The following is a 72,089-nucleotide window of genomic DNA, read 5'->3' on the forward strand; positions in this document are numbered from 1 at the left end:
AAAGGTGATGAGCTTAATTTTTTTTTAAAAAAACCTTGTTATCATGTACGTAAGTCATGTGAATCATTTATTTTTAAATCTTCTCCTCACACTGAAATAAATACAGATAAAATGATATGATGTTTATTTACTTCAAAATAATCTGACAGTGGGAGAGGAAAGTAGGTGAGAATAGAGATGAAACAAAATTGGTCATGAGTTGGTTGATACTGAATTGTGGGCACATAAAATTTGTTTACAATTCTACTTACTTTTTTGTTTGAAATTTTCCATAACAAAAGAACTTTTAAAACATCCTCCTACTTTATCTGTATGATGCATCATTCTTGTGAAATTGATGTCTATCTCTCCTACCAAATTTTCGGACTCTCCAGTGATGATGTATAAAACCAGAAAAATAATATACAGGAAATTAAATGCACACCTCCTCCCCTCCTTTAAAGAAGAACATGGAAAACATTTCTATAACCATCTATAATACTTTCACTTATAATTCCCATTAGGTTTAAAAAGAGTAGGGCTTCAGCTTTGCTGATTTTTAGTATTGTGGATATAGTCTACTTTAATGCTTTGCATGAAGAGTGCATGAATACGCTTTAAGTCTTATGGTTTTGTTGAATAAGTATCAGGGCAGGATACTTTGATTTGAACTGTGTGTCTTCCTAAGTGTTGGAATCAGTATTCATACCTTCATGTAGTCACTCATTTAATAGCTTTCTAGTTAAGTCACATTTTTTTGTGATGATGATCAGTTATGTAGCAATTATTTTAAAATTATTTACTGTGCAGTGGAGCTGACCCTGCATTGCTGATTAATATAACCAAAGAGCCAACGAACAATTTGCTAATTGGGAAGGCTTTTGGGGAAATAGATTTGGCTTGGATTAGAATCCTAACTCTGGCTTATGAGCACTTTGGGCAAATTATTTAACGTGTTTAGGCTTCAGTTTTATCTATAACTGGACTAATATTATTTACCTCACAGAGTCGTTTATAAGATTAAACTAGGCTTGCTTTGCCAGATTCTCTCCTCTTATTCACTCTTGAACCCACTTGTATCAGCTTTTACCTCCAGCACTCTACTGAAAGGCACGGTGGCTTTCACATTGGTAAGTTCATAAGAAGCCTCTCATTTCTTACCTGTTCTATCATCTGTCCCCCTGGACAGGTATAAAGCCACGACCTTCACTTGATTTAGGTTTTCACTCAAATTCATTTGCTCAGTCAGACCCTCCCTGACTCTCCAATTCAAAATTTCAACCTCTATTTCTACATTTCATATTCTTGCTTCCTGCTGTTCTTAGCAATTTAATATATTTTACTTATTTACTTTCTGCTTTATCTCTTCCCTGCCTGCCTCCACCTCTCCTGCCACATATAAGCTCCATGAAGGCAGAGAGCATTATTTGCTGTTTTTATTGTGTAACTTTATTACCTGAAACAGTTGGTAGTACATAGTGAGTGCTCTATAAATATTTGTAGAATGAATGGGTGGATGAGACAACGTATTGTGCCAGAAAAGTGTCTGCACATAATAGATGCCGAACACAAAGTAATTTGCTCTTTTCATTTTCACAAGACAGAACATTGAAATAATTATTTCAATTAATGTTGACAATAATTCTAGGTAAATTAGATCCCTAAGATAGCACCCCTAAAATTCAATGATATGGCATTAAGTATTGTCACAAATATTAAGATTTTTATAAATTCATTATATTTTCTTTCTTTTTTTTTTTTTTAATTTACGATAGTCATACAGAGAGAGAGAGAGAGAGGCAGAGACACAGGCAGAGTGAGAAGCAGGCTCCATGCACCCGGAGCCCGACATGGGATTCGATCCCGGGTCTCCAGGATCGCGCCCTGGGCCAAAGGCAGGCGCCAAACCGCTGCGCCACCCAGGGATCCCTAATTTATATTTTCAACACACATTTATTGAGGGTGTATCGCATACCAGGCATCAATCTGGTCATCTCTAGTAAAGAAATTAAATGCATTGTTGCCTTTAAGGAATTCCCAGGCTAATGGGGAGGTAGACACAAAAAGAAATCAACACATCATATTAAATATAATCAGGGAAATATGCAGGACAAGGGGCCCTCATTCCATCCTGAGGGTTCCAGAAAGATCACCAGAGGAGACAGTAATTGAACTAAATGTTAAAAAATGAGTATGAACTAGGGAAGTGGATGAATACAAAGGCAAGCCACATAGGGAAGCTTGCTTGAGCAATGAGCAAGATGAGAAGAAGCATGGTATATATGTGTGTATGTGAGTGGAGCCATTGGAATTATATTTAGAACTGATAGATTTTTGAGTGTAATGTGGCTGGATGCCTATTTTTGTTATGTCTTCCTTCCCATACTTGCTCTTTTGTGGCTAATGTATAGGTACAGTATAATATATAGGCATTATGTCTCATCTACAGTCATAAACAGGACCTTTACACTTTCTTATACCTTAAAATATTCTTTCTGTGGAATCAGGACTCTTTTGAGTATATAACCACTACATGAAAAGACAATTTTTACAGTTACAATGATCACTTAAGACATTAGAGTTGACTAAGGGAGGTTAAATATTCAGACTGAAAAAAATAATTTGCTGTGTCAGGGGAAAAATCCTCTTGCTTAGTTCTTCCAAAAACTTGTGTATAAAAAAGACAGTTTGTTCAATACGGAATTTTGCATGTAGAGAAAGAATTTTGCCTGAATTGCCTAAAGCAAGCCAAATGAGACTTGTAAAAACAAGAGCTTAATACTTTGGTAAATCACAATTAGGTGCAATTTTGGAAATTAAGAATTTTAAAATTAAAAGCCATGAATATTCAAAAAGAGACTTTCTTACCATTTGATAAAAAAGGAAGAGTACTAAAATTTTTATTTCATCTTCTTGAGAAAAATAATCTTGTATTGGTTAAAAAGGAAGATTCTGATACTTATATAATGATTTTTTGCAACTCTCTTATTAGAGGCATCTTATTAAGCTCAAGAGAGTACTTTTGAAAAAAACCATCTTCTCTGAGTATTCAGAGAAGTATTCACAAAAACCTTGTAAGGGAAACACAAGCAAATCTATATTAACTCTATTTTGTGAGCAAAAAATGCATTTCAAAGGAGACTCACACTACCATTCCAAGTTGGATACAATATTCTAGGCTATCAGAGTTGCTGTAATTTGAGTTGATTTGGCCATCTTAATCAGGAACTCTGATTACTATTATAGAAGATTGCTAGGTGTTTCCCATAATCTGTTTCTCCCTTTGTCCTGGGCTCCTCTTGTAGATCTAGCAGCTAGATTTCATTGCTTCCTTTCAGCTATGTATGGCCTTGTGACTATGTTTGAGCCAAGGTAATATGAGCAGAAGTTATTTCCCTGGACCTTGACTCTTTCCTCCTTTCTTTTTTTCTGGAAAATGGATGTGTCCCTGGTACTGTTTTGCCCAAGAAGGTAAGGATGGTATCTTATGGACAAAACAGAAGACTGAGATGCCCTGCCAGTTTGTATTGGCTAATCTATTGGATAAGAAAAAACTTTTGTCTTACTTCAGTTATTGTATTACTGACTTCTTTGTCACATGTACTTAGCTTATTCTTTAATTAATACAATTAAATATATTTATTTGTGACTAATTCTTCGAAGGTCCAATTGATGAGGTCAGCAAACTAAGCAAATTATTGAAGTCAATATATCCAAAATCAATAGTAAATAAAGTATAAAGATAACTAATACTTTCCTTTGTAGTTTGTTTGTAATTAATTCATCAGTAACTTTTAAAACTTTAAACACTTTAAATTTAAACACTTTTTGTGTCTAGATTCTATTCATAAGAAAGCATTTTTTTTTTCAATATCATTTAAACATTTTCCTGTTCTCAAAGGACTTACTTATATTTTAGGACAGAGAGAAGACAATAAATAAATAAATGAAAAATGTGCAAGGCACCTGGGTGGCTCAGTTGGTTAAGCATCTGCCTTCAGCTCAGGTTGTGATCCTGGAGTCCTGGGATCAAGCCCCATATTGGGCTCCCTGCTTCTCCCTCTTCTGCTCCCCCCTGCTTGTGCGCTCTCTCTCTCTCTCTCTGTCAAATAAATGAATAAAATCTTTTAAAAAATATGCAATAAAACTTCTGATTTTGAGAGGTACGTCACTGAGTTCTACCTTTGAGTGATCGTCTCCTCTTGAATGAAGATAGGCTTGTGTTAAGCCATGAAATATGGCAAATGTGTTGGGGTGTCACTTTCATAATTCTGTTACCTTATATTAGGTTCTATTTCAGAAGATCATAGAAAGACTCTCCCACATGCCTTGAAGAAGCAAACATCTATGTTGTAAGCTGTGGATAGGATCACTATGTGATCACTATGTGATCCTCTAGGTATGGTGACCTCTGGGAGTTAAGTGTGACCTCCAGCTAATAGCTAACAAGAATCGGGTCCTCAATCACATAGTTGCAAGGAGATGAATTCTGTCAACAATCAAGATGAGACTGGAAATTAATTCTTCCCCAGTCGAGCTTCCAAAAGAGGCACAGCAGTCAACACCTTGTTTATAGTTTTGTGAGACCCTAAGCTAAACCAAACTTAGATTCCTGACCCACAGAAATTGTGAGACTGTAACATGTGTTGTTTTAAGCAAGTAAGGTTTTTTTAAAAAGATTTTATTTATTTATTCATGAGAGACACAGAGAGAGAGAGAGGCGCAGAGACATAGACAGAGGGAGAAGCAGGCTCCATGCAAGGAGCCCAATGTGGGACTCGATCTCGAGACCCCGGGATCACGCCCTGAGCTGAAGGCAGACGCTCAACTGCTGAGCCAGCCAGGTGTCACAAGCAACTAAGATTTTTGTAATTTTTTACACAGCAGTAGAACTAGTACACTCATAGTGATACATTTTATGAAAAACAGCAACAACCCAAAATCCCACACCAATCCAAAATACCACATAACTAATTCAATTTTGAATCCCTATGGATGAAATCCTCATTAACTTCCCTCCAGTTATTTTCCTACCAGTTCAGGATATAAGATAACAGAATTATTCACTAAAATAATTAAATTATATAGCAACAATGAGAGCAAAACAGTTCATCTTATGTTACATCTCCATCAGGATAGCTGCTTCTAATAGAAATTTCTTTCTAGTTTGGTCTTCTTAATTTTTTAAAAAACAGTCAGCTGTACAACAAAATTAGGTGAACTATTCTTACTTATTTTTAAGTAAGTTATTGTAATTTGACTCAGCAAATTGTAATAATGAGAGCATAGAGAAAAATAAACATTTGTTTATGGAAATTCTGTTCTAACAATTAAAAATTATTTGTATTTCTTGTTCTTAGAAATCATGTAAAAAGACATTTTTCTTAAGAAAGTATAAACAAAATATTTCTAACTAGATACAACTAAAATTATTTTGAAAATATTCAATTAAATTAATAATCTGTGATTTGGAGGTTTAGAATATTCTTAATTTATTAATATCAAGAAAAATCTTGTTTCCCTTGGTGATATCAAAACCCATTATTCTCTAAGGGTATGTTTACACAACAGCAAAATTTTGTTTCAATAATAATGCAAGTGGAAATATATCTGGGTGCACATTTCTTAACAAGAAGGCTGCAAACTTACATGGAGAATTTTATTTATTAGTTTCTCAAATTCAACCTCTATCACTGGAAATTCTGATTCAGCGGGTCTGGGCAAAGACAAGGTTTCAGAAATGGGAATGGAGGAAAGTGGAAAGCCTGTGCATCTGAGTTTTTATTAAGTCTCCCTGAGGATTCTGATACATGTGCTAGTTTGTGATCTACTTTATTCAGTTTATTGAGTTTCATCTCAGTAGGTCTGATGTGAAAAGCAATGGTTTCTAGTTTCTGTGATGCTGTAATTCAAGAACCAATTATCTGTCAATCATTTTTAATTTTTATTTTTTTAAAATATTTTATTTATTTATTCATGAGAGACAGAGAGAGAGAGAGAGAGAGAGAGAGAGAGAGAGAGAGAGAGAGAGAGAGAGAGGCAGAGACACAGGCAGAGGGAGAAGCAGGCTCCATGCAGGGAGCCCAATGTGGGACTTGATCCCAGGTCTCCAGGATCACGTCCTGGGCTGAAGATGGCGCTAAACCGCTGAGCCACCCAGGCTGCCCTGTCAATCATTTTTTAAATGAAATTTGCTGTTTCAAGTTCAAAGTAAGTCTCAATAATTGATATAAATTATGTCCCTTATTAGTAGATCTTCTCCTCCATTCATGAATTTAAATTCCAAGAACATAGGAGAAGAGAATGGGAAGAAAGGATTATGTGTGTGTGCACGTGCACGTATGTGTATGCGCACATGTGTGTGTATAAGCATTGATGGTTGGGTGGATGATAGAAAAAGAAAGATTAGTTACATTCTATAACTGAAATATCCATGCCCAGCTATCTAACTTGTACTCAGTCTTCAAGTCACCTCCCTTATGAAGTATCCTTCATTCCCTGGCAAAACTAGACTCCACTTTATCTTGGCTTTCATAACACCCTGTAAATAACTCTCCTAATGTGTCATGGTATTTTATGACTGCCTTTCACCTCTGGCAGGGATTCCACCCTGCCTTCCACCCTGCCTGTGTAATCCTGAGTTCCCAGCACAGTATGTGGTATGGAGGAGGTTCTCAACATATGAAAGAAATTGGACTTGAAAAGTAGCAGAAAGGGGTAAAAACAGAAAAATATGTGGGTAAGAAAGAAGAAAGGGCATATTAGATAATATTAACCTTAATAACTTATTCAGACTTTTATTCATTTTCAGTTTATTGCCTGAGGCTCTTTTTAATTCCATTCGTTTCCCCCCATTTCTCTCATCTACTTCTCATCCTACCATCCTGATATATAAAGTTTTAAAACTGATGATGTGGTTATTAATAGTCTTCCTAAAGTTGATAGAAATGTTTGAAGTATAAACAATTATAACTCACTTCTTTTGTATTCTATTCAATAGTAAAAATAGATGTAATAACTTTCCTAGTATCCATATGGATAGATGAAAAAGTATGTTTTTTTAAGAGGGAAAGACAAACTGACATTTACTGAGCATTTATTGTATCCCAGGCACTGTATTGGACATGTATTTAGATTATTTCATATAATCCTTCTATTAACCTATGAGGCAGGAATTATATTTCACAAAGGAGAAAATAATATTACAGAGGTTATAGAAATGGCCCAAGGTATCACAGCTGGTGAATAATGGAGCCAAAATTGGAATGCAGATCTATCCTAATAAATTCTAGTGCCTTGTAGCCTAGACTGAACTTTGCAAGGGATACAGTACAGAGCCACCTGTGCATTTTAACATATCAGAAAGGATGCACCTGCTGTGGGGAAAGTCTAGCCTAACCTAACTAATTTATTTTGCTTTGCATATTTAGAATATTTTAGCACCTTCTCATTTTCATACAAGTTACCACTTTATACCCAAACTGTAATCTCCAAATTCTTGGGCAGTAAATGTCTTCCACAGCTAAAAGTGCCCCATTTCTACTCTCAGAACATTTAGCTTTATTTTATAAAATGTATTAATATATTTAGGTTTCAATGTCCCATCTTGACAGTGATGTAAATTAATATGCAAGATTTCCATACATATGAGGATTTAGCTTATGTATAGTCATCTATATTCATATCACATTAATCATTTCAATCTAATCTCTGAAATAAACCTTACATTTTAAACAGGACTACTTCCATTCCCTAAAGAAATCAAGTGAGTTTTTGTCTCTATATCCTTGCTCACCAATTTTGCTGAAACCCCTCAAATACATGTCTAACAAAATACTCTCCACCTTTTAAGGAATCATTACAAAGTGCTCATTCCTCTGCATTGAGTAAACATCAGGGAGAAAAAGATGCTGACACTTGGTTTGTGATCTACTTTGAAAAGCACAAGATGGGAAGATATGCTGGCCTGGGAGGCGAAAGAAATTGTCTAAGGCCTAATGTCTGAAGGATACAACAAGACCAAGTGTGGTTAGGAGCAGGTGCAGGAAGACCCACCCAGATTCCAAGTGACTTTCAACCTTGAAGTTACATGGATTATAATGAATTTGGGAGACATTTGAAATAGAATAACTCTGATTACTAAAGGGATAGGGGTATAGAAAATATGACTCAAGCTTTTGAAAGAAAGTTTGCTAAAAATTAATTGGCCTTCAGATCCTAATCACCAGGTGAGTTTCAGGGTGGAATCCCAGTCTTATAAAGGAACTGAACTACCAGAGAGGGTAAATAGGCTAAAGACACAGTGAAGAAATAAGGTCAGGAAAGGGGGGCAGGAAAGAGGTGAACAGGGGATACCATACTGAGAGATCACTCCAGCTCTTGCACGTCTTGGCTACATCTGGTTGGTATATTGATTAATTCATTCAATCAGTAATCCATTGAGCACTTATTAACATTTATGTATTAGAAACTAATAGGAATCAAATAAACAAAATAACATGCATATCCTTAGAGTAAGGAAGAAAGATAAATATTAGGGATTTAAGTTGAATACTATTATTATTCATGAACAGACATTGCATGGATACTACTAGTAGTTTTATCTATCACTGACTTAAATCACTCACACCAAGACATTATGAAGGACCAAAGAGCATACCTGCCTACTTTCAGCTTCCTGAGTTATAGTTCCCTGATGAGGATCAACGCCCTGAGGCACTTGACTAGGTAATTCTTCCATGTGACACATGTTGAATTAAAGGGATGGCTTTTCAAAATCCTTTGAATGGTTAGAGGTGAAATGGGTGAGGACAAGGGGATAAAATGGAAGTCTTCAGATTCTACTTCTGGAAATGAGACTTAATTCCATTATAGAATTGGATATGAACCTTCTGACACATTTCCTGCCCTGATTGATGGTGGGTCAGGAGCTGAGTAGGATCTATCTAACAAGTCCTGGAAGGAAGTGTGGGCTTAAGTGGTCTCAGCTGTGAGCTGGAGTAGACAGAGGGACAAGGACAGTTCTACTGTCACTTCCTCCACAAAATCCTTCCAATCACCCAAACTGGAGTAGTGGTTTATCACACTTTGTTTATATCCACTTGCTATTTGCCTTGTACTTGTACTGTGACAAGGAGGATGCAGCAGTGCCTGGTCCTCAAGCCAGAAGGGTTTAAAGGAAAAACACTGCACTTCAAATTATACTCTGTGCCCAAGGAAAACAAAGGTTTCACAAATTCATATATTGTTGATATGAGGCCTTCAAAAGGGAGGGATGGGAAGAGCACATCAGGAGCTAGGGGAAGGGTGGTAGTGGTTGTTTTCCTGGGAGACTTACTCAACATGGCAGAGCTCTTTATTAGAGATGATGGTACAGGGAAAAAGGAAATGATAAGAGCTAGGCAGGGTATTTGGACCCTTCCAAACTATGCAGACTTGAAAGATGTGCCTCTTAATTTTTTTTCAAGATTTATTTATTTGAGAGAGAGAGCAAGAGAGAGAGAGCAGGCACAAGCAGGGGGAGGAGCAGAGGGAGAGGGAGAGAGTGAATCTTAAGCAGGCTCCATGCCCAGTTCTGGACCTGACTTGGGCCTCGATCTCATGACCTTGAGATTATGACCTAAGCTAAAATCAAGAGTTGGCTGCTTAACTGACTGAGCCATCTAGACAACCCCCATGGGTCTCTTATTTTAAAGAATAATACTGGATTATTACTATTCTAAGTATAAGATGATGATGATGATGATTTGCATGCCTTTAGAATGCACCTCTCTCTTCCCCATGCTCACATCACTATTTTGAGACTGGATTCTGAGTAGGGAAAGCAGGCAAGTCACAGAATTAAATGTAGGCAAAACTGAATGCTGGTGGTGTTAGATGGGCCCTGATTGCACACTGAATTCCCCTTCCTGACACATATATCTAGCCTCTGGTTTTACAGGTCCCTTGGGACAGCGTGAACTGAACTCACCTAGTTTGGTTCTCACTCAGCTCCATTCTCATCTCCAAACACTCAGCTTCTTGCTCATTCAGCTACAGCCTCAAATCAGGCCAAACATGTTTCCATCAAGGCCTTTGCACATACTACCACACTTGTCTGGAAAGCGCTTCTTGGAAATGTCCACACAGTTTATACCTTTACTTTAAGACTACTTTCAAATTTCATCTTACGGGACACTTGGGTAGCCCAGTGGTTGAGCATCTGCTTTCAGCTCAGGGTGTAATCCTGGAATTCCAGGATCGAGTCCCACATTGGGCTCCCTTCGAGGAGCCTACTTGTCCATCTGCCTATGTCGCTGCCTGCTTTCTGTGTCTCTCATGAATTAATAAATAAAATCTTAAAAAAAAAAACAAATTCCATCTTATTGGAGAACACATCATTCTCTTTCTCCCTATTCTCACCATTTTTCTACATAGCTCTTTTTATGATCTATCACTCTAGGTATTTCTTTGTTCATTTTCTGTTTCCCTGCCTCAGAATGCAAACTCCACAGGGGCAATGACTTTGCTTTGCTCAGTGCTGTGTCGTCAGGCCCTAGAGCTGTGCTCATGCTCCGTATGAATGAGATGAATATATGCCTGGCCACCAAAATTTAGACGTAAGTTGTAGATAATGACCAAGACCCACCAACTGGTGGAACCAAAGTGTTTGCCATGTTATGTATTTTAGGATTCTTTTAGGAAACATAATAAGCCTGAGTCTACTCTGTGAAGTTGTTAAGAAACACCCATGAGTCACTGTGGTAGGCAGACACAGGAGAAACAAAGCAGGGAGTGACATGTTGCGCCACCTCTGGTGGTACACAAGTGGGCTTATATTGCTAGATTATAAGCTTCTTGGAGGTGCTTATGTCACACTTCCATGATCTTAATAGCAACTAGCCCAAGGCTATACATAAATGCATACTTGATAACACTTACTGAATGAATGAATGAATAATTTGATACTGAAATTAAGAAGCCACATGGGAATTATTTAAAGATATCTATAAAATGACCTCCATGAAATTACAATGTGGGTTTAGATTTATGATAAAATGAACTATTATACTATTTCAGGAATGAGATTGTGTTAACCTAAAGCACGAGCCAACATAATATTCAATCAGATAAATGGAATGCTCTGTCACAGGACTGTGAGAATTAACTGAGTCACCACATGGGAGGCATTTAAAACAACTGGATGTATAAGATCCCAGTGATGAGAAGAAATTATTATTATTATTATTATTATTATTAGCAGTAGTAGTAATGTTCTGTGGGGTGTGCGTTGTGTGTATGTATGTATGTATGTATGTATATGTGTGTGTACTGTCTTCTCAGAAAACAAATATTTTACAGCAGAAGCCATGTGATATATTTTATATGCACAAGAAAGAGGCTCAATACAAATACATGGGATAAATGAATCATTTCTTTCATTTGAAGAAGTTTTCTTTCCACAAGAACCTTGGAATGATGCTGTTACTACTATGGGTAGAGAGCCAGAGAAGGGAAGAAAAGCAGAGCTGGATGTGTAGAAAGTGGGCTTCAGGGTTCCACAGTGCTGGCGTTCAGTCTCACATACTAATTGTGTTTATGTGAGAAAGTTAACCATTTTTTCTAAGATTCAGCTCCCCTGTCTATAAAATATATCACAATAATAATAACATACCCCTCATGATTGTTTCACAGACCGGGTGAGAGAGTGCAAAACATATTGCACAGTCCTTGTACTTTGTTTTTCCAAATGTTCTAGTCACTTAGGAATTCAGAGTTGTATCTTATAAGAAGCACAGAAATTTAATAACCTTAACATACAACATACCTCTTTCTTCCTCTTCCACTTTATGGAGTTAAGGACACTAACAATAAAACAGGTTAATCAGCAAGTATTTCTGCTTCATTCATTTGGAAATGCATCATGGTCTGTTATGGGACCACTCTTGAATTCTTGTCTTACATTATTATGAAGAATTTCACTTGGTTGGTTTGTAACCCACAAATTAGGTTAGTAGTTGGTGGGGAGACTGCATCTCTGATTACATTACAGTCCTGGCTGTGTCAGTGACTATTCTTTATACTGGGCAACCTGGTTCTGCAAAAGTGTGACTCACTGACCTGCAGGCGGCATATTCTAAATTGGGGTCCCAGTCTCCCCACTTGCACCAGCAGTAGACCCAGACAGGTCCTTTAGCTCTCTGCAAAGCCATTTCCTCAGGTATAAAATGAACACAACAACCCAAGTGCTCTCAAAGGCCTGTTGTGAGATGAACATGGGCTAATGTATGTGTAAGTGCTTGGTAAGCTGTCAAGTATTGTATAATTATAAGGTAATCTATGATTAATAAATCAACAATGATTTATTGATTGATGCCAGATGAGTGACTAATTTCATCAAGGCCTAAGGCATTTAGGAAGTTATATTTGTGTAGTATTTTCACAACTCCAAGTACTTGAGTTAAGATGCATTTTAAAAAAATGATTAACTTTAGAAAACTATCTCAAAGATACCGCATGCTCCCTTATGTGAAGTCTCACACTTCGATCTCATTTTTTGGTTATTCATCATCTTTGAAATTTCTGCTTATTTCGTGGTAACATTAAGGAAAAATAACTAGTTTTTGGATTAGCTGTATCTCCTATATGAGGGATGTGAAAGAATATTTGCTACTCAGATGGTTGAGATGCACCAAAAAATACATTTGGTTCTTTATTAAGGACACATAATGGCCAAGATAAAAAATAAAAATGTGGTGGCATGTTACCTATAACCAATTCAAAGATGCTAGAATGTTGCTACAGATTAAGTGCCTCAAGCAGTAGGGAAATTAAATGTTATTAAATACTTCTGTTACCCATGGTTTAACAAAATCATCATGCATGTAGTATAGTTGGTCATTTTTCTCTGGCATTTAAATCTATTACTAGTGTAATGCACAAGCCCTTTGCTACAAGAAAATGAGAATCAAGACAATGTTGATTTAGTAAACATAGGAGTAACTATGTAGACTTTTTTTTTTTTTTTTTTTTTTAAGGCAGGCTCTACATCCAGCATGGAGCCCAATGCAGGGCTTGAACTCACAACCCTGAAATGAAGACCTGAGCTGAGATCAAGAGTTGGACACTCAACCAACCTAGCCACCCAGGTGCTCCTATGTTCGCATTTTTAAAGCCTACATGGTTTTTGCTTTTGCTTTGTATCCTTACCTTGAATAATTCCTACTATAGCTTTCTGTCCCTAGTGAGAACAAAATTTCTTAAAACATTGTATCAGTGTAGAGTGTCACATACCACTGAAACAAGGAAAAAATCCTGAAAAATAAGGTCCATAAAAATATCAGCATCTGCTTTCCTAGATATAGAGCTGAGAGCATCAAATTATATCACATGCAAAAATATTTTCTTTTCTTTTCTTTTTTTTTTTGTATGAAAAATTTCAAGCGTTCACAAAATGAAGTATAAGGAACCTCAATATGGCATTACCCAGATTATAAAGTTATCAGATTTTGCCATTTGGGCTTCCTCTCTCCTTTCATTTTCTCTCTTCCTGCTTCCCTTCTTTCCTGTCCTGAACTTTGCTGAAGAATTTTAAAACAAATCCCAGATATTATGCCATCTCAGCCCTACATAGTCCAGTGCATCTGTACAAAATGTGGGGTTTTTTTTCTATGTATCACAATGCCATTATCACATATAATGAACTTAAAAATCTTATTTTCTTGTTATCATTCAGTAATCAGTCCATACAAAATTCCCCAGACTTTCTCAAAAGTGTCCTTTTATATTTAATTAGTTTGAATTAAAATCCAATGACTCCAAACCACGTTTGGTTATTTTTGCTCTGCACCTATTTTGATACTCCCTCCATTTTTTTCTCATGCATTGGACTTATTACTAAAACTGGATTTATTATTGTTGTCTTGTAGAATTCCTCACGTTTTGGATTTGTTTGCTTTCTTATGGTGCTGTTTAATTTGTTCCCCTGTCTTCCATAATTTCTACAAATGAAAGTCAGCTCTGAAAGTGTGAATAGATTCAGATACAAAATTTTTTAGCTGGGATACTTTATACAAAATGCTGTGAGCTTCACATTACATTGTATCAGAAGGAATATAGATTTCTGGTTTCCTGTGTTCAGTGGGACAGTCAGACCCTCCACTGTACAGATCCAATTGAGTTTTCATCTAATGGTTTCATCTTTTGATGATTATTGCTTGAATCAATTATTTCATTAAGGGCTGCACAACATAGTTTCTAATTCTATCATTCCTACCATATATATGTGTTGGCTGCAATTCATTTTGAAGAAATAACTTTCACACATCATTTAAGATTATTTGGTTAGCCTGAAACACAGTTTATCCAGAAAGGCAAGATAAATGACTCTTGTCTAATTGCCAGTTTCCAGAGTAGTAGCTAATGCTGCCAAAACCACTGTTTGAGTATAGCTCTTCTCTCCATTTACATTGCAGTAGCCTTGGTTCTGGCCCACACTGCCCTTTGATCATACTATTGCTGTAACTTCAATAATTTCTTCCCCTAAGTTTGTTTCCATTTTCCATTTGTCTTTTACTGCCAAAATGGTACTTCTAGACCTGCAATGGATTCTAACTACCTTCAGAATAAAGTTGCTGCCTTTTGGTAAGACATGAAAAATTCTGTGGTTGCCCGTGAGCCTACCTTCTACTCTCAACAGCCACCACACTTCAGGAACACAAGGAAGCTCAACAAACACATCTTGCATTTTCCTTCATGCTTCTTAGAGATTCCCTTAAATAGCAATACCATCTTCATATTGTTTTCTTCCTAAATTATGCTGATGCTTCAAGACTCAATTCTTACGCAACTCCTCCAGTGAAGCCTTATTTGAACCAATCTCCTACCATCTCCTTAACATGATGTGATCACTCTCTCCTCTGAATTACCATGGCATTTCCAAGAGCCCTAATTTGGACAACTATTGCTCTGTTATTCTCTACTTGGTTGCACATGTGAATCCTCCTTAAACCAAATCATGCATTCTAAGAAGATTTGCTCTGTAACCTTCATATCCCTTGAATACAGGGTGCTAAGAAAATTATCACGAATTATTTGCATGTGATCTCTTTTGATTTGTTGCCTTAGGTCAATTATGTGCAGTTAGCACAACGGAAAATAGTTACATTTTGATAATCATGGCCAAATATTTTACCAAAATATACTGAATACTTAGGAATCAGGCAACATGTTTAATGCCTTACAGGCCTCAATGCATATTCATCATAATTTCCCTCTGAAGTAGGTTCTGCTATTTTCTCCATTTTATCAAAGAAGAAACTAAAATTTAGAGAAATGACTTAACTGGCCAATATCACAAACCAGTGAAAGAAAGACCAAGGATTCAAATCCAACTGTTTCTGAAAAAGACCTACATCTACAACATCACATTAAATGTTTCCTTCCCCCCAAGACTGTTGAAGAACTGGTGTGACGTGTGAGGAAGTCATTACACATCAATAACTTGGTAGAAGCTCTATAAGATTAAAATAAAATTTTGTGCATTTGCAGATTTTTTAAGGACAATAATTCCTGTAGTGGGGCACTTATCATAAGGTGGTAGAGAAGTCAAATTTGGAAGAAAAGTAAGACTATTTATAAAGAAGTATTCAAAATTGATTAGGGATTTTCCATCACTTTTAAAATTGAGATTTTTCTAAAATACTGGCAATATACTACTGAAAGAGAATGAAGTCGCAGTTCAAAGAGAGAAACGATACAAACTTTAAATTTTGGCACATTTATTCAATAAATATATCAATGGATATTCTGTGCCAAGTGATGTGAGAAGATACAAAATTATATAAAATGTCTACACTTTGCTCATAATCTAACAGAGGGGATAAGAAATACACTTGGCAGTGAACAAAAGCTAGCAATAGCTTTTGTTATAGCAGGGTTCCTCTTCTAGCCATAACTTCTATGGAAATTCTCTGGAAGAAAAGAAAACTTTCCATGTTTTTGATGCAGAGTAAACGGGTTTTTGGTGAAGAAAACAACTGGTGGCAAAGTTAAAGAAATACGGAGTTTTCCTATGATTAGACTTGTATCTTATATAATTATTTAAAAGACTTGAAAAAATTCCTTTCTGTGCCTCAGGCTTACTTAGTTAACCAATCAATATGTCCATTTTGGGTGGAATTATATAAGGAAGCCATACATTTTAAAAGCATCTCCATGATTCCAATAAAATTATAAATGATGAGGTTTATCAATGAAGAACTTTTATTTATTATTATTTTTTTACTTAAATTCAATTAGCCAGCATATCATACAGCATTAGTTTCAAATGTAGAATTCAGTAGTTTATCAGTTGCATATAACACCCAGTGCTAATCACATCACGTGCCCTCCTTAATGCCTGTCACCCAGTTACCCCATCCTCCCCTCCTAGTTCCACTCCAGCAACCCTCAGTTTCTTTCCCAGAGTCTCTCATGGTTTGTCTCCCTGATTTCTTCCCATTCCATTTTTCCTCCCTTCTCTTATGATCCTCTGCCCTAATATATCGTATATTCCTCCTATGAATAAAACCATATAATAATTGTCTTTTTCTGATTAACTTCTTTTACTCAACATAATACCCTCTAGTTCCATCCACATCAATGTAAATGTAAGATTTCATTCTTTCTGATGGCTGAGTAATATACGCCACATTTTCTTTATCCATTCATCTGTTCATGGACAGTTCGGCTTTTTCCATAGTTTGGCTATTATGGACATTGCTGCTATGAACATTGGGGTGCACGTGCCCCTTTGGATTGCTGCATTTGTATCTTAGGGGTAAATACCTAGTAGTGCAATTACTGGATCATATGGTAGTTCTACTTTTAACTTCTTGAAGAACTTTCATACTGTTTTCTGAAATGGCTGTATCAACTTGCACTCCCACCAACAGTGTAAGAGGGTTCCCCTTTCTCCACATTCTCACCAACATTTGTTGTTTCCTGACTTGCTAATTTTAGCCATCTGATTGGTGTGAGGTGGTATCTCATTATGGTTTTAATTTATTTATTTTATTTATTTATTTATTTATTTATTTATTTTATTTCCCTGATAACAAGTGATGTTGAGTATTTTTTCATGTGTCTGTTGGTCATTTTTATGTCTCCTTTGGAGAAATGTCTGTTTACGTCTTCTGCCCATTTATTGACTGGATTACTTGTAATGAAGAGCTTTTAATACCTTCAAAATAAAAATCTTAATTCAATCTGGTGTGAGTACTCTATGAGGATACTGCTTCTTGCCTAACGATGACAAAAACAAGAACACAAAACATACTGTCATGATAGATTGAGAACAATTCTGGGTTCTGCCTTCTACCTTCTAAAAACTAGCTGTTGGTGAAATTTTGCACAAGCCACTCAATCTCTGTTATTTAAGCTGAGTAGCTAGATTATCTTTAATGTCTCTTCTGTTTGTTAAATTATGTGATTGACTATCACTTCATATAAGCACAGGCTAATAATGGAGAAAATAGTGGAGCGTTCTCTGACTAGTACAAGTCTATATAAAAGTTTATTACCGTATGGCAAAAAGAAATGAAATGTTCCACTCTTACAACTAGACTATCCTTTCCTGCTGCTATTTTGCTGTTGTTAAGGAAGGAGAGTATTTTTTCCCCTAGAAATAAATGACTAGGACAGAATTCATTTATCTAATAAGTATTTATTTATTAAGCACTGCTATGTACTAGGCACTGTGTCCAGTGCTGAAGAACACTGTAGAGCACAAATAGACAAGGTCTCTGCCCTCATGGAGCTTCCAGTCTGGGGAGCTCAATGTACACCATGCTGCAATGGAGCTCTTTCTGTCCTTGTTTCCTCTCTTAAAGATGAGAACACAAAGATTACTAAGTAACTATATCCTTAAGGAAGGGAGAGACCATACATGAAGCAGATACCAGGAATAAAACATTTCTCCACTACTGGCATCAGCTACTGTTAAAGAAAAAATATTCCACAACATTGTTGAAGATGCTGAGGCATCTTCATGGTCCACCATTCAGGACCATGGTGATAGGTGTAAAAACCTATCCCTAAAATGGGATTTTACATTAGGGGAGAGAGATTAGGCTCAACTCCAAATGCAGCATGTAGGCAAGTAGTAATTAATGGCCAAGGAGCAGCGTAGGGATCATTAGGTAAGTGGGATCAAAAGTGAGGAGGGATTTTGGCTAGACTGACCCAAAAGGATTTTGCTAAAGACAGGTCAGGATGATCAGTCATCATGTGAGCAATCTGAGGAACCTGGTCAGATAGAGAAGGTGATCAGGTATTGAGGTTTCTGATTAAACTGACTTAGCAGGGGGTTTTCTGAAACTAGATTTTATATGGGAGTATATAGATAGGCTTAGGGGAAGATTCAGGAGTCTGACTAAAGTTTGGTTAGGCAAAGAATCTTTGTCTCTACCATTCACTTCCAGCCTATAAAAACAGTGGAGATTCCACAGAAAGTATGAATAAGAGGGAAGGATCGAGGGAGGCAGGGGACAGGGAGGAAAGGACAGAGAGAGAGGGAAAGAGAGTCCACCAAAAATAGTTGTCAGGAGCTTTAAGAGAACCAGGAGGTCTTGACACACATACCCTGGAAAGGGACTGCCATCTCATGCCTGCCAAGAAAATATGGATGGGAGTCGGTGCCCTGTTTGGTAGCAAAGAGAAAAATGACTGCATTGGGAAAAGTTTCACTTCTACCAAAATGTTGGATCAGGAACAATGGGTTTTCTATGGATCTCATAGATCCATGAGACAGCCCAAGCATACTGCCTTGAAGAACAGAGAGACTTACCAAAGAAATGAGTGGGATACATCACTGGGTACCCCCAATGGGCTTAAGGAGGGAGAGCCTAAAGCCAGTTGAAGGAATGGTATCACTTACCTCCGAGAGATGGTACTGCTATATGCTTCCTCCTCCTTCTTAAAAATAAAACCCCGTAAGAGTGCTCCATTAAAGCAAGGTAGACCCCACCTAGAGGGAATGAATGGTATATCACACTGCATCTGCACCCGAAGAGTGTGCGGTTTCCCTGCTTGGTTTGATGCTGGCTGGTGAGGATCACAGAGCTGGAGTTGGGCAGGAGGGGTAAGATGTTTGTGCCGGGCTCTGCAACTAAACAGTTCCATGTTCGAATCAGACCCAAACTGCAGGGAAAGAGTTTTCACTTGAAGGATTTTATTATTATTATTTTTTCACTTGAAGGATTTTAAAAATTGTCCTTATTTCATAGATCTGCTCATTTTCATATCTGACATGAGATTTTTCTTTTCTTTTCTTTTCTTTTCTTTATTTATTTTATTAATTTTTTAGAAGATTTTACTTATTTATTCACGAGAGACACACAGAGAAAGGCACAGGCACAGGCAGAGGGAGAAGCAGACTCCCCACAGTGAACCCAATGCCGGACTTGATCCCAGGACCCCAGAATCATGCCCTGAACTGAAGGCAGACGCTCAACCACTGAGCCACCCAGGCGTCCTTGGCATGAGATTTCTTCAGTGACTGAGAGGGACTTGAAAAGCCATGGGACCTGACTGAGATTTCATCCAGGGAAGAAAAAAGAAACACATTCAGAGGGAGGGTTTAGAGGGACCATCTGAGAAAGGATACAGGAGCTTCATGATCAAAATTCTGTACATTTAACAAGAAGATTTCACAACAACCACACAGACATATTTGCTATAAATTACCAAAAGCGTTATAATGAAAATGTAATAATACATCAAGTTGGGAGTTTAGACTGAGATCCACAGACCCTCTTTTCTGAAACTGAATATAACAAAGATGGTGAACATTGCTTTTCTTTCCCCTTCCCTCCCTCATCACTTCCTGTCCTCCATCTCCTCATTTGTTTCGATCACTTCCAGCACTGGGGGACATTTTTAGTTTAGTTTGGTTATTTCAGATTCAGTCCCACAGTGGGGCTGTATTGAGATAAATATATCTGTAAGCCAGAAATATCACAAACTACCAAGACGAATCGTCAGATTGCCTTGTCATGTTGCTCTCAGTTGGAAAGCAGCGTCTTACAGCTAGAGAGAATTATTCTTTAATATTCAGTTCTCTTCTAGGGGCAGTATTCGATGTTAGATCTTTGGTAATGTTTTGTGGCAAAGGACCTTTATCTTGTATATCACCTTCAAAGGAGAATTTAAGAATGGGCAGGTTGAAGAAAAGTGAATGTGAAAGGTCCCTTTTTCAGTGATGTTAAGTAGAAAATGACAGTGTATGGGTACCAGTGTGTTTTCTTACGGGTTTTGCACATTTTAAAGTATCATAAAAAGCATTTGATTGCCAAAATACATAAGCATTGATGTCTAACAATGATTATGGTTATAATTTCACAGGAATCTTAAAGTGTCCCTCAGACTCACCTACATCTGTATCTATTCATCTTTTCTCACTTCCTTCATCCTTTCTCAGTCATGGGAAGATGTGTGTATTCTCATAATCAAGGTCATACTTTCTCTATTTTAGGATCTCTTCCATGACTTTGCTCCATGAATGGCTCTCTCTCTCTCTTTTTTAATTTTTAAAAGATTTTATTTATTTATTAATGAGAGACAGAGAGAGAGAGAGAGAAAGAGAGGCAGAGAGACAGGCAGAGGGAGAAGCAGACTCTATGCAGGGAGCCCAATGTGGGACTCGATCCCGGGACTCCAGGATCACACCCTGGGCCAAAGGCAGGCACTAAACCGCTGAGCCACCCAGGAATTCCCCAATGGCTCCCTCTCTATTCTACACTTATTCTGTCTCTAATGGCTTCTTCTGTTCAGCCAGGAAAATATGATTAAATCTCCTTCTGGTTCTGTATTAGGACAAAAGCCTTCTTTGGCTTTGCATCTCTGTGGAGTTATTATCCAATCAATCATTCCTATTCTCAATCATTTCCTAGTGTGGTCAAGTTCAATGGACAATTTTCATTCTTATTGTACTTATCAAAATGTTGGTTAATAATGTTATGAGAGTAATAATTAGTAATAACAAGTAATCTCTCCAAATTTCAGAACTTTAACACATCATAGCTGAATAACTTCGCTCACATCATAGTCTGAAAGGGGTGTTTTTAGTTAAGGGTGGCTTTTTTCCATGTGATGATTCAAGGGCTATGGCTCTTTCCCTGTTGCTCTGCTATCAGCCAGGGCCTTGGAATCCTCTGCTTCTAGCTCTTGGAGGTAGGAAAAACAGGATGAAGATGGCATATTTCCTTTTTAATTGCTTTGGCACCCACAATCTATTGATTAAAACTAGTAAAATGGCACTACCAAAATTCACTTGAGTCTGGAAAATAAAGTCCTGGCTAGGTGTTCAGTGACAAATTTCTCCTAAAGAAAGAGGAGCACACATTTTCAATGGGGAGTATTATTGTCACTACCTATTTCTTGAAACTACTCTTTTCTCCTGCTTTACCCTCTATTTATGACAATTTCTTTATTTCTTCTGGAATGTCTTCTTTTTATTTCTTCCTCTCACATCTCACTGTGTGCCAGAGCTCTCTACTTTTTTTCACTTGACACTGCCCTCTCTACATGAGCTCTTAGAGATGCAACTAAAATCTATATACTATCAATTCATAAATTTGTTTCTCCCGCCAACCTCTTAGAACTTCAAACTATACATTAAATAACTTTTGGACACTGGAAGACCAATAGTCTCCTTAAATTTGATATGTCTGAAACTAAACTTATTTTCTTCCCTCACCTTCATCCTCAAACTGAATCCTGTTCCTCTATTAGCCGTTTAATAACATTACCATATAGACAACCAATATAGAAACCTAGGAGTCATGCTAAAACACTTTCCATATCTCATGATTCTCTCTTTTTGTACATTCTTCCCTCCACCCCATTAAAAAATCATCCTTTAAATATTAGTGATACACCAATTGCATTTTGATTATGTCACCTCTCTTTCAACCCTGCTGCCACTACTAGGTGGTAGCCTCATGATACCCATTATAAAGCTCAGGAATATTGTTATAGAATCTAAACTGTATCTTAGCCTCTAGGTTTGTGGTCTTCAAATTTACCAGCCATATTGCTGTTGGCATAGTCTACCTAAAATGAGTATCAACTAAACCTACTACTCCACTCAAAATCTACCCATCATTCTCCATAATTTACCAGATAGCATTCAGTTTCTTTGGTGCACTATATAAAATTGGCAATTAGCTGGATCCTACTTTTCTTTTTTATGTTAAAAATGCTGCTCATATCTAAAGTCCAAAAATACTGAGTTAGCTACTCAAACAATATATGTTATTTTATTCCCCAGGAACCTTGTATATGTTTTTTTCTCCTATGTGAAAGAGTCTGTTTCTATTCCCCATTTCCCCTTCCTTATCTAGTACTCATGACTTAGTTCAGGCATTATATCCTCTAGGAAAGATTACCCAAGCCCTTTTAAGCATCCCGAGTCACTCTGTGGTTTCTATGCATCCTTAAACATCATTATCAATAGCTTTATCACTGTATATTTAAATTACCTATTTATTTTCCATGTTGCTATAGGCAATGAGTTCCTCAAGGCCATTATCATTCCTATAGGCTCAGTGCCGCCCATAAAGTAGGTATATTGTAAATGCTTGTTGAACTGAAATTGAACATTATTCCATTTTATTTCTTTTTTTTTAATTTTTTAAAAATTTATTTATGATAGTCACAGAGAGAGAGAGAGAGAGAGAGAGAGAGGCAGAGACACAGGCAGAGGGAGAAGCAGGCTCCATGCACTGGGAGCCTGACGTGGGATTCGATCCTGGGTCTCCAGGATCACGCCCTGGGCCAAAGGCAGGCGCCAAACCCCTGCGCCACCCAGGGATCCCTATTCCATTTTATTTCTATTATTTCATCTGAAAAATGTTTTTGTGTCCAACTTTCCTATTATTAGAGGAAAAACAACACCTCTCTAATATTCTGTTTGTCAGAGAGAGACAATTTCTCATTCAACTCACCTTTTATTTTTCAAATTTCATCTATTTTTTTGTCTTCTAAAATGCTTTTAAAAACAAAACTGCATATGTATATGCTTTTGCATCACAAAGAAGAATATAATAGATAATTATTTTTATTCATATAAAATAAGTTTATTGAAACAATGGATTGACTTATCAAGTTTGTGAAATATTTTGAAAGACTACTATTAAATTCTGAGTTTTCCACTAAATAGTTGTATTAGCCTGGGTTTTCCAAAGAAACAGAACCAGAACTCTATTTATTACAAGGAATTGGCTCCACAGTTATGGAGATTGAGAAGTCCCAAGATTTGTAGTCAGCAAGCTAGAGACCCAGGAGAGCTGATGAAGTAGGTTACAGTCTGAAGTCTGAATCTAAAGGTGTGAAAAGACTGATGTTCTAGCTTGTGGACAGCTGCACAGAAAGAAAAAAGTCTCCTCTATTTCACATTTTTATTTTATTCAGGCCTCCAGGAGGTTGAGGCTGACCCTCATTGGAAGAGTCAGTCTGCTTCCCTCAGTCTACTGATTCAAATGTTAATCTTATCCAGAAACATCCCTCACAGACATATCCAGAAAATGTCTGATCATATATCTGGTATCCCATGGTCGAGCAAGTTGACACATTAGATTGACCATCACAATAGTATATCATGAACATTTCCTATATCATTAAATATTTATCAAAGCCATAATTTTATTACCTATATAATCTTAAATCTTATGGATGTATCCATAAATTAAATTAAATTAATAGACTTAATCCATAAATTAAATTCTAAGTTAAAGAATTTAATTATTATTAAATTCTTTTATTGCTAGATATGAAATGGCTATAAATTTTTAACAACAGAAGTAATAATGCAATGAACATATTTATATAAATCTTTGATTATATATCTATAATTTTATAATGATAAGTTGATGAGTTATCTAACTGCCCATTTTTGCTTCCTTTCAGGCACTACTTCCCCACTCAGTGTGGTGGCGGTGGGCTACTCAGCCTTATTGTTCCCCCTCTCCTAATTACCACCACCATTGTGGAAATCATATTAACACATTCTCATGACTCAGGGATGGTGCAGAGGTGGGCATGGGACATGGAGTTCTCCATGAGACTTTATTGCTAGAACTCTCAGGGGGAAGTAGATGTATTATATTGGAATTGCTGAACGGTAAGGATGTGATCTAGATTTTTGGTGGATTATGGATATAATGTCTTTACAGAATAAGGCTAGTACACAGAGAAGAAGGCTTAAGAGACTCAGAGAAAGACAGACCTCCTTCAAACTCTTTTGATTCCTTATGCAGTGCTACCTGTAGCAAATTTGTTCTAGAATTCTTTTACTTGGACTAAAAAGTCCTCCTCTTATGTATAAATTATTTTGAATTGTGGATCTCTCATTTTCAATTAAAGTTCTTAGATATGGGATTATTTAGACACAGGTAACAAACACTGACTAAATAATTTTGCCAGATTACTTTTCAAAAAGGTTACATTAATTCATTTTTAACTAATTCATATTTTAATGAGTTCAGTAGAAATAACAGAATAAATGTAGAAAAATAATGGAAATAATAATGATAGCATTAGCAATAAATATTTTATTGAGTATGACTATATGCCAGTCATTATATTTGTCAGGGAGTTAATTGTACATATATTTCCTTTTTTTTAAAAGATGTATCTATTCATTTCAGAGAGAGAGAGTGAGAGAGAGAGCATGTGAACTGGCGGAAGGGCAGAGAGAGAGAAACCCAAGCAGACTCCTTGCTCAGCACGGAGCCAGATGTGGGGCTTGATCTCAAGACACTGAGAGTATGACCTGAGCCAAAATCAAGAGCCAGATGCTTAACTGACTGATCCACCCAGGCAACCCTGCATGTATTTCCTTTTTATCCACACATTGAAATGGCCATTGGCAGAATGTGTCCAGAATATAAAAATATATATATAATAAAACAAATCAACTATAATTTATTGTATATACCGTTGCTTTTCTTTTAAACTTTTAAAATAAAATTGCCTAACTATTACATCCTGAAGAAAATCCTCCATAAAACAGACACAACTGAATGTTTTAATTGAGGTAATGCTATTTATTATAATACATAAATCTCTATGGCCTAATACTATAGGGATCATATTGATTACTCAAAATGGAGCATGTTGAAAATGAAAGTGGGAACTTTTAGTAAATATACTAGAACAACAGGTATAAACTGGAACTTCCATGGGACATAGAGCCGCTTGAATTCATATAATAGATGTTTTTTTTTTCTTACTTAAATAAAGAGATGCTGGTGCAATGGCAGAAGTTTTGAGTTTTGCTCCATGCAATTATTTGTGGGTCAGGCTTACAGAGACACTTTATTTTCAACATGTGACTTCCAAGGGTACTCTAGGTGTTACCATCCAAGAGGATTTATGGACTTTGCCTGGAAGTAAGGCAATTGTGTTCACGCACATTCCATTGGCAAGAACTCAGTCATTTGGCCACATTGAAACACAGTGGTGGCTTCAAATTGTAGTCCAGTTAAGTACCCAGGAGGAAAAGAGAAATGGTTCAGCAACAGCCAGCCTGTATATTTCCACAGCTAAAAATAGAACATTTAAAACAATATTTATATAGTTATAGAAATATGTTAAAATTATGGCCCAGGAGAAATGAAACTATAGATTGGCATTATATTTTATCTCCTGAATATTCTCTTATTCTAGTATTTCTAAACTACTCCTAAAAAAAGACTCAATTAAAATAAGTTAGGCAAACTATTTCTTTTAGATTTTACCCTTCAAAAATTCCATCATACATTATTTTTATCAGAACCAATGTCCTAATCCCACTTTATTTAGACAATTTTATATAATATAAAAAGCTTCAGGGTTAGAAAAACCCAAGTCACAATACTGATAACTACTTACTAAAGTCAAAGTCTTGGGATGCCTGGGTGGCTCAGCAGTTGAGCATCTGCCTCTGGCTCGGGGTATGATCCCGCAGCCCCAGGATCAAGTCCCACATCGGGCTCTCTGCATGGAGCCTGCTTCTCCCTCTGCCTATGTCTCTGCCTGTCTCTCTCTGTGTGTCTCTCATGAATAAATAAATAAATAAAATCATAAAAAAAATAAAGTCAAAGCCTTGAATAAGCTACTTAGCCTTTCTGAACCTCAGTTTTCTGTCCTATAAAATGGAGGCAAATACTTATCTCACAAGATGGTTGTGAGAATTAATTAATATATTTAACACATCAAGTTTAATGTTTGGCCCATTGTAGATACTCAATAAATGTTGATTCTTTTCCCTTAAAGTACTTAATGTCTGTCGGATAAACTTAATTAATCGCTACTTGGGACAACTGTTCCCTTACTCTAATTAACAAAGCAAATCAATTGGAAATAAGTAATTTAAAATGCTGGAGTACAGAATTTGTTGCTACTAAAGTGTTGGCAAAAGTTACTCTTCTTCAAATGAAAGGAAAAAATAATGCAACTCTGCTAGATGACAGCACACAATGAATTCAGTGTTCAAAAGACTTCAAAGATGTGTGAGTGCAGAAAGGCAGTCACCAACCTTCATGGTGAAGGGTAGCAGAATTTGTCACCCCAGAATATGTCACTTTGACACAAGGATTTTTTTTGAACTGAAGGCAATTGAGGAGCAGTTTAAAAAAAAACAACAATTAAATAATAAAACATACTAAAACCAAACAAATAAAAAACAAAACTAAACTAAACTAAAACACCCTCTCTGTCTTCCCCTTATTTCCCTAAAAGTAGGACATAAATTTATAAAGCTGTCCCTCTCTACTAGAAAAGACAAGTTAATCACCAGAGACAACTTTTATCAGTTTGGAGACTTTACTAACTAACCTTTATCTACCATTAGTTTTACATGTTTGCCTGCCCACAATTTCCTGCCCCCAGAGACTCACAGTCCATTGTCTTGTCACTTGTCTAAAAATTTATTGTTCCTTTGCTAAAAGGCTATATAAACCCAAGATCTACCCACTCTGAGTTACTACTCACCCCTGAATTTCTCCCATGTATATATGAAATATCCTGGTTAATAAAACTCTTGTTTTTCCCTTATTTTATCTGTCTTTTGTTACAGAGGCCCAGTCAAGAATCTAAGATGGGTAGAGGAAAAAATTTTTCTCCCCTGCAATGGCAAGCTAAATTTAGTTTTTCATGAGAATAATTAAGAGAATTTTGTTGGGGGTTGCAATACCTTAAAATATGGATGAAAAGAATGACAAATTATGGTGAAGTAGAAGATTAATTCAGAAGTAAAAGATGCCGCACTGGAAGATTATGCTCTCCCATGCTTTAATAATTAGTGTTTGTCATAGCTTAGCTTATTCTTTAGGAGGCAAAAAAATGGAATATAAACCTTGTCATCTTCATGTCTAAGTAGACTCTTTAGCTATATTTTTATTTTGGAAATTTTATAACATCTATAGTCAACTTGATTTTCCAGGCTGCTTTTCACTAATGTCTCAAAAGTAGTTGAAAACCTAGCAGAATTTAAAGCCAGCCACCAAAATCAGGGAAGACTGTCACAAAATTAGTTTTTTTGAAAATTAGGAACATACTGGTCTTCTAAAACTTGGATGAGATGACATGAGTGAATGCCTAAGCAATTTTCAAAAATGGAGTTATTACTTGAATCTTGTCTTTAAAGGAAATTAAAAACAGTTTTTTGAATTTACGAGTGGTACCAAAATCTAACATCTCTGTTTGGGATTTAAAACAATATTAAAGGAATAATTTCATTCTAGGTTACTTTTAGTTTCTTAACAACTTTAGGGAAGAGTAGAGTCCACTTGGAGCTGAAAAAGTATGGACAATCCTATGGAGGTGAATTTAGTTCAATGCCTTCTTCCTAATTATCTTCTCCAACCTTCAACCAGTGGCACTATTAACCCAAATATGCCCTGTTTAGCTACCACCTTCACCCTTTTCTTGATAACCTTTCTTCTCATATGTTTGTAACTACAACATTCCTTTTCTTTATTGCATCTCATTTGCTTAGAATTTGAGATTCAAACCATATTTTCTGATAAATGACCTTAAGCCAAAGTGTTAATGAGCAAGGACTAAAAAGCTGATTTTTGATGATCTAGCCATTTTAGTGGAGACTTTAGATGAATCCACACTTATTTCCTAAAGCATAAATAACTGACATTTTAGGTTTGCACAGCAGCTCTGACTTAAGGACTCTCAAGTTATACTTCCTGGTGGCTGCTTACCTTATATAGCGTAGGGTAGACTATAGTTATTATCAAGTCTGTGTGCCTTTGGTAAGAGAAAAAGTTGAACCAGTTGATTACTGGTTCTGTATTAGTATTTTTGGAAGGGATATCTATAAAAGAGTGGTGTGGTGCCATGTGACTACAGAGATATCTAACACATTTTTAGTTCTTGTTAAATTCAAAATGATACTTAAATTATATCAAAGTTATGACAGCCTGATCAAGGTTTAACAGCAAACTTTCATTTTCTACATCAAGCATTTGCTGAAGACAGATCTAGGAATTTAAATATGGCCTTCTCTGGAGATGAGCAGTTCTCAAGAACGGACTAGGAAATTTACCTGGAGGCCTTCAAATAGTTCACTTGAAGGTCCCCTTTCACTGGGACAGATGACTTGGCAGGAGGGATGGGCTGCAGAAATTTTGCCTTTTCCAATTTCACACTTTCCTTTCCTCAGTCTTGAGAGCTAATACAGATCTAATTTTCCCTTCTTTCTCATGTCATTTTTCATACCCTGACACAGGGCATCTCTCATATTTCTGCTTAGATCAAGGGCAGAATCAGGCAGATCAAGGCAGAATAAGCCTCAGCTAAATGTTTATGCCAGTATTTTAAATTTACTGCTTGCATGGTACACTCAAAGTGGTCATAAGAAAAATCAGTTTTGTTTCCTACTTAAATTATTTTAATTTGGTCTAACAAACCAAGAGTTAAATTGCTATCAAACCTGCTCTATGGTTCATAACTTCCTAAAATAAAATTGAAATTGATCCCAGAAGAGATGAGAGATAAGAGATCATCTCTTATCATCTTAGAAGGCATTCCAATGTTTTCAAAATGGAAGATAAAAATAATCTTTTATTTTTATCAAGCAAAATATTCCTTTTGAGAAGAACAATGTGACATGGGCAGATTCCAAAGCCAGGTGGGTGGCCTCCTGTAGACAAAATAGTGGAACATTTGACTAAATTTTGTACTTTGGTGTCAGGTAGACACAGCAAATACAGAAGACAGCTGATTCTATGACAGATTCCTCATCTTTTCTAGATTCATGTGGTTAGCCCACTTGAGAAAATTTAGAGACTATGCCTTAAAATAACAATAGAATATGACAATGCTCAAATAGTAGAATCATAAATAAAAGATTTATAGTTCGTGTCTTCAAATATCTCTATTGGTATGTGCCACAGAAAAGTAGACTCAAAATTACTGAAGCCTTAATAGTATTTAAATGTGATATTTACAAGAACTAGATCTCTGCAATTATATGACATGATCTTCATACATGATATATATTTGGTTAACATTTTAAAAAAGATTTTATTTATTTACTCCTGAGAGACAGAGAGAAAGAGGCAGAGACATAGGTAGAGAGAGAAGTAGGCTCCATGCAGGGAGCCCGATGTGGGACTCGATCTCCGAACTCCACAATCACACCCCCGGCCAAAGGCAGGCACTAACCCGCTGAGCTACCCAGGTGTCCCTTCAGTTAACATTTGTAACAATGGTTTAAAAATTTCTCCAAAAGGTTTAGTCAAGGATCTAGTTTTATTTTTACACTACTGATTTGAGTAATATTATTACTGTCATCCTCGTATCATCAGCATGAGTTTTTCTATTCATTCTTGTAAATGTATGTGTATGTGTGTGTATTTGTGTCTGCATATATGTGTGTGCATATGTGTATTTGTGTGTGTGACAAACCGATGTAGATAGTGGACAGCCTCTTTTGCCTTGCTAAAATAGACTAGAGGTTGCAGGGCTTTTAGAACAAGTGATTCTAGACATTCCATAATTCTCATTGTCCTGGAGAGAAAATGAAGGCTTATCATCTCTTGAGTAGATTACAAAAGAGCTTTCCTGATCTTTCTCTAACCAAAATGTTCTCATTCTCTTTCTTTGCAGGCCCCAAGGCTCTTGTTTTCTGAGATAAATCACTCTCTTTCCTCTCAAAGCAAAATGAAAGGGGCAATTATACCCTTGGTGATTCTTAATTGTCCCAATTAACTAAGTCGGTTTCTGGAGTCTGAGCTGAAAATGAAGCTTAGAATGTGCTTTCAATAAGTGGAATTTGTTAAGCCAACTTGAGCCTTTTTTTCCCCAGGAAAATTCAGCTATTTGAATATTGAACTGCAGTCACTTTACTGGTGCCCTCAATTTTGGTTAGAATAAAAGTAATGTGCTCTCTTTCTATATCCTTAGTTAAATTAAAGGGGACAACAGCAACAGAATTCCAATACCAAGGGTTTCTTTAGAATATTTTCTTAAACAAGAAGTTTTTATTGCTTCCACATGTTTCCCTGATATCAAATCAGTAGTTAATATTTGTTCTTATATTTATGTCTGTTTACCAGTGAGTTGTATCAAATATCAAATGAATTATACTAGGAACTGATATAAAAAGCTGTGGGTCTTGTGGGTCTAAGAGAAATTAATATCTGGATTATGTAACCTAGATATGTTCTTCTCTTACATATGGGAACATTGGAAAGAGACATTCATTTGATTCTGAGAATTAGAGGAATTTGAAAAAAATATTTTGAAAAAACTTAAATGTTACCACGAGGGTAATTAAAATGAAACATATATGTTTTGCATCATTGGATCAGAAGAAAACAAATACAGTACACTTTTAGCTAAGTCAAAAAAGGAGTGACATCATCAAGATGTGACATAAGTCATTCCCGACTTTAGTTTCCCTTATAAGAAAACAAGACGCCACTGTGAAAATTCTAGAATCTGGGGATGAGGAAGTGGTCCATTGGACAACAGAGACCAAGAAGGGTAGGAGGAATTGCTATACTGTTCTCAAATTGTCCCTCTTCCCATGCTATGCCCAGTGGGGCTCCTGAGGCCTACAGCTTCTCCAGTGAGAAAAGAGACACTAAGGCTGACATCCAGTTCCTCCTGTATAACACGATGCTAGGAAGTTACTTCAGGTGTTGCCTCATAGGAAGCACCCAAGCAGAGAGCCCAGCCAGGTGCTCTGTGTGTCTGCAGAATTAAACCATTGGTTCTTTCTGACAGGGAGACTGGTGTGCAATTTAGGTTCACAGCCAGTGAATCAAACATACAGGCCTGTTTTACAGCCCCACTTGGGCAGGGGAACAAATTCATAACCCTGCATACTGCTGAAGATAGTCCTTAGTTTCACCTAACCAGGAAGCTTAACCAGAAAATGTGGAATGCTACATAACCCACTCTATAGTCCTGCTTATAGCAGCACTCAAGCAGAGAGCACAGCCCCTAGCTTTTCTCCATCTGCAGAGCCATGCCAGTGTCCCTGTCTTTGCATGGAGCTGAGTGGGCAGATCTGCCTATTTTTGGTCCCCTGCCAATAAGCTTTACTGGCCTTGGAGCCTGTTCTACTGCTTTTTCAGAGTAGGAAAACAAGTTTGAAGTCACATCTGCTGCTAGGCATACCCCCAGCCCTATCTGACCAGGAAGCCTAACCAGAGCACCTGAGATAGTACATAGCTCATCCTATGGCACTGTTTCTAACAGCATCTGAGCAAAAAGTCCAGCCAGTGACTTGGTCCACTTACAGATCCAAGCCAGTAGCCTTGTCCAGCCAGAGAACTTGGTGGGCAGATGTGCCTGATTTAAGTTTCCAACCAATGAGCCATGCTGGTCTTGGAGCCTGTTCTGTCACCTTGCCTAGGAAGGGAAGTGGCTTCACGTCCCTGCTACTGCTGAATATAGTCCTCATGATTGCCTGATCATGAAGCCTAATGAGAGCAACTGAGAGGCTAGTGCTCACCTTACAGCTCTACTTGCAGTGGTGTCTGAGCAGAGAGCCCAGCTTGTGTCTCTGTCCATAATCTGAGACAAGCCAGTGGCTATGTCTGGCCAGGGAGATTTGTGATTAGTTTTTCCTGATTTGGGTTCCCAGCTGCAAGTCATACCAATAATGAAGCCTGTTCGATAGTCCTGCCTAGGCTGGGAAGCAAATATGAAGTCCCAGCTATGGCTGAATATAGCCTCCAGCCTTGCTTAACCAGAATCCAACAAATGGGTCAAAGAAGAAATTTAAAAGAAGAAAAAAAATATCTGAGACAAATGAAAATGGAAACACAACATACCGAATCTTATGGGATGCCACAAAAGCAGTTCTAAGAGGCAGTTTACAGCACTAAAAGTATATCTCAAAAAATAAAAAGAGAAAAATCTCAAATAAACTAGCTTTATACCTTAAGGAACTAGAAAAAGAAGCACAAATTAAGCCCAAATTTAGCAGAAGGAAGGAAATAACAATGATTAGAGTGGAAATAAGTAAAAAAAAGAACAGAAAAGCAATGAAAAAACGAATAAAACTAAGCTTGCTCTTTAAAAAGATAAACAAAATTGACAAACCTTTAACTAGAGTAACCAAGATAGATACTGAGCATCCACATAAATAAAATAGTAAAAGAAAGAAGAGGTATTATAACTAATGCTATAAAAATACAAAAACATAGAGACTACTAAGTACAACTACTCACGAACAAATTGAACAAGCTAGAAAGATGGATATATTCCTAGAATCATAGATTCTATCAAGATTGAATCATGAAGAAATAGAAATCTGAACAGACCAATAAAAACTAAGGAGATTGAATCAGTAATCAAAAACTTCCCTGGTGGCTCAGTCAGTTAAACATCTGACTCCTGATTTTGGCTCAGGTCATGATCTCAGAGTTGTTAGATCAAGCTGTGTGTCAGGCCCCATGCTGGGCATGGAGCCTGCTTAAGATTGTCTTTCTCTCTCCCTGCTCCCCTGCTCCCCTCCCCCACACACTTGTGTGTTTTTTCTCTCTCTCTTTCTCAAAACAAAATAAAACAAAACCTCCCAACAACAATAAAAAGCCCACAGCCAGATAGATTCATTGATGAATTTTACCAAACATTTCAAGGAGAATTAATGCTAATTCTTCTCAAACAGTTCCAGAAAACCAGAGAAGAGGGAACACTCTCAAACTCATTACAAAAAGGCAGCATTACTGCGATACCAAAGCCAGATAAAGACACTACAAGAAGAGAAAACCATAGACCACTCTCCCTGATGAATATAGATACACAAATTCTCAAGAAAGTACTAACAAACTGAATTCTGGAGACCATTAAAAGGATCATGCACCATGACCAAGCAGGATTCATCCCTGGGATGCAAGGATGGTCAGCATATACAAATCAATAAATGTGATACATCTGGTTAATCGAATGAGAGATAAAAAAAACATATGATCATTTTAATAGAGGCAGAAAAAGCATTTGACAAAATTCAACATCCATTCATGATAAAAACTCTCAAAAAATTGGGTAAGGGAGGAACATAACATAATAAAGGCCATATCAGGACAAGCCCAGAGCTAACACCATACTCGCTGGTGAAAGATTGAAAGCTTTTCCCCTAAGACTAGGAATAAGACCAGGATGCTTACTCTCACCACTCCTACCTAACATAATAATGGAAACCCTGAACAAGGAGACAAGAAAAATAAATAAAAGCCATCTAAATCGAAAAAGAAGAAGTATAATTGTCCATATTTATAGAACATGATTTTATAGATAGAAAATCTTAAAGATTCTATTAGGAAACTAATAGATCTTATTAATGGATTCAATAAAATTGCAGGCTACAAAGTCAGTAGTGTTTCTGTATACTAACAATAAATTATAAGATGAAAATGAAATAAAGAAAACAATCCATTTACAATAGCATCAACAATAATAAAATATTAGTAAATTTAACCAAGGAGGTGAAATATCTTTATACTGAAAACTATAAAACACGGATAAAAGAAATTGAAGAAGATACAAATAAATGGAAATATATCTTGTGTTCATAAAAGGCCATGCTATCCAAAGCAATCTATAGATTCAATGCAATGCAATGATTTTTGTATATGAAACTTTTTAAAGCACAAGCAACAAACATAAACAAATGGGACTACATCAAACTAAAATCTTCCACACATCAAAAAAAATTATCTACAAAATGAAAAGGCAACCTATGGAATGGGAGAAAATACTTGTACATTCCTAGCAGTGGAATTGCTGAGTCAGAAGGTAAGTGCATATGTAGCTTTGCTAAACACAGCCAAATTTCTCTCCAGAAGGGATATAACAATTTTCTTTTCCACAAGCAATATATAAAAGTGTCTGTTCTCCCCAGCCTCTCCAACAGAATGTGTTGTCTCGCTTTCTAACTTTTACCAGTCTGACGGATGAGAAGTGATATCTTAATATTGTTTGTATTTTAATTTCTTTAATTTTAGTTAGATTGAATATTTTTCATGTTTGAGCATCATTTTCATATCGTTTTAGAGAATTTTTTATTCACTCCTTAGTTATCTTTTAAAGAAGTTAATACATAAAAATGTCTTTGATATTTATTCACATATTTACCATTTCTAGTACTTGTCTTTACTTTCTATGGATCCAAGTTTCCATCTGGTAGCATTTTCTTTGAGCTTGAACTACCTTTAACATTTCCCTTAGTGTAGGTCTGCTGGCAACACATTTTCTCAGCTTTAGTTCTTCTAAAAATGTCTTTTCTTTGCCTTCATTTTTTGACAGATATTTTTGCTAGATATAGAAATCTAGGTTGCCAGTTATTTCCTCCCAGTACTCTATGTTGTGCTGTTGTCTTCCAGCTTACACCTTCTCTGACAAGAAGTCTGAAATCATTCTGATCCTGCTTCTCTGCTTGGCTCCATCTGGTGGTGTTCAATCCCTGAGCACCAGAGAGGACCTCTGGGAAGGAGTTTTCAGGTGGGTGCTGTCCTGTATTGTGTCAGTACTTCCTTCAAGTTTTATATGTTATACTTACACACACTTTGCCTTTAAATTCTTGTTACGGGTTTGTCTGTTTACTTATCATTCTGCTATTTTTTTTAGGGATGACAAAAGCCTCAGGTCTTTTCTCCCATATAAAAAGTTAATTATTTTCTAGAATTGTGTTCATTTAAGTTTCTTTGTGCACTCAATTTTGTGATGAGTTAAAAAGAATAAGAGGGGCACCTGGGTGGCACAATCAGTTAAGTTTATTACTCTTGGTTTGGGGTTAGGCTGTGATCTTGGGGTCATGGGATCAAGTCCTGTATCAGGCTCTGTGCTCCTCATGGAGTCTGCTTGGGAGTTTTTCTCCCTCTGCCCCTTCTCACCACCCCATGTACATGCTGTCTCTTACTTTCTAAAATAAATAAATTAATTAATTTTTAAAAAGAATAAGAGGTTATAATTTTGCAGCTTCCTTAGCTTGAGTGTGAGAGCAATGATCTTCTGTGATCCTAATCTAATGGAGAGGTTCCTGGCTTCCAACGACAAGGTTTATAGTTACTCTATTTAGGTCACTTGTACACACAGTCAATATTTGCTCACTTCACAGTACTCATTAAGGCCCCTGTTAAAATATGATCAGCCTTTATATTCCTGTATATATTGTGAGTTTTAGCAAGGAGATAGAAAGTGTAACTGTTAAGCCTAGAAATTATTCAACCTACAATTTCCTACTGGTAATTAAAGAGTGATTGACTTTTGTTTTCAATGCTAGTATTGTCAAAAGGATTCAAGCAATATTATGGTTAAAACTATTATATTAAGTATTAACAGAATATTTGTAGATCACAATGCTCTGTAACCTCTAATAAATTGAAGCTTTGTTTTTCTTTTGAATTTCTGTTGAGTTGAGACTCTTTTTTGCACAGACATCTAGCATCACGCAAACACAGATCCCTATAAGAAAATGAAATTTGAGGAAATAGAGGCAGATTTCCAGTTTGCCTCACTCACTCTTTCTTATATAATACATGAACTGAAAGATTTCATCAATTTTGTCACTAAGATTATGTCACCTCTGCAAAAGTTTTAATGGTTAAGAAAAGCTTGATCATACTTTCAACTCTTATTAGTGTGTTTATCATCATTATTTTATTGTATTAGATTCAAGATATAACAATCATTTAAAAAAACAATCATTTGCATGAATAGATTAAATATTTCATTTCTAGAGGTGAATAGCATTTCTAACCATCTTTCTGTTTCTTGAAAGAGTACCAATTCAAGGGATTATGTTACTTTTCATTTGAATAAATGTCAGATATTAGGAAATGAAATGGAATGCCTGGAATGCCTTTGTATTTAATTGCATAACAGCCAATTTTGGAATAGCTATTTATTTTTATTGTTTCAAAAAATATTAGTGTGCTGTAAAATCAATATTCTTTCCATTATTCTTTCCAAGGTGGATATTCTAAATGTATTAGTTTTTATTTAGTGATTAACAATTAAATAGTATAAGTATATTCATAACTAGCTTAGAAAAGCATTTGCATATTCCACTCTTTCGGTGTTTATAAACCAAGTTAAATATTTTTATGTCTAGGTACTGTTTGTATGAGGTAACCAAGGCATACTTTTCCCATGCTTATTTTTTATCTGTTGTTTGAAATGCAATGGAACAGGGGCACTTGGCTGGCTCAGTCAGTAGAGCATTGGACTCTTGATCTCAGAGTTGTGAGTTAAAGCCCCATGTTGTATGTGGAGCCTACTTAAAAATATTATAAATATCTACAGTAAAGTCATATCAATGGCTTCAGAAATGAAAAGGAATAATGGATAGGGGAGAAAGATACTTCTTTTCTCCCCCCTTTCCCCATTCCTACCTTTGCCCATAGAAAAAGAACAGCCATCAACCACTAACACTTTTACTTTTGTGGAAAGTCCTGGATGTGTGTCAGAGATAGGATGAACTAGCTGGCAGAGCAGTATAGGAGAGAGAAGATACAGAGTTAAACCAGCAAAAAATATCCCGTGCCTTGAGTGTGTTGTAGCATTACTCTGCTGGGGCCAGGTGGAAAAGAAGATGTAGTCTGTGTGATTTTCACATTCTATCATCTCTTAAGTGCCTTTAGAAGTGCACTGAACTTAACCCACTGAAAACTAGGTTGAAAAAAAGATAAAAATGCTTTCAATTTACTTAGGGCTTTATCAGTTAACTTCTTATCTACCTAATTTGCTTTCCGTAAGTTTCTATGATAAGTGGAACTCAAACTGTTGATTCCACTCTAATTGTGAGGCAACTGAACTGAGAGAATGACTTCCCAAGTTCACATAGACTTCAAATGGCAGAAGCAGACATAAACCAAAGGTTCAGATTTCCAGTCTTCCTATCCATCCAGTCCTCCTGGATGACTGTAGGTTTTAAGTTCTAGGGGAGCCAAGTCCTTGAATGACATCTGTGTGTACTGTCCTAAAATTTTTCTAACTTCATTAGCAAAACTCCTCCAAGCAGGACAGCATTAGGTAAAAGAGAAAAGCTATATTGGATGCACTGTAAAGAATGTAAAGAGAAATCAAAGATGAAGTTAATTTCCAAGTACTCTGAATTTTTCTACTTGTACTTTTTTCTGTGGGATTTATTTATTTATTTATTTATTTATTTATTCTTTTTTTTTTTTTAAATTACCACATTTATTTATTTATTTATTTTTATTTTATGATAGTCACACAGAGAGAGAGGGAGAGAGAGAGAGGCACAGACATAGGCAGAGGGAGAAGCACGCTCCATGCACCGGGAGCCCGATGTGGGATTCGATCCGGGGTCTCCAGAATCGCGCCCTGGGCCAAAGGCAGGCGCCAAACCGCTGCGCCACCCAGGGATCCCTATTTATTTATTCTTAACAGATTTATTTATTTATTTTAGAGAAAGAGAGAACATGAGTGGGGTGGGGGTGGGGCAGAGGCAGAGGGAGAGAAACTCAGGCATATGCTCTGCTAAGTGTGGAGTCTGATGTGGGGCACAACACAGGGCCAGATCTCACAACCCTAAGATCATGACTTTAGGTGAAATCAAGGGTCAGATGCTTCAGTGACTGAGTCACCCAGGTGCCCTTGTGGCCTCTTTTTAGATCTTTACTGTTTTGCAGTTCAACTATAAATTCCTATTTTGCCTATCCTGAAGTCAAACAATGGTCAACAGCCACATGTACAGTTAGTTTATTGTTTGTTCATTCATTTATTTAGCATTTACTGAATCCTGACTATATACTAACCATTAGTATTTGGCCTAGGAATTTAAAAATAATTAAAAAGAATGTCCTCCTTTTAAGGAGCATGTAGTGTAGTAAACAAGACAGAAAAATTAGCAGAGACCATGGTTTTTCTATTGACTACAAAATAATGATCAAATGCATTAGATGCTTCCTGCCCTGACACTCTCCTTTCCCATTGCTGTTTTACTCAAGAAAATGAAATTCCTGAGTAAAAACTCTTTTAGAAAATGCTCTTCTAGATATTTAGGTTCAGAATGGAATCTGCAAGTGTGCAGGGTTCTGTTCTATTTAATCATGTGGTAACCTCAGAAAGAGTGGGGCTGTTTGCTTACAGAATTTCTCCAAATACTCTGTATCTCCTCTTTGAAAGAATTCCATGTGCATTTGTAACTATTGTCCAGTATTATTTGGTAGAACAATGCATTTTGCTACTGTGATAGAGTAGAGGTTCTCAAAGTACAGACTGTGGAACACTGGGGCTCCCTAAGAGCCTTTAGAAGTCTGTAAAGTCAAAACTATTTTCATAATTGGACACACTTGATCTACTTAAAACACTTCTGACACCAAATATGTAGGGTTTTTTTTCCATATCAGCAAACAATTCTTTGACTCCTTGGACAATGACGAGGTGTCCACCAATTCAAATAAATTAACCCACAAGTTAAGGGCTCAGTTCCACAAGCCTGCTCCCACTTCAGATATAGTCACAAGTCCCTGACCTCCCACACTTCCCATTGACCAGACACAAACTGAGGGTTTCCTCAGGATCAGTTCCTGATCCTCTCCTCAGTTTCAATAATTTGCTAGAACAGCCCATAGAACTCAGAAATAGTTTACTTACTATTGCCATTTTATTATATAGGATAGTACTCAGGAACAGCCAAATGGAAGAGGTACATAGGACAAGGTATGAGGTAGAGCACGGAGCTTTTCTGTCCTCTCTGGGTAAACTATGCTCCCAACATCTCAATGTGCGCACCAACACAGAAGCTCTCTGAATCTCTGTTTGTATGGTGAGTTCATTACCTAGACATGATTGATTAAACAACTGGCCATTAATGCTTAATTCATTTCCAGTCTTTTTCTCTTTCCCAAAGTGAATTTATCTTCTGTTAAGTTTTGTATTATAAAACAATATATTCATGTTTTTATAGCAAAGAAAAACCGGCATAAAACACACTTAAAATAGACCAAGATTTCATGGTAAATAGTCAAGCCAAAAAAAGGTTTAATTATGATGTCATCTTTAAAAAATGAAACTACATCCTAAAATTTGTATGGAACCACAAAAGACCCCAAATACCCAACAGATTCTCGAGAACAAAGCATAAAGCTGGAAGTATCATAATCCCAGACTTCAGTATATTACAAAGCCATAGTAATCAAAAGAGTATGGTACCTGCACAATAATACACATAATTCAAAGGAACAGGTTAGGGAGTCTAGAAATAAGCCATACTTATATGGTCAATTAATCTTTGACAAAGAAGGCAAGAATATACATGCAGAAAAGACAATCTCTTCAACAAATGGTACTGGGAAAACTAGATAGCTACATGCAAAATAATGCAACTGGAGCACTTTCTTTCACTACACACACACACGCACACACACACACACACACACACACACAAAAGAAAAAAACAGAAAATAGATTAAAGACCTAAATGTGAGACCTAAAATCATAAAAATCAGTAATTTCTCTGATATTTGCCACAGTGACATGTTTATGGATATGTCTCCCTAGGCAATGGGAACAAAAACAAAAATAAACTATAGGACTACTCAAGAAAAAAAAACAAAAAGACATAACAAAACAAAAAAAACTTTTGCACTGCAAAAGAAACAATCAACAAAACTAAAAGGTAACCTATTTGCAAATGATATATATAATAAGGAGTTAATATCCAAAATATACAAAAAACTTAAACAACTCAGTACCAGAAAGAGACAAAGAAATCAATTAAAAAATGGGCAGAGGACATGAACAGACATTTCTACAAAGAAGACATACAGATGGCTAGCACATGAAAAGATATTTGACATCACTAATCATCAGGGGAATGCAAATCAAAACCACAACGAAATAGCACTTCATACCAATCAGAATGGCTAGTATCAAAAAGATAAAAAATAATAAATGATCAGGATGTAGAGAATAGGGAATATTTGTGTACTGTTGGCAGGAATGTAAATTGGTGCAACCACTGTGGAAAACAGCATGGAAGTTCATAAAAAATTAAAAATAAAAATACCATATGATCCAATAATTCCACTATTAGGTATTTACTGAAAGAAAACAAAAACACTAATTTAAAAAGATATATGCAGCTATATGTTTATTGCACCATTATTTATGTTAGCCAAAATATGGAAGCAACCCAAGTGTCATCAACAGATGAATGAATAAAAAAAGGGGTTATCTATCTATCATCTATCTATCTATCTATCTATCTATCTATCTATCTATCTATCTATAATGGAATGTTATGGAATACTAGTCAGCCATAAAAAGAATGAGATTTTGCTATTTGGCACAACATGGATGGACCTAAAGGGTGTTGTGTTAAGTGAAATAACTCACACTGAGAAAGAAAATACTCTATGATTTCACTTATATGTGAAATCTAAAAAATAAACAAACAGAAGCAGGTTCATAAATACAGGGAACAAACTGATAGTTACCAGGGGGGAGAGAGGAAGGGAGCAAAATAGGTAAAGGGGATTAAGAGGAATGAACTTCCAGTTATAATATAAATAAATGCCAGAAATAAAAAAAGTACACCATAGGGGATATAGTCAGTAATACTGTAATAACATTGTATGGTGACAGATACTATACTTATTGTGGTGAGCACTGAGTAATGTATAGAACTGTTGAATCGCTATGTTTTACACCTGAAGCTATTATTATGCCAATCTTACTTCAATAAAAATAAAAAAGAATGAAATTATGTATTACATAGTAAGTTATGCATATTATTTTAGTATGACCAAGAATGAATCAATTAAACAATTTCAACTGATACAATAAATTTTGCCATTTGCAACAACATGGATAGATCTAGAGCATATCATGCTAAGTGAAATTAGTCAGAGAAAGAGCAATATCATATGATCTCACTCATATGTGGAATTTAAGAAACAAAACAAATGAACAAAGAAAAAAAAAAAGACAAACCAAAAATCAGTCCGTTTATTATAGAGAACAAACTGGTGGTTACCAGAAGGAAGGTGGTAGGAGTTATGAGTGAAATAGGTGATGGGGATTTAAGAGTACTTATCATGATAAGCACTGAGTAGTGTATAGAACTGTTGAATCACCATACTGTATACCTGAAACTAATATACACTGTATGTTAACTATACTGGAATTCAAAAAAATATAGAATGTCATGCATAAAAAATAAGCACATTAATATTTGTCTTATAAAAAGCATAGAAAGAAAATTGAGAGAAAATTTATTACAGTAACTCCAAATACAAGTAGAATTTACAAATATAGTTTTATTAATTTTCCATAAAGAAACAAATGTGTACATATGCATAATTATATATGTGTGTTTTAAAAAATAATAGTCACTTTTTGTATTTAGGAGTATATTAATTTTATTATATTAAGATTTTTTTAAGAGTGTATCATAAACTTATTTTGTTTGTTTTTATGATAGATTCCAATTTTTGTTTTATTTGAAATACTGACATCAGCCATATAGCATATAACATTGTCATATTTTGCTATCATCAGCTTGGTTTTGGTTTTTCTATTTAAAAATATTACTCTTGTATCAAAAAGAAAATAAGGATATAGAACTTTTATATATGTGTGTATGTATTTATATATTTTTAAAATATTTTATTGAATTATTTGAGAGAGGCAACATGACTGGGGGAAGGAGCAGAGGGAAAGGGAGAAGCAGGTTCCCCACTGAGTGGGGAGCCAGATGTGGTGCTCCATCCAGGGCCCTGAGATAATGGCCTGTGCCAAAATAAAGAGTGTGATACTTATGGATTAAGCCACTCAGGCACCCCAGGATATAGAACTTTTAAAAGAAATTCTTTATATTTCAAAATGATGGTAATATTTCATTATGAAAAATAGAACATACCCACTAATACAAAATGTAAAAGATACAAGAAAGCAGGAAAAAAGCTATCGGAATAACTGTTGACATTTCTAATATTTTTTAATTTTTTCTATGCTATATAAATTTTATATATTTTAAATCAAACTGCTGATAATATTTGTTCTCCTTTTTAAAGTAAGAAGTAAACTTTGAAAATCCTTGAATGGGGTCTCGCACATATTAAGCTATCTTCTCTGTCCACTTTGTCAAAGAACAGTCTGGCTTAGTTCATTGTAGTCATGCTTATAATGACATTTTGAATCTATTTACATACATCATCTCATTCAGTTTCCTCAAGAATACTCCGATAAAACTGTTATTCCTATCAATTTTATAGGCAAGAAAATCAAAGCTCTTAGAGATCTGGCAATTTGTTCCAAGTTCTATTGATTTTAAGATTGGAACTCAGGTTTCATTTGAGGGTAAAGCCTCCAATTTTAACCCTAAACTTTATTGCCAGCTCTGTCAAGGTGGTTGAGTAATATTTAAAGTGAAAAGAAAAACAGGTTAGATGGCTTCGTGATCATCACAGTCACAGAAACCACCTTTTTAGATTTGTGCACTACTGGTTGAACAACTGATACATTCTCCTTTGGATGGGAAGGTCTGAGTTTGCCTTACTGAGCTGCTGCTTTTTCCATAGACTGTGGGAAAATTGAGGATATCCTTGCTCCAAAGACCTAGGCCATGGCAGGTATTCTTCTACAGGAGGACCAGAGAGGTGCATAGTGGCAGCCTGCACAAGAGTGCATGGTTTCTAGTCTTCAGGGGCACCCTGGTGAGTAACTGCACTGTGTTGGTGGCTTCCTACTTTGTGACTGACTGGGAAAGATCATTGTAATCAAGACAGTAGACCTCCAAGTCTACTTAGAGGGGAAATATCAGGATGACAACGAGGATGAGAAAAACATCCAGAATCTGTGTATTTCTGCTACCATTCTGCAGCCCAACTCTGACCTCATCCTGCTTGATGCTAAGTTTACCATTTTGAAGCTCCTGAACAAGGCTCATGTCAGCCCCCTCATCCAGCTCATTTTCCTTTTTTTTTTTCTTTCCAGTTCATTTTCCTTGAGGCCACTTGGGACCTCAGCATCTCCTTCCAGAAGTCCCACATCACTGCGGCCTGCTGGAAGGTGCTGGCCAAGTGAAAGACCACTGGCCTCAAGAATAATATATGCTGTGCTCAGGAGTGGTCAAGGTAGCAGACTCATTGCTGTGTGAGGAATATCATGAAGACCATGGCATTCTAGTGAGTGTCATTGATAACATGCCATTTGGGACACTACCTCCTTTTTTAATATCTGCTTCAGAGACGGTATGTGTGTATGTGTGCTTGTGTGTGGTCTTTCAGTATATCCATCCATCCATCCATCCATCCATCCATCCGTCCATCCATCTCTCTGTTGCATTAGGCAGTGTGGACCTAAAGTGTGACTTTGCCTGCAAATTTGGCTGTGCCAGGAAGAGGCTTCTGATTTCAGAGACAAAACTCAGTGGAGGGTGAGTAGAGCTCAGTTTCTAGTAGGCAACTGCCTCCTTGACTGCTCCAACAACCATTTGGAAGACACCAGAGTTTTCAAGTACTGAGTTCTTCAAAGACAGACTATATGAGTAGCAAAGAAAATCTTCCCATTCAACCAATGCAGTGGCCTTCTCCACCCTGCAGTGGTGTGAATGGCATGGTCAGTTCTGAGGGGAGATCTAGGTTTCATGAGGCCTATTCTGAGGTTCCAGAGAATCCAAGTTCTAACGATCTGACTGCAAGACGGCCCAGGACAGTGGAGCTTTGAAGAGGCACATGCTTTTTTGTACATTACCACAGTACAGTGTGGTCCTTTTTCCCTTCCAACGTCCTATACACATATTACTAAAACAAGGGTTGGTTTCTGACCTACAAAAAAAGCATAACAAAACAAAACAAAAAAACAAGTCTCCAAGCAAACAAAACAACAAACCCTTGAGTGGAGTGAGTGCTTGGTTTTTACAGATGATTGAATGGGCAAGGGAAGAGAAACAAGTGAGGGAATCCAAATCTGTTCAATGAACACAAAGGGAAAAATCCTCGGGAAGTCAGTGGCGGAAAGGTTTTCCAAAGGAAGTGGATCTGAGATACTGGGCTACAGATCTCACAGGCAGAAGAGAAGAAACAGGAAGACAGTCAAGACTGGGACAGAAAATGAAGCAAAACATCTCAAAGGGTTTTTGGGATCCTATGCCTGGCAGTGTAATTAGTGGGTGGTTTCCTCTGATTTAAGTCGGAAAAAATGTGTGAAAGGCTCTCCAGGGACTGAGTGGATGGTAAAGAATCCCTACTGTAGATGCCAGGTACACAGACAAGTCTCTAATGAGTATTTTCCAGTATCAAGTTCAACTGGCACTGAACATACATACAAAAAGCGGATGAATTATTTTGGCATGTGGCTATTCCATCTACCTTGTCACTGCCTCTGTCCCAGTGCATTGCAGCCGACACAATGTTTCCACTCAGAAGACATCAAAAGGTATATCTCACTTTAAATATGGTAAAAGAAACCCTGATCACACAATTTGAGACTTTTAATATGAGCTCTTCGTTGAATCTCTTTGCTTAATGTTTTCAGAGGTCAAAAGGAGTTGTTAACTGTCTGCCTTGAACCACAGAGAAAGTTACTGCTCATTCTAAGGGTAGATTTTTAGGAAGGTGTTCCTGGCAATTGCTTGCAGTTGGCTTTTTCAAATTTAAATGGGAATCAATATTCAGAACTGGTTTTGGTGGAAAGGTGGGAAGATTCTGGAAAATAGGCCGTTTGTCAAGATGAATCTGGGCTACAACTTTTAAAGCGTTGTTGATATATTTATCATAATTTTGGGCTAAAAACATATTAGTACTGTTTTTCACAAGCCTATTCATAATGAAATTTGTAATACTTTTTTCCCTGAAATGTCTTAATAATATGCCCTCCTTAAAGAAAAGTTTATGTAATACCTATGATTTGACTTATTTTATAGGATGCCCAAGTAATGTTTCACAAAGAATGTGTCTCATGTGCTTACTATTTTGAAAATCACTATAGTGGATGCTATCTCTAATGCCGTTCTCAATATGCTCCATTTTGAAACTTCCACTATTAACTATTTTTGGTGTTATTTCCAATTTTACTCATTTTCTTTTATAATAAATCAATATCAAGCCTTTATTTTTGAGGTGTTATATTTCATATCTGTGTGTCCACCCATGGTTGAATATGAGTATTGTATATATTCAATGAGTACTCTCTATCCTTAGTCTTCTGAGCCTGGAGTACTTGGAAAAATATTTTGGTGAATGAATTAATTGATGCAAAACATGGGTCTAAGTATCACAGTATTAAATGGGCAAAAAAATATACTTAATACATTTTGGACTAATTATTAGTTCACTAAAAAATATAGAATCAAGAATGGTAATATAACCATAATTTTTTGTTTTTACTTAAATTTATATCAACAAAATAAAAATATGACTCAAAATACCTAATTGTGTGGATATATTTTCAGCGTTTAAGAACTACTAGTTAAAAATATGTCTGTAGGATGTTCTATCTAAAATTTCATTTTTTGGAGATAATTTTAAAAATAAATATCAGAGGGCTCATTTGATTACCTAGAGATCAGTAAATAGAAGTCCTACTTCCCTTCAGAGCTTTTGTCATGATTAAACAGGAATTGTTCATCCAGAGCTCCTGAAATAAGACATCTAATTAGGGTACATGCTAACTCATCTTGAAACTGATGGAGGAGAGTTGAACACAGAGGTTAAACATGATCTAAGATTATTGGAAAAGCTTCCAGGAATTCATTTTCACAGTAGAGAATGTAAACTGTTATAATTAACACCACTATTCCCAGTGTAATTTCTTCAATATTTTACAATTATTAGATTCTAAATAAGTATAAAATGTAGTATATAAGAATTGTACTTAGCTAAGCAGTATTAGGTGATATAACTGAATGGGTTATTTTTCATTTTGTTTAACATTTTGAAGCCAACACATATTTTTCCAAATAGGTTCTCTATAGAACCTATTTATTCTGCCTTAGGTTTATGATGTTAAATATGAATCAAAGTGGTTAACTTCCTAGGTATCTACTGAAAGTTCTTATCATTTAAACTATATATTATAAAGGAAGTTTTGAGTATTTCAGTAATTCCTAGGAGAGTCACTTTCTAGTTAAGGTACAAGTAATTTATATTCTGAGTCGAATCATTTGGGGGAAATTCTTCCAGAAAGTTAAAGCCTGACCAAGAGCAGTGCTTTTAAGGCTTTAATTAGAGAAGTAGGCCTACATTATTTAAATGCTTTTTAAATATATCTTATATGCGAACCTGTTTTTTAGATATTCAAAGAAATTTTTAAAAAAATTCATGGAAATTTGGAAACTTCGGAAATTATTTATAATTGAGTACAAATTGGCAAAATATGGCTTGCTTTGAGCCTCATTTATGAGTTTGGAACTCAGCCTTTGATGGCTAACTCTGGAAGTGTTGGTGTTTAATGGAAAGAATCCTTGAGGCTGATACTACTTATCACTTCCTGTTTTTAGTTCATCCCTCAAAAAAAGGTTTTCAAACATCATGGTTTTCTTATGCTTGCAAATTAAAAACATCATCAAATAGACTAAATAAAAAATAAGATTTAAAAAATATTTTCTAAACAAAGCAGCTAATTTCACTGATTCATTAAAAAAAATGGTGGCCATGCTTCTCTTTTTCACCATAGACCAACTTATCCAGATATATTATTCAGTACTCACAGTCTTAAAGTTCTTGAAGCCTCTTGAGCTCCACATATTTTATATTTTTTGTACTTTTCAATCTGTGATTAATGCATAAGGCATATACAAACAATTCCTTTAAAATAAATTTAGTATGTGGGGGATTTTTAGAAAACCCAGGGATTTACAAATAATTGAGAGATTTGAAAAGAGCACTTTAGCAGTCAGACTTTGGACTCAGTTTGTAGTGAAGGAACTATAAGATTTATAGTAAAAAGATGAACATGGAAAACAAGAGAATCCTTATATAAAGAGGAGTCAAGTTCAAAAGTATAATTCTTTCTTGAATTGAGGAACTCAGTATTCATGAGGTAGGTCTTCCTCCAACCCTCTGACCCTCTCACATATATCCTGCTTTTTTAGCTTTAGCAGTGAACTCTATTACAGTTAACTCCTTTTATGTATGTGCAAAATTAGGTCTCAAATGGACTCCAGGCCTCTGGGTCCATGCTTCTGTTCTACAGAATTACTGAGGGACTATGAACTATTGTGCCATGAAAGAATATAAAGGCCAATTTATTAACATGCATCTGCATATATCTTGTTATTATTTGCAAGTCTTAATGTTAACCAGTCACTTCAAGTTTTATAGGATGTAATCTAGTACATGTAAATAAAAGTCAGGGTTCTTGAAATAAAATCATAAAAGTACCAGATTGCAATCAAAGAGCAGATGTTTTGTGATGTCAAGCTGAATACTTATGGTCTTCCTTTAAGCCAATCACTGAAACTGACAACTTATCACAAATTATTTGACCATCTTAAGAGAACAATTTCATTAGAAAGAGGCTAAAAACTTTGCTTTGCAAACAAATAAACAGATTTTTATTCTTAAGAAAAGGAAAGGAATCCAATACCAGACAAAAGTAGAAAAATTCTGCAAATATATTCAAGATTCTCTGATTAGTAGGGACTAGTGACCCATAACAACTAGCTTAGACATCTCTTAATCAGATTGTGCTAAGTACTCCAATTTACCTGAAAGTTGAAAAAATTACTCCAAATTTGGTTCTTACTAATTTAAATTCTCAATCAAAGTAAATTTAGTGATGAAGTTGGATATATAAAAATGTGTTAATGAACATCTTATTTATGGTTGGTCTAGGAAGTGTTCCCAGTTTATTCTGGCTTTTTTATAGCAAAGGTCAGAAAGGAACTTGAGAATTTACTTTCTGTTAAACAAACATATCACTCCTGCTGTTTTGTTTTTTTTTTTTTTTTTTTTTTAATGAGGGAGAAGGGATACTATTATTCACTATGTTTCCCTTGTTAAGACATATAAGTTCATAGTAGAGTAGAATCATAAGTAAGGTTGCTTAAGTGAAACTTGAACCCCCTATACAACATCCCTAACATGTTATTCTATCTCTACTGGAGTATTCCAGTAATGAAGTAGTCTGATTGGTCTTTAGGTGAATCATTTTTTTAAAGATTTATTTTATTTGTTTATGATATATATATATATGTATATATGTATATATATATATATATATATATATATATATATATAGAGAGAGAGAGAGAGAGAGAGAGAGAGAGAGAGGGGCAGAGATACAGGAGGAGGGAGAAGAAGGCTCCATGCAGGGAGCCTGACGTGGGACTTGATCCTGGGACTCCAGGATCACGCCCTGGGCCAAAGGCAGGCGCTAAACCGCTGAGCCACCCAGGGATCCCCAGGTGTATCATCTTGTATCAACTTGGATTATTCACAAGTTCATTCACTTAACAGATGTTTAATTGAGTGTCTACCATATGACACACATAGTCCTAAGAAATGGAGCAACCATATTGAACCAAACAAATGTAGTCCCTCTCCATGTGGAACGTATAGACTGATTTTTTATATTAAGTCAAATTCTACCTCTCTGTAACATCCCAACTTCTGCTATTTGTTTTAATCATATCCACTTTCTATTCCAATAACCTACACAGTTAACCATGCTCTCTTTTGTTAACTGATACATAAAGTGATAATTTTTACATAAAACCTGATTAAAAATAAGCTTTGAAAGTGAAAATTTGAGCTAGCAGTATAGTATAGGCTATTTGCAAAACATTTCAGCTAAAACATGTATGAACAGATGCACTGAAAGTTCTACCATTTTCCTTCCTCTGGTCCATGTTCCTGAGCTTGTTTCATTAAAGCTCAGTGAGTAAAACTGATTGACAAGTAAAGCAATGTAAATGCAAATACCTGAATCCACAATAGGGCCGCCCATTTAGAAGAGAATTGATGGCTCTATAAATACAATACTAAATAAATACGTATGTGTTGAGAATTACCTACAAAACACCATTATTTTGTTCTTAGAAATATTTTGTTGTTGTTTTATAGGTGGTTACCAAAATTATTTTTTAAATGGACATAAAATAGACATTAATTATCTGCAGATTATATATGGGAAAGAATTTAACATATAATCTCATGCACTAGAAGACCAATTATTCTTTGAACCAAACCTTCCACCACCAATAATGCAATGCAGCCATATTTCCTTAATTGGCTCATGAATATGTTAAAGGAACAGAGTTATGATCTTTTGCATATTTATCAATTCTATGTTTTCCTACTTACCTAGAAAGATTAACTTTGACAAAGAAAGAACTTATATTGACTTATTTTTTTAATTCAAAAAACATATTTTATGTCTTAATTTACAGTCTTCATAGTATATCTTCACAGTGAATGCAGAATAATTATTGATTTTATCATTTCAAAAAATGGTGGATGAGTTATTTAGACCAGCTTTTCATTTTGTATAAATGTAAAATCTCTTTTTCAGTGTTTCTAAATGTTACTCTACCTTATCAAGCATATCCATAAGTTGTAACTGCCACTATACAGCATTTTCCTTGTCGTCATTATTTTCATCATAAATGAAAGCATCCATTTTATTAGCATAATCCTCTATCAATATTCTGGTGCTAAATATGTTTTTGTTGATATATAATTTGGCAAAAGGGATCAACTGAAAAGGAGGAGGTGGAGAATGTTGTCTGGGTTGCTTCATTTTTGTTAAAATGAACACTTTCTTGTTTTCTGACCAGGAAGGGCCAGAGTAAGTATGATAGCATTTGTCATCCTGGAAAAGAACAGGCTCAAATCATGAGTACAGTTTAGGTAGTAATGGAAGGAAAAGCAGTAAGGAGAGAAAAATTTCAATGCGTGACAATCTAAGTGGGGAATTGAGTCAATTGGACAATTCTTTGCCCTGTGATTACTCTGTACTCCCAGGTACAGTTGCCATGACATGCTGTCAGAATTAAAGGACTGTTTCCTGAGGTATAGTCCTATCCAGGCTGAATCACTAGGAAAGTGGCTTGTTCATATATGAGGATCACATTTTCCCCCACTAGTAAGTGAGATGAGGAAACCATCTCTCACCCCTGTGCACCAGCTCAGTGCTCCTCAACCTTTATTTTAGTCATAGGCATTCTTGAAAATCAAATAAAAGATAGAAACTGTATTAGAAAAGTGCACAAGCGTGCACACACACAATTTTAAATGCAATTTGAAGGGGTTCACACACTTTCTGACACTCAGTTATGATTCTTCTTGAGGCCATGGATTCCAGGTTAAGAATCTCCTATACTAGAGAAGAGGAAAGTAGATTTTATCAGTGTATTCCATGTATTAGATATTATAATAAGCACTTTATATGCACTATCTTATAATAATCCTGTGAGTTACTTTTATTGTCTCCATTTTTTAAATGAGCTGGTAAGCATTAGTGACTTGCCCACGGTTAAACAACCTATGACTGAAGACCTCAGAATACTAATTAGTCTGTTCATAGATACCTTATTGCTAACATTCTTTAATTCTCCTCTTTCTGTTTTCCCTTTCCTGTAGCTAATATTCCAAACAGTGTTCCTAGCTCTCAGTTCCCTAGAGTATTATTTAGTTTCCCCTTATCCTTATCCTGGCCAATATTTACTTATTTTCTTCCCACTGGGGGCTCCCATTATGCTTCCTGGCTGGGATTTGGTGCCATGCTATCTCTCCTTTCACCAGCTGCCCAGAAGCAGAATCTTTGGACATGCACCTTCCATATGCTCTTTTACCCTACCCCCACCGATAGCCTGTATAGGTTTAGTCTCACATCTGTTCCTCAGCCAATACTAATTGAGGAAGGAAGTAGACTTTAGTTTAGTGAGTCTTAGAATTAAATTACTTTGACAAGATCTACTGAACTAGCGTCCAATAGCTGGGTTCCTAAGTGTCTATTTTCTGACAACCAGATAAAGCAACCAATATTTTTAGCGTATGCCTTTGTGGATCTCTATTGTTTTCATTTCACGGTATTCCCTGTGACAGCATGTGAAGACTTTTAGAATCTTGGAAATTAAGTAAAAGAAAATATCCTTTGAGACTTAAAATGTTAGGTAATAAGGCAGAACGGAGATATGCAAAGTTGTGAGAAAGGTAAAGACTGGTTCCCATGTTTAACAAGATTTGATTATAACGTGGCTGTCTATCTATCTTAAAAAAAACAACTGCATCTGTCAAAATAAGAATTGACCATAGAAATATAGAAAAAGAAGAGTTGCAGAAGATAACTTTTAGCAATGCTAATCCCAGAATAGTCAAGGAAATGTACGCTCCTAATTACTCTTTGAAACTCAAATGCTTCTTCCCCAAGAAAGGCATTCCTCTTATGAAGAGAGATGCAAGGAACTGTAGGCAATGAACACAGCATGTTCTGGATCCATTCACAACAAAAATATTTTTATGGGGATGTGGATGTGTTTTGTGTTATCTTAGCCTAATGCAATTAAACAATTTATACATCAAATCACCCTGTACTGATTCTACACTTACCTAGTTACCATCTAATTATGATTTGATTTTCCATTTAGTTCTTTCTATGGGCAAACATTAATTGCTCATATAGATGATAAATATTTGGTGTCTATGACAGTGATTTCTCAAGATGACTTAATAAAGTGGTCTTTGAACATTATTTGATTTGTCTTAAAGCCAGACTGCAGCTGAACACTTTCTAAAGCAAGTGGTCTGCTTAGTGTGGCAGTTAGATTTCTCATTGAAGATACCCAGTCAGGATTTACAGGTCTTCCCTAGTCTTGGGTGAATATCACTTAGAGTCTTTCAGTTTCTCATCACCTGCTACTCTGACCACCATCAAAAAGGTAAGATTGAACATTCATTGCAGGAGGCAGCTCTCTGAAGCGATTTATCTATCTAGGGTAGTTTCTAGGAAGGTCTTACCCAGTACCAAGCAGCCCTTCCTTTATGGTTCTTCTTTTTAAGATTTTATTTATTTATTCATGAGAGACAGACAGAGAGAGAGAGAGAGAGAGAGAGAGAGAGAGAGAGAGGCAGAGACATAGGGAGAGGGAGAAGCAGGCTCCATGCAGGGAGCCTGATGTGGGACTCAATCCTGGAACTCCAGGATCACGTCCTGAGCCAAAGGCAGATGCTCACCTGCTGGGCCACCCAGGCGTCCCTCCCTTTATGGTTCTGCAACAAATTTCATCTTTCTGAATAGATTTTTACAATGTCTTCTCTAGGATAGGATTGGGTTTCTCTTTGCTCCCAACTCTGTAGTCAGAGTAGCTCCTTGGCTTATTATATGTATCCAGTCCATTGCTCTGCATCAAACTCTAGCCATTTGGATGGTATCCAGATGCCTAGAAACAGAGCTTTGGCTTGACTGTGAATTGATAATAAACCTGCAGAGTGCTTGGCTCATGGACTGTGTGATAGCCTATTCCTGTCCCCTTGAACTCTTGGCTGAGGTCTTCTAATATAGAGGAAAAACTGAAAATGATTCCTCCTGGCCACCCAGTGTTTGACAACCATTTCGATCTGCCCCTCTGGTGTCTAATATTACTAGAAAGGTGAGCAGGCACTGACAGTGATCTGGTTTATGCTTGAAGTTTCTGTACCTTTTGAAAACTCTCCTTAGACTGTTATCACCAAACCAGAACCTGTAATTAGATTAGTTTTTCCAACACTGTCTTCTGCTCAGTTCAGTTTCTCTCTCTTTCTAATGGTTGGACTGCAGAGGGTCTTATATGCCAGGCTTAGAAATATAGACTTAAGTCATGTCATGTTAGCAGGTGAGACTGCCCTCCAAAGATTAATAGGTAGAAAAAGCATAATGAATTGAAAAGAGAGAACATTTTTAGATAGGGGCCAGGTAGACTAAAACAGGCGTCTGACTCCTGCTTATTTATTTATTTATTTTATTTTATTATTTTTTTAAAGATTTATTTATTCAGAGAGAGAGAAAGGAGGCAGAGACACAGGCAGAGCGAGAAGCAGGCTCCATGCAGGCAGCCCGACGCGGGACTCGATCCTAGGCCTCCAGGATCACACCCCAGGCTGCAGCGCTAAACCGCTGTGCCACCGGGGCTGCCCTCCTGCTTATTTTTTTAAAGTAAAGTTTACATAGGACATAGCCACACTCATTCATTTATGAATTTTATTTATTGGTGTTGCTCTACCATAGAAGTGTTGAGAAGTTGTGACAGAGACCTGATAGTATGCAAAGCCTAAAATATTTACTATCTAGTCCTTTACAGAACAAGCTTGCAGACTCCTGACTCATGTGATGATTACAGAGACCTGCACAAATTAAGGAGTTAGCAATAAGAATGAAAGAAGAACCACTTATGAAGGACACTGAAGGATTTTTACTGCAAGTTCTTGATAAATGCCTAAGAAGTTTTTAATGCACAAGTCTATCTCAGATATTACATTAAATTTGAGTAGTTTTGCCACTGTGACAGGTACAATACCACCCTTTTGCCCCAAAAAGTAAAAGAAAAAAAAAAGAATCTATTTTGATTTGTTACAAAATAATAACTTACTATCGTTGAAACAATGGTCATGTTTCATTTGAAGCTTTATGATTTGGGGGAGGAAGCAAAATGAATTCAATGGCTTGGGAAAGTGGAATAACACCAGATAGGGTAGATAGAAGAAATATTTCATGCATTTGCTGAAGTACAGCTTCAACCAATGTGGAAAAACTACAGAATTCTGAGAAAATAAGAGCAATGGACGTGTCTGAATTCTCAAGAGCAAAACCCAAACCTCTCTAACAAAATAAACAAATAATTAGTCATGTGGTGAGAAAGAAGGAAAGAAAGAAGAAAGAAAGAAAAAAGAAAGGATCTTATTATGTTAACTGAAATTCTTCTCTATGCAATACAATCTATTTCTACTTTCACTGTTATGTTTCCTCCATTAATTCATTAATAAGCAATGTCTCAGGGGAGAAATTATATTGAATATAGAGGACAAAATGTCAATACTTTGCTTCTGAGTTCCAAAATAGGCTCTTGAGACTCATAGCAGAGACATATTCTTGAACGTTAGGGCTTCTGACCTGTAAGGGTCAGAATATTGTATTTCTAAGGCTAGAAGTAATCTAGTTGGTTCTATAACTAACAGTCTGGAAATATAATAGGAGTGTATCCCTGGACATTAGGTAAGGGTTGTCCAAAATAGAGGAGTACTGGAGAGGATGTGGACTTTATTTTAGAAACTTGTGTCAAGAAGGTATCACTCCTCTAATGACAACCTAAGACTCCCCTAAGACTCCCCCTAAGAACTGAAATATAATGGGTACAGCTCTACAACCTCAACTATGCCTGGGGCAAGGAGGTATAGGATACAGAAGGTACCTCTGTCTTGTGTTTCAGAGAGTACTGGGGATTGGGTACACCTTGTAGAGAAGCCCTGTGTCCTGCACTATCTCAAAGATGTCAACTCACTATGGTACAGAATTTACCTAGGCAGAAGGGTTTCAGGCAGCTCCACAGAGTTTTAGGAGAGGGGTCAATTGTTTTCTGTATCCCTCAAACAAGGTATGGATATAGCTAAGAGTCAACTGGAGAATCAAAAGTCCTTGCTGTTGGAAAGAGGAGGATGTAGAGGTCATGGCCTAATGAAAGAAGACTAGCTGGTCTACAGAACATCTCTTTGAAGACAAACAAGAATAAATGTAGTATGATATCTCTCCAGTGTGGTACGGCTTGAGCTGATCCAAAATTTAGGTATAATTCTGGAGATAAAGAAGAGGGGAAAAACTAATTGACTGAAAATTTTTAATTGTGTCTTAGAAAATATTGCATTGACTCTTAAAAACTCTGATTAGAATGAGTTTACATTGAATTGAGTAGGTTGAAGTTCTTGCCACTAGACAAAAGGAGTATCTTAATATAAAAAATAATATTTAAAAAATATACAGCAGAGATTTTGCATTTTGAATATTTGTACTCCCCATTTACTTATCAAGAGAATTTTTAAAAGTTATTTGCCTTTAGGGTGTATGATTATAACCATGATCTTTTTTTGTATTCATTGTGTTACACTTACTAAATTTTTACAATGTATATGTATTATTTTAATAAATATAAGCACTGATATATTTCAGAGGCATTGAGTTAGTGCGAAAGAGAAAAAAAGTGTACATAGATTGTGCAAAGAGAATTTTGTCCACGTCTGTATACATAGAACATGACTCTCATTAGTGGCTACATTCTGGAAAAGGAACAGTGTCTTTCATCCTCTGCATGTACACAGATGAAGGTTTCTCTTTCAATCAAGCAAGATAATGGGGATAACACGAGAGTGCACATAATAGTCTGGAGGAGGAAAGGTGGTATAATTCAAAGATTACTATTTGGTCATCCAAGTTGATTAGTGAGAGAGAGGGAGAGAGAAGAGGAAAGGATTGAAGGAATCATGAAAGGGTGGAAGGAAGGAAGGGAGTGAGGGAAGGAGAGAGGTATAGCACAATAAACCTGATGGGTAAGTTATACAAATCCCCTCTTACTGTCATAGGATACCCTGATACACCAAATAAATTACCCTGTTGAATCATCTCATTGTCTTTTTAGCATCAAAACCAACTATGAACAAAACCAAAATCGTGTTTTAACATTTTGCAGAAGATGTCTGCCTTCAATATTGTCATTAAAGAGATGAAAAGGACCTTGATACTGACCTTGAGTTTCTTTTTATGGGTCAATGGGGAACTGTTTTCCCAATAAGGGTAAAATGACTTTATCAATATTAATTTTCTAGGTTATTGATGATGATGTGAAAAATTTTATAGTGAGAAAAAATATTTTGAGGACATAAATTCTTTTGACATAGGGGCTGAAGTGAAATTACATAGGATACTTGGCAGCACATTTAGAGTGCTATTTACTAAAATTTAATTTTGTTATTTTTAAGTTGATTTAATAGTATGTTTATTAGAATAATTTAATGACAAATAATGACAGTAGTGGGTTTTATGCTAATTTATTAAAAATTAAAATTATGTATGAGGGAGCAGAGGGGAGAATAGATAACTCATTGGCATATATTTGCAAATATCTTGGGAGGTGGAGAGGTGTATTCCTGTTTGAATAATAGGAGACCAAGAAATACATAAATCAGTTATCATAAAACTAAATGAAAAGAAGCTAGAATTGAGATGTTTTTCTTTCTTCTACTCAGGTACATATTTCAGGTATAATTATTACCCAAAGGGGCTACATTACATGGTTGATTTAGGTTAGCTAAGCAAAAAGAATTTTATACTTCAAAGTTCAATAGGAAGAGGCAATGACAATTTATGTCTTTACTGCCAAAGAAACAAGGAGCTTTAAGAAGAAGATTAAATGTAATGATAGTTTAAAATCTTTCAGTATTACTAATAAAATTGTCAAAATTGAAAACTTAGACTGTATATAAGGGAACTTGCATAAACTTAAGGAATAAAATGCATAAAACTGGAGTTGGTAATTTATTTCTACCTGAACAAATTTATTGCTTATATTTTATTAATCAAACTTGGTTTGTGTGGGTTTTTTTCCCTCTACATTCCTAGACTTCCTATCTGATTGGTCATAGGTTGAAGCTTATTGACAGGTGTATGCATACAAATATAAACACCAGTGATACTCTCAGATCAACTCCCTGAAAATGCAACATTTAGCCATGTATATCAGTTATTAAACAGTTCTGTGCCTAACATTTTGCTGTGTATTGTGAAATAAGAATTTTTACATTTCCAATACCCAGTAGCTGTCCTTAAAATGGCTCTGTCAGTTAGGGAGCTGGATGTTATTCCCATTTGATCCATGAGAAAACTGGGACTCAGAGTTATATACCTTGCTGAAGTTAGTGAGAGCAAAGGATGATGATGATTATTATTATTATTTTAGGGAGAAAAGAAATTTAAGGGAGACGCAGAAGCTTACTTAAAGGTGAGGAAAAAAACTATAAAATTATGTCCAAACAAAGTCTAACAGTGGAAGAATAATATTATTTTGGGTACCTTTCAGGCCAACATGTCATTAAAATAGATTCCAGATATTCTTCTTTCATCAAAATGGTGGATAGGTTGAGGAGCTTTGCCAGAATAGCATCTGAGAGGTTGAAAAATTCTAGCCTTACAGATCTGCACTATTTGTCATCTTTAAGCATACAGGCAGATGTCATCCCTGCTTAAGAAACAAATTTTGGCCCTAAGAATATTTATTATATATGTGTGTTTTTTTTAATACACAACTCAAGAACTATTTCAAGGTCATCTACCTTCTCATTCATCAAGTATTTATTAAGCATCTATAATACACCTACGGTTTATCAGAAATGGTGTTAGAGCCTTTGGATAGAGCACAGCCTGATAGAAGGGCAACGATGCTGTTAAAAAGAAAACCACTGGCCTAACATGGAGCCACTGATGTTAAGACTCATGTCAGCAAATCAACACTTAATACCTAACTTTACAGCAGTTTCAACCCCCACCTCCCGGAATGTAACCTTTAAGCAGTCAGCATAGGATTTCCTGGTCAGCACTAGGAAATTTACTGATAGACCCTTTCCGTTCCCTTTTGGAGGACAACCTTGACAAAAACAATATACTCTTTGCTAATAATTTCCATTTTTCCACTCCCTCTCTGTCTTTAAAAACCTTTCCTGTTCTATAGCTCAAAAGAGCTCCTTTCTATTTGCTGGATGGGATGCTGTGTGATTCATGAACTGTTCAATAAAGCCAATCTTTTAAATTACTCAGTTGAATTTCTGTTGTCTAATAATGCCTTCACAGTACTTAAGAGTGGGAAAGATCAATAATATACAAATAAATAATATATTCTTAGGAAGTATAGTTTTAATTGAAGAAAATTAAGGAGTATAATGATTTAGGCAGCTTGGATTCAGGATGAGTAAAGGTTCCCTTGAGAAAGGGATATTAAATTTAAGACCTGAAGGGAAATTAGGAATTAGGCTAAACTTCTGGGGAAAAGAATCCCCAGATAGGGCAGGAGTTACAAGCAGTACCAAGTTGCTGACAGATTTGGTTCTTTTTCCTCCGGAAAGTATCGAGGAGTTTTAAATGGGCAGTTACAAAGTTAAATTTTTAGTTAATTTAACTGCTGGGAGGAAAATGGATTGAAGGAAAATAAAAGAAGATACAGGAAGCTGAAAGCACAGATTGTGGTGAACTGGTGTAGAGCCATGGTGGGGACAATAGAGACGGGAACCTATTGGACATACATGTATTTAACCAAAAAATGAGCACTGCATAGACAAATGCTGATTATCATTTTTTGGCTAAGCTTATTTTTTGTCAATAAGTAACAATATTTTAGAATAAAATCCATAATCCAAAATATTAGTGGGATATTATTGTTTCTACAGCTTTGCAGATCTTTTGCCAAGTCTACGCAAAGAAGTTGAAAAAGAATGCTGAAAGCATGAACTTTTTGAAAAACCTCAGTGTCTGGCATAGTGTTCAAAAGAAGTATGTCCCACACTTGCTCAGTTTTGAGGCTTCACAATAATTATCTAAAAACCAGCAGTGTGAGGCGTGAGGCCCATCCTACCAGAGTTCAAGAAGTCCATTTTTTGTTTCTATTTTTGTTTTTACCAGTTTTATCCCCCAGGTGTTTTCTGAACATCCCCTGGGAAAGCTGACATGTTTATCAAATCTGTCCTGGTGGACATCTACCACTTTAGCCAGCCAAGTGTCCCTAGACCACAACATGGCTTTTATGCATGTCACCCCTGTGGTCCTGAGACTGGATTCTCTCAACAGGCTATTATTCTTTTCCCATTTCCCCCCTGCAGATTACATTCCCTGGCCTCAGATACCCTATGGTGATAAGTGAGTCTATAATCCTTAAGAAGATTTTTCTGAAGGCCTGGGGATAACAGAAGAGATTTGCAATTCAGAGAACTGAGCTGGAAACGTTAAATAGTCCATCTCAGTCCATGACAGATGCTCTCCCTGGTGGGACCACCCTTTCTCCCCAGCCTGTGGTCCACAGTGTGAACCTGCAGGTACAGAAGCCTTCTTACTTCCAAAGTGACTCTATTCCAATTATCACTTCCCTACCAGGAGTTTGCTCCCAGGCACTGAAGAGAAATACATGTTTCTCAGTGAAAAATACTTGCAGGTGTACAACTGGAAAAGGCCAACTTAATGTTTTTGTTTTTGTTTTTGTTTTGCTGAGGGCTTTAGCCCCTTGATCTTGGGTTTCTCCATTGCAGGGTTGGATTTGTGCCTTACATTTGCCAAGCCAAAAAAGATCATTGAATTATTACGCCCTGAACAAAACAATAGTTGCCCTCCAGTATGGTTTCAGCTTTTAGAGAAACATACCTGATCAGAGTTTAAAATGCTCAGGTCTATATTAGGTTTCTAGGGCTTCCCAAACAAAATACTACAGATTGTGTGGCTTTAGCAACAGTTTATTGTCTCACAATTCTGAAGACAATAAATAAAATACTAGAAGTCTATGATTGAGGTGTCAGCAAGATTCGTTCCTTCTGGGAGCTGTGAGGAAGAATCTTATCCATTCTTCTTTCCTAGCTTCTGGTGGTTGACTGGCACTCTTTGGCTTTCCTTGGGTTGTAGAATCATCATGCCAGTGTCTGCCTTCATAGTTGTGTGGTGTTCTTCCTGAATGCCTTCACATTGTCTTCCTTCTAGTGTCTTAGAGTCCAAATTTCCTCTTTTTATATAAACACCAGTCATAGTGGATTAAGGTCCCACCCTGTTCCAGCAAGGTACTCATCCTAGCTCAACTAATTGCATCTGCAACCATCCTATTTTCAAATAAGATCACATACTGAGGTACTAGGAATTAGGATTTAAAAAGACGAATTTCAGAGGGATGCAATTCAACGTATGACAGGTTCTTATCTCCATTGGAGTACCTATGGGAAGAGATATTTTGAATCATGTCACTTTCCACATGATTTGATTAATAAATTACCAGGAACCAAGACTTTAGTGTACTTGGCCTGGAGGGAAATGAACCTGGGAGAAATTGCCTCCCTCCCTTCGGAAAAAGAAGTCCTTGCAGTTGAGGGGAAGAGGTTGGTGGACAGTGGAATTATCCCAAGTTTAATCCTTTACCTGCTTTCTCCTACCCTCATTGTTTTATTTTGGGTTATGAAAGTATTATATGATCATTGTAGAACATGCAGAAAATACAAGTAATTGTAGAGGAGGGAGAAAAAAAGCCAAAATCCTAATAACCAACACTTAAAAATGGAATAATCTTGTTTATTAAAAATTGAAATTATCTTGTATACAAAGTTTATTATCCTGCCTTTTCTACTTAACATTATATTACGAACATTAAAAAATATAATAATATGCTTTAATGGGACGCCTGGATGGCTCAGCAGTTGAACGTCTGTCTTCAACTCAGGGCATGATCTTGAGGTCTGGGAATTGAGTCTTGCATTGGGCTTCCTGTGAGGGGCCTGCTTCTTCCTCTGCCTATGTCTCTGCCTCTCTCTCTGTGTCTCTCATGAATAAATAAAATCTTAAAAAAATATATGCCTTGATATCTTTTAAAAAATGACTGCTTGGTATTTCATTATTGGACATATTATAATTTATTTAACTATCCTCTGGTTGATTATTTAGGTGATTTCTGTATTCATATTTAACATAATAGAAAATGAAGATTTTTGTGCATAAATCTTGTGTGTATCTCTAATTATTTCCCACGGTACATCCCTGTAAGTGGAGTCACAGGTCACATTTTTCAAGTTTTTGATTTGAGCTGCATATATAACCACCCAAGAGTGATTTAACTTATTTCACTATGTCAAATAATACTCATATTGCTTATCCCTTGTCAGCACTGGATAGAGTAACATAAATTCCAAATTGAGGAGTAAAATGTTCCATTACTTTATTTGCTTATTTTCATTTTTGTAATGATGTTGAACTGATTTTTTAGACATTCATATTTCTGTTTTTAAAAATTGTCTTTTAATGTTCTTTGTTCATTTTTCATTTAGGATTTTTATTATTGTTATTTTCTTTCTTACCAATTTGTGAGAGGTCTTTTTTAATCACATGTTACGCAATGTATTTTTTTCTTCAGGATGTCATTTGCCTTTTAGTTTTGTTTATGGTTTGTTTTAAAGTATAAAAACTTAATTTTTATGCCATTGACTATGTCAGTCCTTTCCTTTATGGTTTCTAGCTTTGATTTTATGCTTTGAAATTGCTTTCTCAACCCAATAGCATATAAAAATTCATCTGTTTTCTTCTTTTGTGTGTATGTGTGTGTGTGTTTAATCTTTATACATTTAACTCTTTAGGCTGACTAGAATTCATTTTTGTGTGTAGAATAAGGAAGGAACCACATTTTTTTTATTTCCTTTATATATATTTATACAGTTGCCTCAGCACATAATTCTCCTTCCCACAACTTGGAATACTATTTCTGTCCTAAACCAAATTCTTACTCTATTGGAGTTGGGCTTTGGTTTTTTTACATTCTATTCCTTGGAGTGATTTTCAAGGTCTTCCATTTTTAATTTTGTTTTTATAGCTTAATATAGATATAAATATTTGAAAAATCATCTCAAATAATTTTTGCTTGTTTCTCACAGCAACCTTGTCTTGATATGAAAGACTCTATTATACTAAGTTCTTCAGGGTTCCCTTCCCTTGTTCAGAGCACTGGTAATCACTTATTTCTGGAGACGCCCAACTGTAAGGCTAACTTTCAGCTTTTGGAAGTGGTAACCAAAATGGAGGTAATGGGAGTTGGCAGCCTGGGTGCAGGCAGTAAGGGTATGCATTGACTGTAAAGAGTTTACAAACAACAAAATAACTGAAAAACACCGATCTGTTTTTTATTATCCCTGTGTACCAGCAAGTTTAAACAATGTTAATGATAAAATACTCCTCTCCTAAAAAAATCTTTTGTTGGTTTAAATTCTACACAATTTCCTTGGTTATGGTTGAGTTTTAATAACATATGCATGGCTTCAAATTAGTATAAACATTATATTCTCTATGGAAGGTAATTCAGAGAACTCCAAATTACACAGTCGGCTCCTAACACACAGAGATTAACTACATGTGCTTGTTTGAAGAGTAAATTTGTAAAAGTTCACAATCATTTGAGCTTGCTTAGGGAGCAGTTTTCCAGCTCCTGAGGAACTAGATATTCCTGCATTTAAATGGTAGATACAAAGTGAACAAGAGAGCATAGTGATTGTAAATTGGAAGAAACAGAACGTGATGAATTTTCTGGTAAAGCTATTTTAGTGGAAATTTTTTGTCTGCAGAGAGATTTGAGAGCTGTTAGAATTGATTCTGAAGAAACAAAGACATGGGTGGTATAGCAAGTTCTAGAATTTATTGTAAAATGAGATTTTTATAAATATCTGCAAAACTTATCTGCATGCCTGAGATTTTCTGTATATATAGATATATATCTATACATCTGTTGCCTCATTTGAAAAGAGCACTTAAAATTAAAATTAATATAATCTAATTTGTAGAGGTCTTGCATAGGTCCTAGTTTACCATGATTTCTTTCTTACATTTCCACCCTCCTTCTCCCAGTAATGTGTTTTGAAGGTTAGTCTTACAGTCGTACCTTTCCAATGTCTTAACTGGAAGTCAAATACTGACCATTAACAACAGGAAAGAAGAGACAGGGAAGCCACAAGAGACTATTTTCAACATAAAACGTGACCAGATAATTCAATGTTCTCCTCTTCCGTTAAGGTGGTGGGCAAAACCCTTCTAAGGGTTAAGTAGAAGGTAGCTCATGCTCTGCAAAGATGCATAAGTCTCCTGTGTTATTACTACCTTTAGTACTAAGAATTCTAGCTTTATTTTTTTTTTTGAATTCTAGCTTTAAAATGAGTGGCTGGAATGCATATTCTTTGATTAAAATATGCACAGAATTTTAGAGTCTAAGCCCTTCACTTTATAAATGAAAAAATTAAGTCCCAGAGGAGTCAAGTCACTTGAGTTAATTCCTCAAGTTAGTAGCAGAATTGGAACCAGAGCTCAAATCTACTTATTCCTAATTAAGCTTGTTTTCTAAAAAAGACACTGCTGTGTTTGCTTTTACGTCACTCTTAACCTTTCTCCACAATTCCTGCCTCCTAGTTGTTGTGAGGATTAAGTACAATAATATATATTAAAAATATGCCTGAACTTCTCAAAGCCCTAAAAAAAAGAAAGAAAGAAAAAAGAAATCCTGGCAACCCTACCGTTATTCTAATAAATGCTCCACGTGATAGAGGTTTTAAAAAGGATGGAAATTGTGCCTTTTCGTTCTGTTCTGTGTGGAATACAGCCTTTTCTCTTTTAGAGTGATACTGACGTACTTCTGCTCCAGTGAACTAATGTTCCTATCTCAAATGACTTCTTTGGCAGGCACAGAAATTAACATGTTAATACAAAAAAAGACATGGGAAGAGATTAAGACAGGGAATGGCAGCATGTCTTAAAAGTTATCAAGGATCAAATGCCAGTGTGTCGTTTTTATTTTAAAAGAAAGTGTCAAGCATCTATATAATCACAGACCAATTGTCCGTGACAGTGGATGTAACCTCTCCCCTTCTTCCTTCTACTTATCCACTTGAAGATTTCTAATCTTTCCATTAGTTTCTGTTTTATTCATTCATTCCTTCCCTCAAAAAATATTTACTGAAGCATGATTATGTGCCTACTCTATGGTTACAACAATGAACATAATATGAGCACAATCAAGAGAGAGAAACAGAGACAATTACAGTAAATTATGGACAGAATTAGGTCAGCAGTACTAGGTGTTAGAGAAGCCATGAAAATAAAATTTAGCAAAATTGGGTACATTCAAATTCTCAGTAAAGAAGTAATTCTGCTAAAAGTATTTCTTGGGGTATACCACCAAAACCAAAAGTTTAAAAATCATTTTTGAAGCCAAGTGACTCAAAGTTTGTAGTCTATCCTGAGTGAGGATAACTGGGATATGGCTACTTTTTGCACTAATTTGAAATTTCTTCTCTGAATGATTCTTTATGTTGTGAATGTGATTCTGGTTTCTTTGATTTGAGATATAATAAATAAGGAGTTGGATTTTAATATTTGTTAGGCTTTAAGGGTTTGTAAAACATTTCCCATTACTAAATATTATTTATTGAAATTGAGAGGCTTGAGTTGGAATCTTTGGATATATTAATAGCAATATGACCAATGGTCAACAGTGACATGATGAGGCAAAGATTATCACTATGAAGGGATTTGGAAGTAAGGAAACTATGAATGCATTGCAAATAGGCAGATTACATTGAGGGAGTGGGAAGTATGTTAATAAATTATCATTTTTGGGATCCCTGGGTGGCGCAGTGGTTTAGCACCTGCCTTTGGCCCAGGGCGTGATCCTGGAGACCCGGGATCGAGTCCCACGTCGGGCTCCCAATGCATGGAGCCTGCTTCTCCCTCTGCCTGTGTCTCTGCCTCTCTCTCTCTCTCTCTGTGTGTGACTATAATAAATAAAAAATTAAAAAAATAAATAATAATTTTATTTTATTATTTTATTTTGTTAAATAATTATTTATTTGAGAGAGACAGAGAAAGAGAGAGAGAGCATGACCAGGAAGGAGAGGGAGAAACAGGCTCCCCACTGAGCAGAGAGCCTGATGTGGGGCTCGATCCCAGGACCCTGGGATCATGACTTGAGCCAAAGACATACACTTAACTGACTAAGCTACCTAGGCACCTGAAGAATCATTTTACTAAAATGTGATTTTGATTGATATGTTAAGCTGGTTCATTGCTCCTAGATATAGTACATAAAATATTTTTCGAGTGGGTTAAGAAATAAGAAAAAGTAAATAATCAGTGTTATTATCCTCAATTGTGAGAAGGAGGACCAGAGGGGAATTATTGTGTAAGGCTCAATTATGGACTAATAAAAAGGGCACAATTTGGTAATGAACAGATAATTCCTTCCCGTGGGTTAATTCTAGTAATAAATTCTGAGGACATACAATCTTAATGTAGACGAAGAAGAAATATCCAAAAGTAACCAAGAATAAAAATTAACAGAGAAGAATTAGAAATGCCACATAACAAAGGCAGGAGAGGGAGAGATGAGTGAAGCCAAGGAAAGAAATAGAAGCACTCAAAAGCTACCATATGTTCCCATCGTGTACAATATATAAGAACAGAGTCAGCAGTGAAGACAATATGGGCACTGAGAGATACTGGGGAGTATTTTATTTCCTGTGGATAAGCAGTTATTCAAAAATATAACGAATATCTTGCTCATTTAAAAAGATTCAATGATATAAGCACAGGCTGCTGGAAATGAGTAAGACTTTCCTTCAATGAAAATGAAAATTTTGAAGTAAGTTGGATAATAATATATATTCAAGGATTTAGGCTATGGATTTAATCCTTGAGTCTATCATAACCAAAGCAATATAACAGAAGATGAGTGAGACTGGATTTACCACAGAATCTCAGATCCTATTATTTTTACATTTGTATACAGACATAAGAAATAATATTTGCCTGTTAAGGAGGCCAGCTTCTTACTTGAACAACCTTACTATTCACTTTGTGGCATCCCTGGTGATGCATGGGGAAGAAGCTCAGAGAGAAAGTTAGAAGAGAATTTCCCATGCTCGTGACAGTTGGATTGTCTCTGATTTTCTAACCTCCCTCACTTTTGGTACACATAAACACACACGTCCATGACTTTAATTTTTCTCTGCCTATAGATTGTAATGACCTATCACTACTGTAATAGATTTTATAAGAAATATTTAAAAGTATAGATGACATACAAAAAGAATTAAGGTGACAATATATGCCAGTCACCGTCTGTGGCCATGTACCTATATGAAATGATTAATTTTCACAACAATCTGTAAAGAAGATGTTCTTTTAAGATGAAGAAAGGGAAATAAAGAGGAGGACGTGTTGCTTGTGACACAGCAGGCCTGACAGGGAGTCAGATACAAACTCAAGCCATCTGATTTTAAATCTTGTCACCATAATGCCTCACTCGTGTGTGTAAAAAACAGAATGAAGTATTTTATCCCAGTGTTATTAAGGTCTAATTGATGTATAACAGTGCAGTAGTCCAAGGCGTACAGCATAATGATTTGATTCATGTATAAGTTGCAAAATGATCACTACAAGTTCAGTTGATGTCCATCACTTCACAGTTATAATTTTTTCTTATGTTCAGAACTTTTAAGATATACCCTCTTAGCAATTTTCAAATGTACAGTTGGGCGTCACTAACTATAGTTGCCATGCTATACCTTACATCCCTGGAACTTTTTTTTTAATTTTTATTTATTTATGACAGTCACACAGAGAGAGAGAGAGAGAGAGAGGCAGAGACACAGGCAGAGGGAGAAGCAGTCTCCATGCACCGGGAGTCCAACGTGGGATTCGATCCCGGGTCTCCAGGATCGCGCCCCGGGCCAAAGGCAGGCGCTAAACCGCTGCGCCACCCAGGGATCCCCTCATCCCTGGAACTTAACTGGAAGTTTGCACCTTTGACCACCTTCACCCATTTACCAGCCCCCCCATCTGTCACCTCTGGCAACTGCCAATCTGTTCTCTGTATCTATCAGTTCAGTTTTTCTAGATTCCACAAAGAAGTGAGATCATGCGGTATTTGTCTTTCTCTGACTTGTTTCCCTTATAAGCCCTCCATCAATGCTGTTACAAATGGCAACATTTCCTTCTTTATTTTATGGCTGAATAATACTGAATGAAATATTAAAGGAAATCTCTTTACCTATATTTATCCATTAGTTCCAATATGGAACAATGTAGAATGTCTTCTAATTTCATTATTTGAAAACAGCCTATTCCTTTCTGCTAATGGAGGGCCCAGATTTTTTGTTGTTGTTTTGTTTTTGTTTCTATCTCTTACATTATTTCTTCATCTCTTTCAAAATGTGAACACTTTTTTTTTCTTTCTTTAAACGATTTTATTTATTTATTCGTAAGAGACACTGAGAGAGAAAGAGGCAGAGACACAGGCAGAGGGATAAGCAGGCTCCTGCAGGGATCCCCATGCCGGACTCAATCCCAGGAGCCTGGGATCAGGCCCTGAGCCGAAGGCAGATGCTCAACCGCTCAGCCACCAAGGCGTCCCAAAATATGAACAGTCTAATCCATGTTAGACATTCACCAAAAGGAGTGTGTGAAAATGTCTAATCTGAGAGCAGTTGATCTGTATCAGCTAGATTCAGGTTGCTTAGTAGAGTTAATGAAGCAGCTTTACACACAGCATTTATTCTTTCATGTAAACAACCACAATAAAGTTCGGGGGAGATAGTGTGGAGAGAGAAAGAAATCACTGAAGACCCAGGATCCTTCTATCTTTTGCTCTACTTGATTTCCATCTGTGCAGTGTAAGATGGCTGTAGGAATTCCATCTGCATCGCTGGGGTAGAAAAAAGGAGAAGGAGGGAGGGAAAGTGGGAGGGAGGGAGGGCGGGCTAGAGAGAGACAGAGACAGAGACAGAGACAGAGACAGAGACAGAGACAGAGAGAGAAAGGAGAAGAAGAATTTCTGCTTTAGAGAATCTTCCCAGAAAGTCCAGAGGGCACTTTCTCTTCTCACTGACCAGAAATTAGTCATATGGCCACATCTAATTGCAAAAAACATGAGGCCTAGAGTCGTTAACTGGACACATAACCACCCAGAATAAAACTGGAGTTCTGTTACTAAGATAGACAGAATGAACGTTGGTAGAAAGAACCAACAGCGGCTGCCACTGAATCATGCAGAAACGCACTGGACTCCAGAGTGCCATGAGAAAAAAACCTGCGAGTCACAGCCCAGTTGAGAAATCCATTCTAAACCTAAAAGAGTAAATGGGAAGCAACTGTGTGCTAGAGAACTGGATTAGGTTTATTTGTAGTCATTTATAATGGATTAACTTTTTTAATTGTTGGGAGTCCACTTCTACCTAGAGGGGCTTCTTATGGGTTGGATTTACATCGCAATAGTTACTTTAAAATTCTTTTAGGAATGAAAGAAAGCCCCAACTTAATTATTCTAAGTCTGCATTCCCTGAAATCAATCAGACATGGACTCAGCCCTCCCCATTCTGTTCCTTAGAATATAACACAATGGTTTAGAGGCAAGGGAAGAACCTCCCTTCCTTTCCTTTGTTTTCTTTGTCTTAAACCACCATCTCTGGATTCCAAGGTACAGTGGAGAGACACACCAAAGAAATCTTTAGATAATTACACTCCATTCTTTTCATCTCATTTCATATTATAGAAATGAAACTGCCACCAGATAAGGACATTTTCATAAGCACTTTACTTCTCTGTTCCAACGGATGTTGATGAGAGAACATATGTACGCACAGCCATAGTCACAAACATTTATAACCTCCAGCAACTATAAAGTCTCATCTGTTCTATAAAGAAAAGCTCTGTGCCCAGTGCCCCTTGCCAGCGGACGTTGATCACTTGACAGTTACATTTAAAGGCAGCAGGCTCTTGACTCTGAAGCCTATGCACTAAACACCTGTTCCCTGTCAGACACTGCAGCTGACATTTTTCCAAAGGACCTAGTTATTTTGTTGGGACTGTTCCTTGCCCCATGAACCACATAAAGAATAGTCAGGGGATTGCCTGATATTTCAACAGGCTCTAAGTTGAAAGCAGAGCCCTGCAAGGCTTTTGACATGAGGGACACAGGAGACAAAGGAAGGAAAGGTCCAGGTTTACCAACAGACAGAGTACCTTGAGCTGCCTGACTCCCAGGCCTTCTGCCACGGTAGACCAGCATCTTCTACCATTGTTGGCATATCACTGTGACACTTCAGCTGGCTTTCAGATTATTTTACAACCCAACCTTAAACATGTGATTATAAAAGATATCCATAGTTATAGTAAGATAGAAATATATAAAAGAAGTCACAAATAAAAAATATCCATTATCAGAAACCACAAGGTGTAAAGTTAGGCTGCTGCAGGTTTATAGATGCTGGTAGAAGACGTGGTCAGAGGTAAAGGACAGTGCATTCTGGAGACAGAGGATCAGCAAGCTTTGAACTGGTTCCTGAGCTGTAATTCTCACAGAGTGACAAAAAGAGGGCCTAATGGCACCTGTATACACAGTGGGTTCTGTTATAGGATACGAACACTGAACAAATCTTTTCTTATGGGCAATAGCCTGCCTGAACTTCTACTCAGAAGGAGAGATCATTTTTGTTAAAGTGAATAGTAAACCAATGTACTTTTTGTTCCAGAGAGACACTATCTCTTCCTTCCAAGGCTATTCACAATACATTCTTGGAAAGACAGTCTGGAAGAAGGAGCAGTCGGGGCCTCCAGTTACAAAATAAGCAGAAATGTGAGAGACCCATGGAAAATTGTCTACCAGCAGATAAAGACCAGCTCCCCAAAGAACAACATTGGCATCTTAGAATATATGAATCAATAAGCATATGATTATTTTGAAAAGTTAAATCCTTAATAAATAAATCTTTTTTTTAAAAAAAAGATATATTTATTTATTTATCCATGATAGACATAAAGAGAGAGAGAGGCAGAGACACAGGCAGAGGGAGAAGCAGGCCCCATGCCGGGAACCCCATGCCGGGAACCCCACGCGGGACTCGATCCCGGGACTCCAGGACCGTGCCCTGGGCCAAAGGCAGGCATCAAACCACTGAGCCACCCAGGGATCCCTTACTAAATAAATCTTAAAAGCAGGGGTGGGGCACCTGGGTGACATGGTTGGTTATGGGTCCCACCATCCAGGTCGTGATCTCTGGATCGTGACCTCAGCATCATGAAATTAAAACGTGGGTCGTTCTGCACTCAGCATGGAGTCTTCTTGGATTCTTTCTCCCTATCCCTCTGCCCCTCCCCACCACAGGTGTGTGTATGCTCTCTCTCTCTCTCTCAAATAAATAAATCTTAAAATAAAATAATTAAAAGTTAAATTCCTTAGTAATGTTATGTTATAAACTTAAGATATATCAGGCTTAAAAAAAAGAATAAAATATACTTTTTGCCTTATGATTTTATAGGATACAATTTTCCAAAATATAGATTTACTATTTAAAAAAGTAAAACTCCAGTTGGACATTTAGCGAGCTTCTAAAATTTTACCATTAGAAGCAATCTCTACTTAAAAATTTTTTGTATATAAATTTTTGTGCACAGACATGATGATTTCCTTAGGATAAATTCTAAAAGTGATGTTTCCAGGTGAAAGCTAATGGCAAGTTTTGAAGCTTTTGATAAATCTTGCTAAACTATTCTAAGAAAAAAAATTGTATTAATTTATATTTACACCAACAAGGTATAACATAATTTCCATTTTTAAGAAGAGATTTTAACTTGAGAAATAAAGCTAATATTAAAATATTGAAGTAATATTTGTGATTTCAATCACTGAATGATTTATGTTCATAAACACGATTGGGCAATGAGTTTCTTTCCTTTCCTAAGTGTCCTGTCATGATTCCCTTTGAATTGGTATTCAGAGTTCAGAGCAATCAACTTTCTGCAACCAGCAAGCACTCAACTAGGATAGGGATAGGGATGCTGCCCCAAACCAACTTCATGTTTATTTTAGCAAGTAAAAGTCCATGCTAAGCTAGATCTTAAGCACAAGAAAACCAAAAGGAATAGGTTTGCTACTCTCTAGGAGTTTGCAATCTCCTGTTCACTGTGCATATAAGTAATTGTAAGCATACGTTGATGTCGTTATATATTGTAACTTGAAAATGTACTTTGTGTATGAAATTACACAGAATAAAATACATTCATACAAAGACACAAAATACAAAACAAACATGTACAGGAAGTAATCCAGTAAATGTTTAGATTGCTGCATTTAAATCAGAATCTGGGGCAGCCCAGGTGGCTCAGCGGTTTAGTGCCATCTTTGGCCCAGGGCATGATCCTGGAGATCCATGCCAGGCTCTCTGCATGGAGGCTGCTTCTCCCTCTGCCTGTGTCTCTGCCATTCTCTTTCTCTCTGTCTCTCATGAATAAATAAATAAAATCTTTAAAAAATTAATTAATCAGCATCTATATAAAATTGTTCTGTTAACAAATAACAAGCATTCATTTATGTGTCCATCAGGTTATTTGCCTATTCTACAAATATTTTTCAACTTTCCTTCTTTTTCTACCCTCTCCCTCCCTCCCTCCCTTCCTGTCTCTCCCTCTCCCTTCCTTCTTTCCTTAATTCTAGTTTTTCCCACCCAAGCCCTTGTTCCTCTGAGATTTTGCAGTGTTCTTTTCTATCCACACAGGTTTAGAAGCAATGCAGAGATAACCTTGAGTCAGACAAATGAGCATAAAGTTATCTACCTCATTACTTACCAAGATCTCTGTAGCATGTACCTTGAGATATACTCACACTCTATCTTAGAATTAAATTTCTCCCCCAGCCATATTCTGTGCTGGAAAACCATAGGTTTTCCAAGAAAGGTCTGCCCTAGAAAATTTGAGGCATAGAGGAATAGAGAAAGTATGCTTCCTGGGGTCAAGCTAATGGCTAAGAGGAATAAGCTTCTAATCTCATTAGCCAGAAGAGATGTGAGGGAGAGGCCTGGAATGATCTTTTTTGGAAGTTCTTCCATATGAGTAAATAAGAGGAGAGAGTAGAGTGTTCTAGCCTGATGCCCATGAAAAATGAA

The sequence above is a fragment of the Nyctereutes procyonoides genome, unplaced genomic scaffold (assembly GCF_905146905.1).
Source record: "Nyctereutes procyonoides isolate TBG_1078 unplaced genomic scaffold, NYPRO_anot_genome, whole genome shotgun sequence".
NCBI lineage: Eukaryota > Metazoa > Chordata > Mammalia > Carnivora > Canidae > Nyctereutes > Nyctereutes procyonoides.